At 43.2% G+C, this 53,305-nt stretch overlaps 1 protein-coding gene across 3 annotated transcripts; it reads right to left on the reverse strand.

Annotated features, from left to right (window-relative positions):
- Positions 1-1,486: 1,486 nt before the first annotated feature.
- Positions 1,487-42,205, reverse strand: IFNGR2 (interferon gamma receptor 2). 3 transcript variants are annotated; one of them, XM_038386848.2, is made up of 8 exons: positions 41,615-42,205; positions 24,128-24,254; positions 23,239-23,301; positions 21,434-21,609; positions 16,985-17,121; positions 13,173-13,323; positions 10,382-10,539; positions 1,487-2,937 (listed from the first exon to the last, which is right to left on the reverse strand). In XM_038386848.2, the coding sequence occupies exons 1-8, from the start codon at positions 41,682-41,684 to the stop codon at positions 2,701-2,703; spliced, it is 1,119 nt and encodes a 372-aa protein (XP_038242776.1). In that variant the 5' UTR covers positions 41,685-42,205; the 3' UTR covers positions 1,487-2,700. The 3 variants fall into 3 exon arrangements, with proteins under 3 accessions (XP_038242776.1, XP_043364318.1, XP_038242775.1); XM_043508383.1 differs by lacking the exon at positions 41,615-42,205 and adding an exon at positions 41,306-41,342; XM_038386847.2 differs by lacking the exon at positions 23,239-23,301 and having other exon boundaries at positions 41,615-42,189.
- Positions 42,206-53,305: the final 11,100 nt, after the last annotated feature.

A 53,305-nucleotide genomic window follows, 5' to 3' on the forward strand; every position in this document is an offset into this window, starting at 1 on the left:
CCTTCATTCTCAGATGCCCCCTCTTATTTTAACCTGCCCCACTTCCTGCCTCTCTTTGTCACATTTACCTTATTCAGCACCCCCGGAATCCTGGCTCCCTTTATGTAACTAATGGGGGTGGATGGACACCTGGTTCCAGGTCACAATAGAGGTGAAGGCCCCATCCCCTCAACTGAAGATAGGGTGGGGGACCCTGGCAGGAAGATCCCCATTACTAACAGCAGTGGGTGGCTGAGACCCACCCCCAAAGAAACTAGGGTGAGGATAAGAGACCAACCAGCCTGTGACAGATGTGTAGTCACATTGCTTAATGCTCTATTGGTAGGTGCTGAGAGAATACAGTAGTGAGTGTGGTTAAAAACCTATACAGAATTGAATGTATTTAGGTGAAATGTTTGGATTGTGTAGGGTTGTTTACATTTCCCTTTTAGTACTGTAATGAACTACTGAATTACCAGTACCACTACAGCTGGATGGTTTTATAAATAATAAAAATAGCTGAGCTTCTCTCCACCCAATTCATTAAGAAACTTAACATGATCAGCTATTAATAATGATCATGACCAAAGCTGCAATTCTTTCACAAGGCTGCAGAAGTCACGGATTCCATAACTTTCCGTGACTGCTTGTACAGCTGACTTCAAGGCCACCCAAGCAGCTGACCTCAGGGTGAGCTGGCTACAGGGATCATGTGAGCAGCAGCTGGTCCCAGAGACTGCCCAAGCAGCAGCCCCAGGGGCAGCTGGAGAGTGTTTGGAGAGTGGCGGCTGGGGGGCAGTCAACCCCCAGAACTTGAGCAGCCCCTCCCCTCTTCCCCCAATAGAGCCCCCCCAAGAATCATGGCCCTAGAAGTACAGATTTAGTCAGGGCTATTTTTGATAAAAGTCATGGACAGGTCACAGGCTGTGAATTTTTATTTATTGCTTGTGACCTGACCATAACTTTTACCAAAAATACCTCTGACTAAATCTTAGCCTTAATCAGGAGGATAACTTTAACGTAGACCACATTACCAAATCTGGAAAAAAAACAAAACAAACTAACTTGTTTAAAGCAGTAAGTTAAACATGTGAGGTGAATGTATGGAAAATGTTTTATGAAGTCATTGAATTTGAAAATGATGAGTCACATTTGATCATATACATTGTTTAAAGTGAGCAGAATTTTAGTTTGGAGCCACACAAGCACAGACAGGAGCAGAATGCCACTGTGCTTATTTTTAAATTCTGTCAAGAACCATAACTGAAGCTTATTTTCATACGAATAAAGGGTCAACCTGGAAAATGAAGAAGAGAGGCACTAAAAGGGAATTCTATAATGCTAACTTACCATATTCCCGCACATAAACCTCTGCTCTTCATAACGATCATATGAAAGAAGTCCTTTCTTCCTCATTTAGGCACTGATTAGATCCTAAAGGAACAGCAAATGACCACATGGAATTTGAAGGAAAAAAATCATTTGGAAACAAGACACCCTAAAACACTTTTTCCATATTTAAATTATTTCTATTAATACTACAATACAAATAATATTCCAATAAACATTGTAGGATTTTTAACAGCAAGATTTTCATGTATACGATAAAGTGGTGTAAAGAATTTTCAGATGCTTCATTCTCCAAGCAGCCACATTCCATATCCTGGGTCTTGTCTTCACTAGCAGTCAGAACTTGCCTGAGCAGGTGAGAGAACCATGGCTTTGTTCTTAGGTCCACTAATTGTGGGTAAACCCTATGTTTGACACATCTTGCCCATGTGTACTCTGACTACACAGAAAGCTTTGGTTCATGTGCATCAAAACCTGACAAGTTCTGTTGAATGACTTTTGGAAGGGCTCTCCAGGTAGCCAAACTTATTATATTTTAGTGTCTGATACAAGCTTTAGGATTTCATTTCACTGTAAAGGATGTGATGCCTACAGAGAGAGCATCTCCACACTGCAGTCATAGAAGAAATTAATGCCATTGTTGTGCAAGCCTCAGAAGGCTCGGGGAAAAATGATCCAATCTGTCTGTCCCTGGAAGCACTCCTTCCATGACGGTTCCTTAATTGGGAGTGAATTATGTGCTGGTTTCTCCTCAGCTAATATAAATCTTTCATCTTTTACTGGAACAACTTTTTTTTTTTTTTAAACACACAAAAGGGGGGGGGGGCACAAAATGGATTCCTGAAAACATGCAATTTCCATCAGATATAGAGCACCACATTCAGAGCAATTTTTCACATATATAAAATTTTAAGTGCCATTTTCTGAGTGCTAACTTACTGTGTGTTAAGGGACAGACTTTATATACAAGTACTGATGAGCAAAGATCAATAATCATTCATGGTGCAGTAATCTACTAACTCACTGAAAAATTCTTTCTAGTACTATATCCTACCATAAAGTGCTACGGTCCACTAAGATTCGTTAGAACCTAGATAAACTTAATAATCAACACTGTTCATAGTAATAGTGCAGTCATTTCTGCAAAGATGTTCAAATGTAGCCATTTTACTCCAATCATGTTGTTGTCCTTTCCCTGCTCGTTTAGTGTTCATTTCCAGTTCACATTCAAATCCGTTTTTAAAAAAAGTCTCTCTTGGAGATGGCACTTCGTATTGTGAATTGCAATAGAAACCATTAAAACCCCACTCAAGGTTACACAATGTTCTCAGGAAGTCAAGACTCCCACAACTTGGTTTGTCGACAATGACACTATCCTCTTTCTATAGCATCAAGGCACTGGTACAGGTCCTTCTGCTGCAATATAATTAAGTTCTTTCCACTTTCAATGGATCTGCTGTCTGAATGAACGTGTGTGTTCAGAGTGTACTTTACTAGTGCTTGACTTCCCTCTGCATTGGAAACAACTGACAAGGAGTCCCAGGGATCTTCCTCAGCACAATTATTCTGCAATTCTTCTAAAACAGGCATTCCAGGATCCTTTAAATACTAAAAAAAAAAAAAAAAAAAGCAAAAACACCAATAATGAGTTATAATGCACTCTGCAGAACAAATGCTGTAACAGACCAATCTCATGCTATATGGTTTAGGAACATGTAATTATATGCGGAGCTGATAGTGCCACCCATAAATTAAGGTTACCCAACACTACTTCATTATAAAACCCTATTTTCTGCTGTTTATAATTTTGCCATACTTCAATTGTGTCAGCTTCAGGCTGATTATGGGGGAGGGGTAGAGGGAGGGAGTTTTAAAAAAAAATTCAGCCATTTCCAAGAAGGAGATTACAGAAAAATATGTTTTGCATATGTTAAAAACATACTTGCAACTGTTCTGTTGAGATGCTCTAGCCCTTTTGTGCTCTGGAGCAGGGACCTGAAATTTGGCCTGGAGGGAAGGGTTACCTTGGGTGCCAGGGGTGTGCCTTTTGCAATCCCCATGAAAATTCACCCATATTTGGCCAAAATATAAGCCTCTGAAAAGCAGTTTGTGGAAGCTCAGTAGAGGCTTGTTAGAGTTTGGCACCTAAATTCTCCGACTATTCCATCTGCTCAGAGCATGTTCCATCCCAAGGGCTGCAGGGGCTCAGCAGGACTTTCTGAGCAACTGCTTCTCCTAGCTGTTGCTGTGGCACTGAACACCAGAATGGCAGGGATGTTGTGTCTCTGTGATCCTCCTGCTGGCACCCAGGCAGCACAGAGAAGGACGAAGCAAACACTGGAATGCAGATGGATGAGGAATCAAGAGAAAGGGGAGAAGGGAGAAAGGGAGCTAGAGACAGGCAATGGCAGCTGGGCTGAAGCTACAGGGAAAGAAGGACCTCACCACTAGTTTACAGAATCTGGAATCGAACCAGGATTCCCCTATGTCTACATTCTCCTGCTATCAGAAGATCTCTGTGAAACCCATTGGCAAAATGTGTGGCTCATCCCCCTCTAATGACTGGCCCACAGGGAGGATAACAGCTCAAGTGCTAAAGTTCTGTGCTGTGGATCTAAAGGTCTGAACCCTGCTGATGACCCAGGTGGGGGTAAATTGCTTCCACATGATGGGATTATTTTTCCTCATTTTTTTAAAGATTAGGAAAATTACATTAAAAATACTACATTAAAAGCATGTTAGGGTGCCTTTGAAGTCAAGCACTCCGAAATTTGGAAATCCCAGGATGAAGGTTGACTGTAACCTTAATTCAGCCCTTCTGTACATATGTGTTATGATACAATATTTAATTACATGATCACATGCTATGTTTTCCACCCCTGTTCCTTCCCCATTCAGTGCACAGGATGGCTCTTTTCTCGAAATAAATCAGGGTCGTGTAGTGCATGAGACTGTTGTCTATAGGACCTGGGCCTTGTTTGTAGAAGTTGGAGGGAGTGTGGTGAATGAAGCAGGGGTTTCATGAAGAGAAAGGATGATCTCTTGTCCCGGTTAGGGAAGCTGAACAGGGGGGTCCAGGTGGTCCAGCGGGGGTCCAGGTGAAGATGGTTGTAGCTCAGCAAGGGAGGTCGGGGGGGCTCTCAGTGGTAGGTCCCAATGCTGGGAGAGTGGGGCTCGTCGGGGTGGGGATCCAGGTGCAGCAGGGTAGGGCTCAGTGGGGTGGGGATCCAGGTGGCTCGTCGGGGTGGTCCAGGTGCAGGGGGAGTGGGGCTCGGCTGGGGGGAGGTTCTGGGTGGGGGGGAGGGGGAGGTTTTGGGTGGGAGGGTCTGGGTGCATGGGGGTTGGGCAGATGGGGGAGCAGCTCCCCATACAGTGATCCCTCCCCCTGCAGCTGAGGAGCATTGGGCACAGGAAGTGCGGGGTAAGAGTTTGCAGAGCTTCTTGGAGCCTTGGGAAAAAATCTGGAGGTGGGTGTGACCCGACTCTGGATGCCGGCCATGCAGGGGAAGAGGAAGTCCCGTCCTCCCCAACTCTGCCAGGACTAGCAGCTGAGTCCAGAGCAGGGTGGGAGCCACCATCCGGGTCTTCCCCAGTCCCGCCCTCTGTCCCACAGTGTTTTACCTTTCTGTCAGCTGTCCTGGGCACCCAAAACATACTACTGGGGAGGGTCACTTGAAAGCCACAAGAGCGATCCTTTGCTTCCCCCGTCAGAAAGTCATTTTTCTGCAGGGAAGCAAAGAAATCTGCGGGGGACATGAATTCTATGCTGGGCAGTGGCGCAGAACTCCCCCAGGTGTAATGGTTATACCAACACAAGCTGGTAATGGACACCAAGTCTGTGTGTTCCATTTCTGGATGCCTGAAATGAGCCACTTGGCACCAGATATGCTGAAGTGCAAAGCATTCACACCAGCAATTGAAGTCAATAGGAGCTGTATTCTCAACACAACATGCTATAAAAATGCCAAGTTCTCTGAAAAATCAGGCCCTCGGAAGTCTTCAGTTAGGTACTCAAAATTAGTGGACACTTGGTAATTTTGGCCTTACTCTCTCTGTGCCTCAGCCCTCCAGCCGTAAAGTGGGGATATTACCCACTCATCTCAAGAGTGCGGTGAAGATAAATTCATTGAAGTGAAGCACTAAAAAGGTTATGGGGAAAGGAGAGTTTGAGGGTGTGCAGTAAATGAAGCCTGGGGCCACACACAGAATGAGGGGGGATGAAAAGAAATATTTAATAACCCACCTCACTGAATGAGACAGATTCTGTGGAAAAAGTCATGTTTGATCATGTAATTAAAGACTGTATCATCAGAATGCATATGTACATGGGAGTTGAATTAAAGTTGCACCAGCAACCTTATTTTGGGTAGTTCCCAAATTCTGAGTGCTTGACTTTGAAATATTAATAAATGTTTCTTGTAATGTAGTTTTTTTTTATGCAAACAAATCCACACAAACTAAAGAGCAAATCCTGCAGTCCTCAGTCACTGACTTTCCACTGAAGTCACTAAGAGTGTTGCCTGAATTGAGACTGCAGGATTTGGCCTTACAGTATTTTCATATTAGAATCATTCCGACTTTTGATGACAGGAATAACTCTGAGAAGTTAATCAGATATATGATTAATCATTTTTAAATGACCACAAATGTCCCAATGTACTTTTCTGTTAAATTTACTGGGATTCTGTTGCTTACTGAAAGACAGCAGAAAAAACCTGCAGCATCTTTCATTTCATACTGAACTGGGGAATTTCCATTCTATTTCTTATAATCTGTTGATATCAGCTGAGAAAACTTGGCAAGGCAAAATGAAAGTAAATTCTATAGGGATTTTCCAGCCTCTAACTACTTCATAACTTTTGCCATGTATGCATCAGGAGCATTCTGTAGTTTCTTACTACTTTATCTACACAGAATAGGAATTTCTCCATGTTAAAATATCACTTTAATATAGAAGCATACCAACTTACTTTCACTCTACCTACATAGTTAACACACATTTCACAACTGTACTGTTTACACAGTACATATATGGAGCAATTTTTAGTGTCATAATTTGGAGAGGGTGATCTTAAAAGCTGGCTCTACTTAGAAGTCACATTACAAAAACCAAAGCTATTATAAATAGTCCTTTCAAAAATGTGTCCGTCACACAGAACTTGAGGCTGCTAGGAAACATAATAATCGCACGTACACAGTAATCAGACTCTGTACTTGTGAGCATAGATGCATATCTGTGACTTATTTTATAGAAACGCAGTACTAGTGCAATGTTGAAATAAATGCAAAGAGTTTTGTTTTTTTTTAAAAAAACACCACTAAATCAAAGGTCAAAGTATTTAAACCAACAGTACAGCAAACTGTGTTTTTTCCCTAACTTGATTAGCTCAGACTTGACTGTTAAGTCATTCTCAGCAAAAAACAGTGTTCCAATTGTTTAAAAGGTTTCCATTATGACAACCAGTTTCATCAATACACAGCATTAAATGTTTTAAAAGCCTGTTTCATTTCCCATCTTAGAGACACTTGTCATGAAACACAACTTTCAAACATGACCTACTCCAACTATCTTTTAAAAGCAAAACACACCAAAAATTAACCATTTGTAGATGCCTGTCATCTACAAACAGAGCTTTGACATCACCAACACACTTGAATGTAACAAAATTTAAGTGTTAGAGCTCTAAGTTGGAAACTTTTAGTTGCTGAATTAGTCAAAATATCCAATGATACATTCTTCATCAATATTCATCAATATAATGCAAGTCAATAGAGTACATTATATGTTGATTAATCACAGCATTCTATTAGCTAGAGTTATTTAATTTCACAGGTAGGTGTTCAAATTGGCTGACATCTCAAATGTTAAGAGTGGGTGGTCAAATACTGGAACTGGGCTGTATATTTTATACAGCTAATATATTTTATACACAGTATAAAGCACTACAGAATTGCCATCAGGCTGCGTGCCTGCCACCAGAAGTTCACCTCTCAAGAGTCCATGTGGAGCAAACAAAAGTTTCATGTACTTTACATCAATGCTGTTAGGACAGGAAACCTGGGTGGGTCCTGGCTTTCGGGCAGGTAGGCGGGCAATGACTGGGCAGGGCACGGGGGGATGACAGGAGGGATGGGGGCCCTGCAGAGGGGGGCAGGAGTGATGGGGGACCCACCTCCCCCCATCACCCCTTACCGCTCAGCAGGCACTTGGGGCACACAAGGCTGCGGGGCACGCCCATGGGGCAGGACCAGGGCTCGAGCTCCATCCATCCCTCCCAACCCCAGGTCGGTGTCTGTCAGACTGGCTGCATCCCCAACCTGCTGGTGACACGCGCTGTTGCCCCATTCTCCGGCCCCAGCACCAGCCCTGCCCGACCTGCCCCCACGAGGCAACCTCCCTTCCCCACCCTCCCACCTCCGAGGGACTAGCACTAGGGCCGTAGACCAGGGCAGCAGTGTTTTAAAAGCCAGCAGGAGAGGGACGTGGTCGGACACCGAGCTGGGGTCAGGAGTCCCAGCCTGTGGATTTGGAGGGCTCCGGCCCCAATTTGGATGGGCCTGGATGCTAAGTGGGCTCGCCGCGGTCCACTCAGGCCCATCCATGGCTACATCTCTGCTTTACATCGATTAATATTGGACAAGGACCAGGCTGATATGATTTTTTTGTTCTTACACACCTTTTGACACCCATTCGGTATCACTTTATATGAACAACTCGAGGAGTTTTGGATTTATAAAAATGCAACCAGACACTATGAATGCATGTATGCAACTAGAATAATAGCATACTCAACTTAATGATGAATGTCAGCTTTAAGTAGATTGTCCCAGGACAAAACAAACCTCACTATCACTCCACCAAACAAAAGGCCTAAAACAAGCACATCATCACAACACAGATGGGCCTAAACAACTGAGAGGCTCTTAAGAGGTCTGAAATCCTAACAGGGCAAATGAGAACACAAAGTAAGTTTTCAGCACAGTGCAAGTTGGATTAGATCTCCACCTTCCCATACTGTTACCTGCAAACAACAACAAAATACTATTCCTCTAATTTATATTTTGCATTTCAAATTATAAACAGCCTTGTACTAAAAAGTGTGGATTTTTAATCCAGGGAAACAAGGAAAAATTCTTAGATCTGAGAAAGGTCTTTTTTCCTTAGAAATCTGATCTTGTGTCTTTGAATACATTTCAGTGGGAACAGAGGACGTGACAGCACCTCAGACAGCTGAGCACAAAATTTGTATTGTTGAGGAGTTATTCCAGGCTAGTAAGAAAGCCTAGAAGCCAAAAACTTTCCTAATGTTACAAGCTACAACATGGCATAACATTTTAGTTGGCTTCTATATTAATATAGTTTTAATTATAGATATAGGTGACAGGGTAGGGACAAGGAACAATTTAAAGTTATTTTATCATGACTTTCTTACCTCTGGCATTAATCTGATTCAAATAATTTTTTACAAGTAGATTTTAAAAACAGGAAGAGCAAATAAGTACATTTTAATGAATTCAAGAAATAATAAGTTTGTGATTTTTTTTGCTACACCAAAGGAGTGGGAAAATATCAAATCTGCTTCCTGTAACTCAGATGATGAAAGCCTGGAAATTGCTCAAAAGGAGGAACTGTGTGACTTTCTGAAAAGCTAAAAAAAATACATATGAAACAGAAGCCACTACCATATATTAACTATGGTAACTTGTTCTAATGACAATATTTTCACATATCCATAGATATAAGAGGACGAAAAGCACTAGACCAGATAACTCCTCTTGGAAAATATTTAGAAACAATTCTGCTTGTAATATTTATGTATCATTATTAGTGTTATTTGCCTGAAAACAGGTTCACTGTTGCTGAAGCATTCGCCTGATTTCTGCTGCTTACTATCCAGTTGGAATCCTAATGACCTCCACACTGAGGGTTATAAATTCTGATGGACAGTAAGCATTAGAAAACAGAATAACTCTTACCGTCCTTTCCATAACATAATTTGTATTTTTAAAAAGTGAACATATTTAGGTACTTATGTGCCCCCCCAACATAATAATAATATCTAATTGCATAACATTATTAAACTTATCCTCACAAAACCCTTTTGAGGTGGGAAATCATCATCTTCATTTTACAGAAAGGAACTGAGGCAGAGACAGATTAAGTGACTTGCCAAAGGTCATGCAGGAAATCTACAGCAGACTTGGAAACTGAACCCAGATCCTGAAGTCCTGATCCAGTTCCTTAATCACAAAAGCACCCTAGCTCAAAGGATTGTTTTTGATAGTAGAAATGTTTAACACATGATGTGGAAGATGTCTCAAGCCATAAATTTTAATGCATGATCAATGGAAAAACATTTCCTGTTTAAAACGTAAAAAGAGGAAGTTGAACAGAGCTGAAATGTTCTTCAGTACAGAGATGCATGAGCTGCCAGAAAAAAAGTCATGTGCATCTTTCGTCATTCATCTGTGAATTGTAATAAACCATACAAAACAAACCCCCACCCAAAACAATCCCCCTGCCCCCACCCCCACATATACCTTTCATCTCCCAAGGCCCTCAGAGATTCTGATATTTGGTGATCACTCTTAAAATGGCACATGCTCCCCTGTAATTCAGTACCTGAGCTATAAAGTCTACTTAACCCCCAACAAACTACGAATACTGTATCACCTGCAATTTGGTCTCAGTTCTGTAGTGAAGAATTGGTCTGCTGATTAATCAATATTATTTTTATTTTAAAATAAAAATTGAGTCTCCTTTTTTCATATTACGACAGTTTCACACAAAGGAACACCACAATATCTGTACTTGAGTACAGAGTGAGCAAAGGATTCCAGCTAAGTAAAATAGCATAAACTGGAGTAATATTACAGCCATACTAAATATGAAAAACAAGAAGCTATACTGCATTTATGGAGTTTGGATATAAACTCAGAAAGGCAAGAGTTTAATATTTTGTAGCTTCTATGTGACCTCAACTAACCTAACCAGTTCATTCCAGTCACACCACTACTTCTTTTGCGAAACAAAAAGACAAAAAACACATACCTCTTCAATATGTGGAGGAATTTTAAAAGGAGGTTGAAACCAATATTTAACGACTTGATGAAATTTCTGAATAAAAAGGAAACAGACAATTGCTAAGAACACCACAGTAATTGTGGCTGCAACAAATATTATTACAACAAATCCAGCTCTGGTTGCATCTGAAAAGAGAAAAGAAAAAGTATCACTATGTAATGTATATATCAAAAGCTTTTTCTTTTTACTCCATTGGTGTCAAGTTTATCAACAAGTCTTGATAACTTTTTCATGTGAAAACTAATCAATTGTTTTGGATAATAATTTAAATTGCATCATAATAAGCAGGAGGCTTTTATAGTCTTCCCTTGTTTAACACAACAACACAGAAGCTTCACCTATTGTGCATTGCGGTATTACTGCATAACTTATATGTCATGCGTAGCTTCTGCCAGAGGTGCTAAAAGTGTATTTAAGGCACATGTAACTTTTTCTAGAATCAAACCTTAGACATGACAGTGACAGACACTATCAAAAAACAAAATAAAATGATACTCTCCAGCTTTAACATGGGAGTAAGAGAGCTATGGGAAACACAAACTTTATCAAAAATTGCTGGGAAAAGGAGGAGAATCATCAATAGTAAGTACATCATGCTATGTCTCATACTTCTCAAAATTTTGTTTAAAATGAACACTGCTATCTTAAGATAAACAATGTAGAAATTCACAGGCCGAGATCCAAATCCCATTAAGCAGAAGAAATATTAATATTAGTGTATTTGCCCTGGATAATTTGCATTGCTCTATTAAACAATGATTCAGTGTGAATTAGCAGAATGGCAGACCCAGAGGCTTAACTCTTATTTAAACACATCCACTCTGCCCTGCTAACGCACTGAAGCATGTACTTAACTAACATAGGAATATCCCAGTGGTGTGTGCACATGCTTAAAGTTAAGAACATACTGTAACTCTTCGCTTAAGGTTGTAGTTATGTTCCTGAAAAATGCTACTTTAAGCAAAACAAAGTTAACCAAATCCAATTTCCCCATAAGAATTAATGTAAATGCGGGGGATAGGTTCCAGAGAAATTTTTTTTTCACCAGACAAAAGACCACACACACACACAGAGTGCAAGTTTTAAACAATCGAATACTGTACACAGCAATGAGGATTGTGAAGCTTGGTTGAGGTGGAGGAGTCAGAGGGTAGGATATTTCCCGGGGAATGCCTTTCTGCTAAATGATGAACTAGCACTCAGCTCAGCCCTGTTGTTAATGTAACCTCACACTCTACAAGGCAGCACAAATGGGGGGAGGGAAGACAGCATGGCGGAGAGAGAGAGACAGAGACACACACCGTGCGTGCATGCGTGAGAGAGAGACACCGTGTGTGTGTGAGTGTGAGTGAGAGAGAGAGAGAGAGAGGTGCTTTGCCCCTCTAAGTGTGCTGACCCCACTCCAAGTAAACTGCCTTTTTAAGTAGATCAGAAGCTTCTGCCAGCACGCTCCTTCTGTCCTGAGCCCTGTCGTGTGTCCCCCTGCTCTATGGAGATGGGGTACAGGAGCAGGGGGGGAGGGGGACACCCTGACATTAGCACCCCTCTTCCCCCCCACCCCCTCCTCTACACAGCAAGCAGAAGGCTCCCGGGAGTAGCTCCAAGGCAGAGGGCAGGAGCAGCACATGGCAGTGGGGGGAGGGACAGCTAAACTGCCAGCAATTGATACCCTGTTGGATGGCTGCTGCACAGGGAACTTAGGGGAGCTGCTAGGGGGGCTACTGGGTCCACCCTGGTTCCGTGCCCCCACCAGCTAGCTCCAACGGGCTGCTCTTTCTGCAAGCAGTGGACAAAGCAGGCAGCTGCCAAACAACATTATAAGGGAGCATTGGGCAAATTTAAATGAGATGTTCTCTAACTGGTCAGCAATGTAACAAGAAACAGGGATGATGTTAAGTGAGGAGTTACTGTATTTTAAGAGCTTTACTAGGTAAGAGCCAGAGTGCTCAGCATTTTGCAGGATCACGCCCTAAAGCAGCACCTTGTTTGACACATTTGTGTAGGGAGAGGAGAGAAAAAGGAGTATGTGAGCATGGAGCCTATTCTGTCTTCTCATGCCTAGAGGTGATTCCTCCAGGTTAGAGTATGAGACATAACATGAAGGCCTAAATCTACACAGGCTTTACAACAGAGTTTAAAACCAGGCTTAAGCTCAGATACAGACAAACCAGATTCTAACACTGTGGTCAACAATATACATGGGACCAAACTTTACCGGTTTCTGAATTGTCCTTGCTCTCCCCAACCTTGTCTCACCCCTCCTCTCTCTCTCTCCTGCCCCTGTTCTCCATACAATGGCAGAGCCCGAGATCAGGTGAATGAGATAGGGCAGAGAAGGACATGGTGAGTTTAGGAGAGTACCATCATTTTCCTTCAAACAAATTTGACCCAAGGTGAGAAAAGGAATTACCAGCAAGTATATTCCCCTTATAATACCAATATATATTTGTATCAGTACATTAATAGCCCCATCAAAAAAACAAAAACAAAAACAAAACCCCTATCTAGGAGGGGTGGGGAAAGGGAGGCAGATGCTCTGCTTTATTTTCTCTTATTTATTGAGCTGCTGAAAAACTCATGTGAAAAATGAATGAGAATATGTTCTTGAACTACTAAAAAACAGTGCCCTTTTAGAACCGAAGACGGTACTGGTTGTGTGATAAAGTAAATTAAAACAGCCAGCCATTTAAGACTCAAGTTTTATACCAGTTTCATTACACAAGAGATAAAACGGGTGTTCATGAAGTAAGATTTATACCACTAGCTGCAGTTCTGTGACAATCAGTTTTGCTTAGTGGTCCAATGTTGTCATGTAATACTTGGACTTTTGCTCGTAGTTGAAAACAATACTCTGTCAGTTGCTTTAGATTCAGAAGTCCGATTCGGGTATTCTTGGTCCATTCTGTTTCCTGTTTTAAAAAAAAAAAAAGAAAAAAAAGTGAATTTATACGTTATTGCAAATAATATTATTATAAAAACCATATTTCTATTAAGAGTTTTCTTCAATACAATCAACTTGAAATCAAAAGTTTCCATTCAAAAGCTTCACAATATTATTTTTCATAACTAACATTTATACAGTATGCAAGAGAAGTAGTGTAACTGTATGAACTTCTTATTGCAGTGCATTTTAAATGCAAATGTTATTAATAGAGGCGTTTTGCTTCAATGAAACAAAATCTGACTATTTAAGCTCCCCATCTACCATGGACATGATTATTTATTTGTGAATGCATGTAGGTTAATGTAAAATTTCACTGTACACAAAACACCCTTCGAACCTCTGAAAGTCTGCAGTATTTTTGTGCCAATACCTGCAGTAAACGGTGATTTGGAAGAAGGAGTAGGAGTTGGAAAAACAACAAAACAAAAATATTGGCAAAAACAAATCTGCTGCTTTAAAATACCAGGTTCTGGGCTAGGATGCCCAGAACCATTATCTAGGGATTAAAGACAGATGCAAATATGGTGTTCATGTTTTGCATCAACCTTCCACTCTTGACACTAGAAACACTGGCCCCAGACAGCAAGAACTGAATTAAACGAAGTTCTGTCCAGTGCAGATCATGATGTTCACCAATTTATCTCTCTGCCTACTCACAAGAATGGAGCTAGCAGGGAGAACTGTAAGGCAACACTAAATGCATTCTTATGTCCACAGTCCTAACAAAGCTAGCAGTTTGCCTTTTTCAGTGCTGGGTAGCTCAGTTAAGAGCTTGATTAATTCTTAATGTCAAAGCTAAGAGTTATGACACGAGGTCTGAGTTCTGTCTCATCTGTATGTCAGCTAGAGGAAGGGGAGTATGTTAAAAGTGTGTCAGAAAACTCAGTTTTTCTGGGAAAGGAGGGAGGTGCATTAACCTTGACACGGTCTGTCTTTTTTAAAAAAAAGCTCAGCTCATTAACTGAAAAGAAAAGGGTAAGTAGTTGGAAAGCCAGAGGCCGGGCTGTCCCTAGGGGGGTGCAGGGACTGGGGCAAATCAGCCTGTATGGGGTGCCCCTTAACATTTTTTATACCGATGTAATCTGGCTACAGTGAACTTCAAGGGCAGCTGCTGGCCTCAGGTTAAATATTGATAGCGCCCAGCTATATAATTATAATGTTGTTATAGAAAAGAACTACAATATAATGTAAATATAATGAAGTTCATATAATTAAAAAAAAAATCTCACCAATCACGATCAGTGTCACACCGCTTACATTCTAAAATCCACCTTCCTGGACTTCCTCGCAGCAAACTCACTTCCCAGGTGCATATGGTCTTGCTACCCTCAGTGGATTTTTTTTTTTTAGATGTAATTACGTATTCGCAACACTGAGAGCCCATGTCTCAGGAACTGGGTGGTTCCTGAAGGGCCTATATGTGCCCTGGTGCTGGGGGACCCCAGGACCCTCCAGTACGCAGGAGGAGCTCTAAGATTTGTTTTCTCTGGGGGAGGAGGTGGAAAAGCAAGTGGATGGAGGACCCCAGTCCTGGTGGGTGGTGGAGAGAGCAGAGTTGTGGGACCTCAGGTCCTGGTACTGCAGGGAGGGGAACCCCAAGGCTGGAGAGCTGAAAGGCAAGGACCGACCCTGAGGCAGGGGAGTGATAAGAGGTGGCATTGGAGGACCCCACACAGTGCTGGGAGAGGGGAGAAAGGGCAGTGGAAGGGGGAGGTGTGGGGCACTGGGGGGACACCAGTGCTGGGCGATGGAGACTACTGGCTGGCATTCACCTGTCCTAGGTGACCCCCTGTGCTAGTGAAGGTTACCACAGGAAAAGGGAAGGGTCTGTCTGAGACGGAAGGGCAGGGGCAGGGGCAGCCTGCCCAGGCACTAGTGGTTGGGTGACACCGAGAGCCTAAGGAAAACAGGCTGGGGCCGGGTCACTCGGTGCTGCTGCAGAGACTGAGCCAGAGGCCCAGGGGGCTGTGGGAAACAAAAAACCTCGGCCAGTGAGTGCGGGGCATGAGCCCGACCCCTGCTGCCGGCACCAGGCCCCCCAGGCCGCCCTGACACCCCCCCCCACACCTCGCGAAGCACCTCAGGCCTTGTTTGCACTGGGAATTTCAGCCACTTGTGTCCAGTTACTGGAGTAGCTGTGCTGGTTCAAATCAAAGCCTTAATGTAAACAGGTGCAAAACTGCTACAAGACCTGATTTGTGCAGTATCAAGAAAGGTGAGCTGTGCCAGTGTGGTTGCCCTGGTCTGCCCTATGGATGGGACAGCTCTGGCCGGGGTGGATTTTTTCATTTATGAAAGAAAAAAAAAAAATCGGTCAGTCTATGTCTTTAAAACAAAACCAAAAATTCCTCATTCGTGGGCAGTTTATTCAACCAAAGCCGGCCTGTCTAGACTGGGAATTTGCCCTCCTTATAGCCATTGGTGGCCCTGACAAAAGTATAACTACACTAGTGACTTGGTGTACACCATATATTTGAAAAACCTCTATAGGTAGAGCCCTACCAAATTCACGGCCATGAAAAACACATCACAGACCATGAAATCTGGTCTCTCCCCGTGAAATCTGGACTTTTTTGTGCTTTTACCTTATACTATACAGATTTAACAGAAGAGACCAGTGTTTCTCAAATTGATGGTCCTAACCAAAAAAGGAGTTGCAGGGGGGTCACAAGGTTATCTCAGGGGGGTTGCAGTATTGCCATCCTTACTTCTGCACTGCTGCTTTCAGAGCTGGGTGGCTGGAGGGCAGTGGCTGCTGACTGAGGGCCCTGCTCTGCAGGCAGCATGACAGAAATAAAGGTGGCAATACCATACCATGCCATCCTAACTTCTGCGCTGCTGCAGCTGGCAGCGCTGCCCTCGGAGCTAGGCTCAAGGCCAGCGGCGCTGCTCTCTAGCTGCCCAGCTCTGAAGGCAACGCCATTGCCAGCAGAAGTAAGTGTAGCAGTACCATAACCTGCCCCCCCAAATAACCTTGCGATTCCCCCTTGCCCCCCAACTCCTTTTTGGGTCAGGACCCTTATAATTACAACACCAAGACATTTCAGATTTAAATAACTGAAATCATGAAATTTACAATTTTTAAAATCCTATGACCATGAAATTGACGAAAATGGACTGTGAATTTGGTAGGGCCCTATCGATAGGCCACGATTTGAACTGGCACAGCTCACCTTTCTTGATACTGCACAAATCAGGTCTTGGAGCAGTTTTGCACCTGTCTACATTAAGACTTTGATTTGAACCAGCACAACAACTCCAGTAACTGGACCCAAGTGAAATTCCCAGGGCAAACAAGGCCTGAGAGAGAGAGAGAAAAATCTCAGAGGTCCTAGGTAAAATTTTCAAAAGTGCCTAAGTGACTTAGGAGTCTGATTTTCAGAATGATAGTGTTTAGGAGCCCAAATCACTTTTGAAAATGGGACTCCTAAGTCACTTGAGGGTTTTGGAAAACTTTACATCCATTCAATTAACAACACTCCATACATCTGAGCCCAGATTAGATTAACTTCCCTTCCATTAACAAGCTTCTTTTCTGTTGGAAAAAAGGTCAATATTACAACTTCGCCCTCCATTTCTTTCTACCATTTTGCCAAAAAAAGGAGAGAGATAAAAGGAATTCTTACATGTTGTTTATTTGTTGATTTCTCCCAGTAGCGTGCAAGATATTGTAAAGTATCTTCTTTCACAGGGGGCACAAAGCTAAGGAAAAGCGAATCAGGCGTTGAATCCACATTTACTATAACGGGAGGCCCTATAATAGCTGAAAATTAATAAAAAAAATAGATGAACGATTGGAATTTTAAAAAATGAGCAAATTTCCTACTAATTTTGATCTGATGCATAATAAGAAACTACTGAATACAACAACCTGTTATTTGGAAGAGATATAAATCGTTCAAATACATTTACTCCTTAATTATTTCAAATAGCTTCATAGCACTAAATACTGGCTTTTTATGTGAATTTAAATGATACGAAGAATCATTTTGTTTACTTTATCTTGAAAAGTTATCAAAGCTGTAGTAGGATCTATCTACAGTTCACTTCGACTTTTGCATAGCCTTGTTGACATTAATCTGATTTAAATTTTTCCTTCAAAACGCCAGATCAGCTATGCATTCTGGGCTTCCCATATTGCCTCCCAGCAAATGAGACACTGGACTTAGAGTCAGAGGATGTGGGTTCTATTACTGGCCATGCTACTGACTCATTGTGTGATTTTGGGAAAATCATTTCACTCTATCCACTGGGGATAAAACTGAGGAAGTTTACCAGCATTTGCAAAGCACTAACAACTACAGATAAAAACACACCATATATGTGCTTATTAATTATTATTATTTCTGATCGGTAGTCTCTCTCACACACCCCTTGACCAGGCAATCAACTCCAGAGTAGTGTGTCTCATGCCCAAAGTCTACATACACGTGGAGAAGGCCGCAAAAGGAAACTGACGAGGATGTTATAACCCCACTCAGTTTCACTTCACAGCCAGCTGCATCTGTGAAGTGCTCCTGTATTTCAACATGGCGCTACTGTTATATGCTGCAGTTGCTAAGAAGAGAAAAAAAAAGCAAAAAGATTCTAGAGGAAGAAGGATGAGAAGACAGATGCAAGCAAGGAGGAGAGGTTAGATGCATGCAACATGGTAAAAGGAGAACCAAGGCCTTGTCTACAGCTAGGAATTTATCCTGGTTCTAGCCACAGGTATGGCTGCATTGGTACCACCTCTGATATAAACAGGCAAAGCTGCTATTTGCACTAGAGCAGGTTACCTTTATGTCAAGCAAGGCTTGGCCCCACCAGTGTGAATAGCAGCTATGCCTGCCTACATTAGGAGTTTGCACTGCTCCAGCTACATCTGTGAATAGTCTTCAGTGGCTGGGATTGGGGCAAACTCCCAGTGTAGCCAAGGCTTAAAGAAGAGGAAAAGAAGTGGGTCTTATTGTGACATTGCACTCCATATGATTTTATGAAAATATTCTGATGAGTGTGAATATAATGTAACTGGAATATGCTTCATGAAAAAGGTCTCTTATAAGGTATCATTACAAAGTTTATAATTTACTGAGTGTAGTCATCCTATTTGTATTAATGTATCATTCTTGTATGTGAAACTAGAAATATAAAATATAACTCTGAGGTCCTATTGTAATTATGCAAAAAGTGTGGGCCATTAATGGTGGTTCATAATCTTGATGGCTCCCATCAACTAGAACAACTGACTGTAGATGGCTCTGTTTACTTGCAAGCCTTCCTGTGAGTGAGGCCCGGAAGAATGAAGGCTTGGGGTCTCAGGAGATGCGACCATGTCACCTGGCCCACTGGAATCCATCTCTAAACCTGGTGTTTTTTCCATTTAGAAGGAGGGGTGGGGACCCAAAGAGACAAAAGATTCCCACATTGTGCCAAAGATATATAAGTGGGTGGAACGGAACAAGGGACTGCAGTCATGAGAAATCCGCTAGCGACCAATCGAGCTAGAACAAGGACTGTACCAGGGAAAGGATTGGGCCCAGACTAGAAAGGAGTCTAGTCTGTGAAATAAGCTGACTGGAACATCTCTGAGGGCGAGGTTTCATCTGTAATCAGTTTCTTACTGTATTAGGCTTAGACTTGCATGTTTTTGTTTTATTTTGCTTGGTAACGTACTTTGTTCTGTCTGTTATTACTTGGAACCACTTAAATCCTACTTTTTGTATTTAATAAAATCACTTTTTACTTATTAAGCCAGAGCAAGTAATACCTGGGGGAGCAAACAGCTGTGCATATTTCTCTATCAGCGTTATAGAGGGTGAACAATTTATAACTTTACCCTGTATAAGCTTTATACAGAGTAAAACGGATTTATTTGGAGTTTGGATCCATTGGGAACTGGGTGTCTGGGTGCTAGAGACAGGAGCACTTCTTAAGCTGTTTTCAGTTAAGTCTGCAGCTTGTGGGGGACATGGTTCAGACCTTAGTCTGTGTTTGTAGCAAGCTAGTGTGTCTGGCTCAACCAGGCAAGGTACCGAAGTCCCAAGCTGCCATGGAAAACGGGCTCAGAGGTAGTCTCAGCACATCAGGTGACAGTCCCAATGGGGTCCCTGTGACTGAACCCGTCACACTTATGTTTGTATGTTATATTTTAATTTTCCCATTGAACATTTTGTTGGTCACCAAAGTTTGGAAGTGAACTGCTAAAACATACCTTCCTGTATAAATACAAGACTACCGAACAATTAGTTTATCCCTAATTATTGTTATAGCACGGCATAATGAAAAAAGGTGAGTCGCCCTGGACTCTTAACTAATTTGTATTACAGTGCCTAATACAATGGGGTTCTGAGCTCTATACACGGCTATTTTACAAATATATAAAAAACAAATGTTAAAAAGACCAGAAAAAAAAAAAGTCAGACAGCCTAGCGTAACACAAGAGAAAACTGATCCTTTCCTGTAACCTCTGCTTATTATTTTTATAATGGCAGGACATGTTTACATTCATTTTGTTGCAATGTCATCCACGCTATGGTAACAGAAAAGCAAAAATAATAAAACTTCACCCTGCTTCATTCAAATGGTTCTGCTCTGCTCAAAATTATTTTGTGGAAAGTTGGCCCTCTTGTTAATATGTTGGATCATGAACTTTTTAATTTCTTCTTGCCTCATGCCCTACTACAGTTGCAACAGCTGTCTCTCCTTTAATAGGTCCTCTCTTCTGTACATTTCACTTGGCAAGTAACTCTTCCCTGTACATTCTCTTTCTCACTGCTCGGAGTGTGAAACATAATCTGGGGTGTGATCTACATGGCTGATTTGAATGCCATAGGAAAAAATACACACAAGCTAGAAGGCTAACAGCTGAGTTTACAGGAATTGATTTTAGGATTGGCTACATGAGGTGCCACATGAGAAGGCAGAGAAGGATGCTGGCTTTCAAGGGGCCACTTGAAAGTACCCAGAGCACTGGATACACAAGTGGGGAAGGGATAGGTGTGGAATCATGCAGTTCCTCCTCCGCCCCCGAGCCTCTCCTTCGCTTTGCACTTCTTTTGAGCTAGCCAGATGCCCCGATCCACAGGATCCATTCGCCATGTTGGGAAATAAGAGGGAATAATGAATGACTCTCTTCTGCTCTAAACATTATTTCAGACTTAACTTTTGAACAAAGGAAACCCACAACTGAATCTCCTCCTAGCTCAGAAGCCAACCATAACAAAGGAACTCGTGGATACTTCTAAATGGTAAAGTTAAATGTGTTCACGCGGCCACCAAATTAACTTTGATTTTGTCAGTATGGTATACTCCCAGTTATCTGAATAGCACAGGGGACACTGATTTTATTTGGATAATCTTGAGTTTGATAATTAAAAGGGCAAGAGCCATGGCCAGAGGCTTGTCATCCTCCTGACAGCCCTGGCTGGGGATCTCTGTTCTATTATCTGAATCCCTGCCTTGTCCCCCAGCATGAAGAGGCTACAGAGGTCAGGTATCTCACACTGGGGGACAAGGAAGGGATTCAGATAACGTGGAAGTTCAGATTATAGGGTTTTGGATAAACGGGAGTGTACTGTATATCCCTGACCCCTTTATACTATACAAGTAGGAAATACTGTAGGTACTTTTGAAATTATATGTGTTTGGTGCCAAAACGTGTTTAGGAGTTATCACAAAATTAGGTGTAAAGAAAAGCCCAGAATCTACAGGAAAATAAAAAAGTTAAGTGATTGCTCTCCTGGGCTCTGTTAAATCTAGGAAAATTAGTTGTCATCAACCGATTCCCCCATCAACTGGTGCTGACAAGCATTCAGTTGCTAAGTGTAGATGAGAAACTTGTTTTAACATCATTACAGAAAAGTTGACAGATACTACAGTTTCTACTAGGTCTCTGTATCCATACCACTGGCATAGCAAATATAAACTGAAATAGATTTTAAAAACAGATTCCTAACACAGCAGGTCCCATTACCTCTCTTTTGAGTTCTCTCATACACTATACAAAGTGAAGAAAAACTAAGACACAATATAATAACAATTACCAGAAATATTTTCTGTAAGGAGGTAAGAGGCTGAGATCATAAGAGACTTACTGTTTTGGTCTGCTACAAATGTATTTGTTTCCACCCAGTCAGATTTCACTTGTCCTAGCTCAGCCCTAACACGTAAAGTAATTGTCCAAAAGCTTTTGATATTTGGATGTGTGAAATTGCATTCAGTCTTTGTAATGTTTGTGCAGTTAATTTCTTCCCAACAAGCACAGGCCATTCTGCAATACAAAATGAAGAAAGAATAAGTCAGTGGAATCACCTCGCTGCTGCATCTAGTACAACTGATAGAAAACGCTCTCTGAAATATTCTTTACACCTAGCCAGTTTCTAAAGAATCGGCATTTAATATAAAGTACAACTTTCAAGCAGTTTTACTCTATAACCATGCAACGCCTTCTCTCAAAGCACCTGAAACTCTTTTCAAAATGTAGCCAATTAAAGACTTTATGAGGTAGGCAGGGGACATTCTGTAAGCCCAGAGGCTGAATACCTTCAACTATTATAGGCCGGTAAGCCTGACTTCAGTACTGGGCAAACTGGTTGAAACTATAGTAAAGAACAAAATTGTCAGGCACATAGATTAACATAATTTGCTGGGGAAGAATCAACATGGTTTTTGTAAAGGGAAATCGTGCCTCACCAATCTACTAGAATTCTCTGAGGTGGTCAACAAGCATGTGGATAAAGGGGGATCCAGTGGATATAGTGTACTTAGATTTTCAGAAAGCCTTTGACAAGTTCCCTCACCAAAGGCTCTTAAGCAAAGTAAGCTGTCATGGGATCACTAACTGGTTAAAAGATAGGAAATAAAGGGTAGGGATAAATGGTCAGTTTTCAGAATGGAGAGAGGTAAATAGTGGTGTCCCCCAGGGATCTGTAGAGGGCCCAGTTCTATTCAACATATTCATACATGATCTGAAAAAAGGGGTAAGCAGCGAGATGGCAAAATTTGCAGACGATACAAAACTAAACTAATCAAGGTAGTTAACTCCCAAGCAGACTGCAAAGAGCTACAAAAGGATCTCTCAAAACTGGGTGACTAGCCAATAAGACGGCAGATGAAATTCTATGTTGATAAATGCAAAGTAATTCACATTGGCAAACGTAATCCCAAGCATACATATAAAATGGAGTCTAAATTAGCTGTTACCACTCAAGAAAGAGACCTTGGTGTCATTATGGATAGTTCTCTGAAAACATCCACTCAATGTGCGGCAGCAGTCAAAAAAGCAAACAGAATGTTGGGAAACATTAAGAAAAGAATAGATAAGACGACAGAAAATATCATATTGCCTCTATATAAATCCATGGTACGCCCACATCTTGAATATTCCGTGCAGATGTGATCGCCCCATCTCAAAAAAAAAAAATACTGGCATTGGAAAAGGGCAACAAAAATTATTAGGGGTATGGAACAGCTTCCATATGAGGAGGGATTAATAAGACTGACTTTTCAACTTGGAAAAGAGATGACTAAGGGGGGATATGATAGAGGTCTATAAAATCATGACTGATATGGAAAAATGAAATAAGGAAGTGTTATTTACTCCTTCTCATAACCCAAGAACTAGGGCTTACCAAATGAAATTAATAGGCAGAAGATTTAAAACAAAGAAAAGGAAGGTTTGGGGTTTTTTTTATATAAAATGCACAGTCAACCTGTGGAACTCCTTGCCAGAGGATGTTGTGAAGGCCAAGACTATAACAAGGTTTAAAAAAGAACTAAGTAAGTTCAAGGAGAATAGCTCCATCAATGGCTATTAGCTAGGATGAACAGGGATGGTCCCTTGCCTCTGTTTGCTAGAAACTGTGAATGAGCGAGAAAGGATGGATCACTTGATGATTACCTGTTCTGTTCATTCCCTCTGGGGCACCTGGCATTGGCCACTTTCAGAAGACAGGATACTGGGCTAGATGGGTATGAACAGAACAGGTAATCATTGACTGATCCATCCCGTCACACATTCCTGGCTAATAGACATTGATGGACCTGTCATCCATGAATTTATCTAGTTCTTTTTTGAACCCTGTTGTAGTCTTGGCCTTCACAACACCCTCTGACAAAGTTTCACAGGTTGACTGCGTTGTATGAAGAAATACTTCCTTTTGTTTGTTTTAAATCTGCTGCCTATTAATTTCACTTGGTGATCCCTAGTTCTTGGGAAAGTAAAGGTAAGTAACATTTCCTTATTTACTTTCTCCACACCAGTCATGATTTTATAGATCTCTATCATATCCTCCCTTAGTCGTCTCTTTTCCAAGCTGAAAAGTCAGTCTTATTAACCCCTCCTCATATGGAAGCTGTTCCATACCCCAGTCATTTTTGTTGCCCCTTTCTGTACCTTTTTTGAGATGGGGCGACCACATCTGCACGCAGTATTCAAGATGTGGGCGTACCATGGATTTATATAGAGGCAATATGATAGTTTCTGTCTTATTATCTATATTGATGTTTAAAATAAGAACATCCTGAGTATAAATAACCATGGGCTTCAAGAAGAATATTAACAAAGCTGGTTTGGAACAAGAGTGAAAAAAAATTCGGAAAAAGGAAGGATTTCATTCTTTTCCTTGTTTAGTGGAAATAATTCAGTTCAAGAAATTTGCTTTCCCTATTGTTTTGTACCTGAAATGTACCTGAAAACCTTTTTTATTAAAAACCTCATTTTCTACATACAAGCTTATACTTTTCTATTAGAATGAAACCAATTTAGTAGAATGCAACTATTTACTTACGTACTGTACTGAACCGTATATAACACTGAGCCATTATCCACTTTAACAGGAGCCCATCTCAATAAATTCTGATAATTATATGAGTAAACTGTCATATTCTGTGGTGCTGGTAACTGGAATGGCGATTCTAAAATAAGAGAAAAACATAAAAACAGTAAATAAAATTTTCAACACACAGTAACTACAGATTTGAAATCGCCTTTCCTCACCTCCAAAATTCATGGCCACATATTTATATAGCTTTGCCACAAACTTGCCCCTTTTCCCCCAACTGCTGTAGAACAAGAGCCCTCCCCACCATCTGTTTCCAAGTGTACTATGCACCAATGCCCGTACATTTCTATTACCCATTATTATTAATGTTTTCTGCACTATTGCCTAATACTAGATACAAGCTACAGTTTGCAGTTAAATCCAATATCCTGAAGGAAGGCTTTGGGAGAGGAAACTATAGGGGAAAAATTAAATCACTATTTTTATTATAAGTGAAACTGACAGCACCACTCTGATATACAGGTTACCCAACACTTCCAGTTACAGAACCCTGAACTAGTTGTTTGTAACTTTGCCAAACTTTAATTGTTTGGGCTGAAATTTTCCATGCTGGGTGTCTGGCTCAGGCTGAATTTGTTGGAAAGTTTCAGGCAAAATGGGTCAGCCATTTTCAAAGACAAGATTAGGAAAAATTCATGCAGCCATTTTACTGAAAGCTCGAGTACCTCCATGCTTTGGAGCAGGGGAACTTTAAATTTGACAGGGGATGTCCTTTTGCTATTCTCATGAAAAAATGCCAAAATTTAGCCAAATTACAACCCTTTGAACTATCTCAGTGTCCACATGCTCAGCGGAGACTTATTAGAGTTCTGGAGCTAAAAATCACAGAATCATAGGACTGGAAGGGACCTTGAGAGGTCATCTAGTCCAGTCCCTTGCACTCATGGCAGAACTAAATATTATCTAGACCATTCCTGACAAGTGTTTGTCTAACCTACTTTTAAAAATCCTCCAATGATGGAGATTCCACAACCTTCCAAGGCAATTTATTCCAGTGCTTAACCACTCTGACAGTTAGGAAGATTTTCCTACCGTCCAACTTAAACCTCCCTTGCTGCAAATTAAGCCCATTGCTTCTTGTCCTATCCTCTGAGGTTAAGAGCAACAATTATTCACCCTCCTCCTTGCAACAACCTTTTATGTGCTTGAAAAGTGTTACGTCCCCTCTCAGTCCTCTCTTTTCCAGACTAAACAAACCCAAAATATCCATAGGTACTGTCCACACTGAGCATGCTGCACTCCACAGCTACTGTGGTTGGGCCAGGCACCAGAACTAAGATCAGGGAGATTGTGCTCAGTGGCCCTCCTGCTGGTGCCTAGGCTACACAGAAGAGGAAGGTGCCTGATTCAAATGCACAGAGGACAACAGCCAGACTGGGGGTGGGGGAGAGGAGATTGGAACAAGTAGTCTGGTGAGGGAGAGACTTGAGATTGGGGGGAAGGGAGACACTGGAATTGGAGCCTGGGGGACAGAGGGGAAGAAGAGAGAAACTGGGACTGGGAGCTAAGGGGCTGCTGAGACTGGCTGGGCAAGAAGATTGGTGAGGGACAGCTCAAACAAAGAGATTAACTCAAGGGAGCCCAGAGCAGGAAACTAGGACTGGCTGATCAAGGAGACTGGGACTGGCTAGGCTTAGAGAATGGAACTGGGGTGAAGAAAAGATAGGACTAGAGTGGAAGGGGTCAAGCTTGTGGGGAACAGGCACATGGGTCTGTGACCATTAGAAAATACTCCTTTCCATAACCTGGAATGGAATCCAAGATTCCTGAGTCTCACCAGTCCCCATCTGTGAAGAAATAGCTCTGAAACCCCGGCAAAGTGTGTGACTCATTCCCCTCTAGTGCTAGTCCACATAGAAGGTGACAACAATCAATTACTCTCTTAGCTCAAGTAACAGAGACACATGTGATGGATCTTCAAGGTATTAGCACTGCTGATGACTAAGGCTTAAGATTTTGTCATGAATATTTTTAGTAAAAGTCACGGACAGGTCACAGGCAATAATGAAAAAATTCACCGAAGCCGTGACTTGTCCCTGACTTTTACTAAAAATATCCATGATAAAATGAGAAGGCTGGGCAGATGTGGGTGGGCTGGGAGCTGCAGGGTCCCCTTCTGCTGGGGATCCGAATTCGGGAGCTCTAGGGATCCCTCCTGCCCCCTATGGAGGTGGAGACCTGTGGGGGTCTCTGTGTTGCCCATGGGGGTGGGGAACATTGGGGGTTGCCCCTGCCACCGCTGGCAGCAGGGGACCCTGCAGCTCCCAGACAGCCCTGAAGTCATGGAGGTCTTTGGAAGTCACAGAATCCGTGACTAAATCACAGCCTTACAGATGACCCACGGGGATGTCAATATGATAAAATTTGTCTTTTTTCCAGTTTGCTTTTTAAAAAAAAACAAAAAACAAAAAAAAAAAACAAAAAAACCAAGGATGTGACACAAAAGAAAAACCACCACCACCCTAATGTTAAAAACATTAAGGTTGCAAACTCAAGCATTCAAAAGTTAAGAAATGGCAGACATAAGGTTGCTTGTGCAACCTTTAGTCAATCCCTTGTGCATTTACAATACAGTATTTAATTATATGATCACATTCTATTTTTTCCAAAGGACTCTGCCTCAGTCAGTGCCCATGCACCAAGCAGATCACCCTCATTCAGTGCACAAGACAGACATGCTCTAGGGATGAATCAGGGCTGTGCAGTGAAGGTGGCTATCATCTGTAGGACCTATGCCTCATTTGCTGCAGAAGTTGAAAGTGTGATAAATGAGGCAGGGGATTGGCAGGAAGAGAAAGGGCGGTTTCATGGTTAAGGCAGTTGAATGGTGCTCTAGAGAACTGGATTCTGTCCCTGCCTCTGCCACCAAATTCCCGAGTGATGCTGGGCAAGTCACTTCATCTGAACTTTTCACAGGGGGTCACTAACTGTGTGTTCCTCATTTTCTGGGTGCTCAACTTGAGACTAGGGTCTGATCTGCAAAAGTGCTGAGCACTCACAACTGCAAACTGAAGTCAATGGGTGAAGTGCTTTGGATGCTAAGTACTCTGAAAAAATCAGGTCCTAGACATCTCAAATTGGGCACTCAAAATTAATGCATACTTTTCATATTAACCTCTCTCTCAGTTCCCATCTGTAAACTGGAGATAATACCCCCTCTTACTTCTCAGCAGTATTGTGCAAATAACTTAATTTATCTTTGTAAAGTACACAATGAATGCCACAGAAAAAACATAAGGAAATCAATAATTCTGTCTTCAGAGTAGGGGTTGAATAATGTGTAGTACTTATGGCACTGTAACTTTTTGGCCTGAGGGCCACATCAGAGTTGCCAAAGTGTATGGAGGGCCGGATAGGGAAGGCTGTGCCTCTCCAAACAGCCTGGCCCCCCGCCACCTCTCACCTCCAACTGCCCCCCTCAGAACCCCTGACCCATCCAACTGCCCCTGCTCCTTGTCCCCTCCACCCCCTCCCAGGACCCCACTCTATCCAACCCCCCCACTCCCTGTCCCCTGACTGCCCCAACCCCATCCACACCCCGCTCCCTGACAGACCCCCCGGGACTCCCACACCTATACAACCCCACCATTCCCCATCCCCTGACTGCCACCCCCAGAACCTCTGCCCCATCCAACCTCCCCCTGCTCCCCGCCCCCTGACTGACCCCCAGAACCCCCCTGCCCCTTATCCAACCCCCCGCTCCCTTACCAGCTGAAGCCAGTCACGCCACCCAGAGCATTGAGCCAGTGGCGCAGTGAGCTGAGGCTGCGGGGGAGGGAGGAGAGCAGGGGAGGAGCTGGGGGTTAGCCTCCCCAGCTGGGAGCTCAAGGGCCAGGCAAGACGGTCCCGTGGACCGCATATGGCCCACAGGCCATAGTTTGCCCACCTCTGACATATGGCATGGGGCCACACTGGAACAGTAAGGAGAGAACATATTGAATAGCTGGCTCTTTAAGTGGGCACCGTCTATTCAGTGCACTGAATGAGGCAGGGTCCTGTGGGAAAAAAGTGTGATCATGTAATTAAAGACTGTATCATAATGCATATGCACAAAAGGGCCAAATTAATGTTGCACAGGCAACCTTAATACTGGCATTTCCTAACTTTTGTGCACTTGACTTTGTTCTTTACACTATTTAAGCACGTTGACATCTTCTGATGAAAAGCATCATATAAATAAAATAAAATATCTGGCTCCTATATAGCACTTTTCAGCTGTAGATCAGGTAGATGTTATTTCATGGAGGATAGGTCCATCAATGGCTAGTAGCCAAGACGGTCATGGATACAACACCATGCTCTGGATGTCCCTAAACCTCTGATTGCGAGATGCTGGGACTTTGGACGTCAGGGGCTGGATCACCCGATGATGGCCTTGTTCTGTTCATTCCCTTTGAGGTATGTGTCGCTTGGCTGCTGTCAGGAGATGGGGTGTTGGGCTGGATAGACCATTGGTCTGATCCAGTATGGCCATCCTTATGTCCTTATTTTTCCTAATATTTCGATCCCATATAAGCATCTAGCTTTCTAATTTGAATCAATGAAGATGGATTAAAGTATTGAAAGTTACAGTGGTCCCCAAGCATTGAGTTTTGTTCTGTATAGAATGACAGATGGGATTAAAAAAACTGTCATACCTTGGCTCAATTAGTTTTTCCATCTTTTCCCTCTCAATGCAATCTTGCAGTTGACTTGCTCACAGCATATGCAATGGCATTTATGCTTTTCAAAGGTTGTCTTCTCATTTGAATGTCAAAATATCAAATATCCATAGACTTAGATTCATAGATACTAAGATCAGAAGGGACCATTCTGATCATCTAGTCCGACCTCCTGCACAGCGCAAGCCACAGAATCTCACCCACCCACTCCTGTGAAAAACCTCACCTATGTCTGAGCTATTGAAGTCCTTAAATCATGGTTCAAAGACTTCAAGGAGCAGAGAAGCCTCCCTCAAGTCAACCATGCCCCATGCTACAGAGGAAGGCGAAAAACCTCCAGGGCCTCTCCAATCTGCCGGGGAGGAAAATTCCTTCCCGACCCCAAATATGGCAATCAGCTAAACCCTGAGCATATGGGCAAGATTCACCAGCCAGATACTACAGAAAATTCTTTCCTGGGTAACTCAGATCCCACCCCATCTAATATCCCATCTCAGGGGATTAGTCCTATTTACCCTGAATATTTAAAGATCAATTACTTACCAAAATCCCATTATCCCATCATACCATCTCCTCCATAAACTTATCAAGTAGAATCTTAAAACTAGATAAATCTTTTGCCCCCACTGCTTCCCTTGGAAGGATATTCCAAACTTCACTCCTCTGATGGTTAAAAACCTTCGTCTGATTTCAAGTCTAAACTTCCTGGTGGCCAGTTTATACCCATTTGTATTTGTGTCCACATTGGTGCTGAGCTTAAATAATTCCTCTCCCTCTCCTGTATTTATCCCTCTGATATATTTATAGAGAGCAATCATGTCTCCCCTCAACCTTCTTTTAGTTAGGCTAAACAAGCCAAGCTCCTTAAGTCTCCTTTCATAAGACAAGTTTTCCATTCCTCGGATCATCCTAGTAGCCCTTCTCTGTACCTGCTCCAGTTTGAATTCATCCTTCTTAAACATGGGAGACCAGAACTGCACACAGTATTCTAGGTGAGGTCTCACCAGTGCCTTGTATAACTGTACTAAAACCTCCTTATCCCTACTGGAAATGCCTCTCCTGATGCATCCCAAAACCGCATTAGCTTTTTTCACAGCCATATCACATTGGCAGCTCATAGTCATCCTATGATCAACCAATACTCCACGGTCCTTCTCCTCTTCCGTTACTTCTAATTGAAGCGTCCCCAACTTATAACTAAAATTCTTGTTATTAATTCCTAAATGCATAACCTTACACTTCTCACTATTAAATTTCATCCTATTACTATTACTCCAGTTTACAAGGTCATCCAGATCCTCCTGTCTAATAGCCCGATCCTTCTCCGAATTGGCAATACCTCCCAGCTTTGTATCATCTGCAAACTTTATTAGCACACTCCCACTTTTTGTGCCAAGGTCAGTAATAAAAAGATTAAATAAGATTGGTCCCAAAACCCATCCCTGAGGAACTCCACTAGTAACCTCCCTCCAACCTGACAGTTCGCCTTTCAGTAGGACCCGTTGCAGTCTCCCCTTTAACCAATTCCTTATCCACCTTTTGATGTTCATATTGATCCCCATCTTCTCCAGTTTAACTAATAATTCCCCATGTGGCACGGTATCAAATGCCTTACTGAAATCTAGGTAAATTAGATCCACTGCATTTCCCTTTATCTAAAAAATCTGTTACTTTTTCAAAAAAAAAAAAAAAGAGATTAGGTTGGTTTGGCACGATCTACCTTTTGTAAAACCATGTTGTATTTTGTCCCATTTACCATTGACTTCAATGTCCTTAACTAATTTCTCCTTCAAAATTTTTTCCAGGACCTTGCATACTACAGATGTCAAACTAACTGGCCTGTAGTTACCCGGATCACTTTTTTTTCCTTTCTTAAAAATAGGAACTATATTAGCAATTCTCCAATCATTCGGTACTACTCCTGAGTTTACAGATTCATTAAAAATTCTTGCTAATGGGCTTGCAATTTCAGGTGCCAATTCCTTTAATATTCTTGGATGAAGATTATCTGGGCCCACCGATTTAGTCCCATTAAGCTGTTTCAGTTTCGCTTCTACCTCAGATATGGTAATATCTACCTCCACATCCTCATTCCCATTTGTCATGCTACCATTATCCCTAAGATCCTCTTTAGCCTTATTAAAGACTGAGGCAAAGTATTTGTTTAGATATTGGGCCATGCCTAGATTATCTTTAACCTCCACTCCATCCTCAGTGTTTAGCGGCCCCACTTCTTCTTTCTTAGTTTTCTTCTTATTTATATGGCTATAGAACCTTTTACTATTGGTTTTAATTCCCTTTGCAAGGTCCAACTCTACTCGACTTTTAGCCTGTCTCACTTTATCCCTACATGTTCTGACCTCAGTTAGGTACCTTTCCTTGCTGATCTCTCCCATCTTCCACTCCCTGTATGCTTTCTGCTTCTTCTTAATCACCTCTCTAAGATGCTTGCTCATCCAGCTTGGTCTACAACTCCTTCCTATGAATTGTTCATGACTTATTCACAGATTCCAAGGACCATTGTGATCATCTAGTTTGACCTCCTGTATTAAGGCCACAGAACTTCCCAAAAATAATTCCTAGAAAGTGTCTTTTAGAAAAACATCCAATTTTGACTGAAAAATAGTCAGTGATGGAGAATCCACCACAACCCTTGGTAAATTATTCAATGGTTAATTACCCTCACAGTCAAAAATATATGCCTTATTTCCAGTCTGAATTTGTCTAGCTTCAACTTCCAGACATTGCACTCTGTTATACCCTTCCCTGCTGGATTGAAGAACCCATTATTAAATATTTGTTTCCCACATCGGTGCTTCTAGATTGTAATCAAGTCATCCCTTTGGCTTATCTTCATTGCTAAATAGATCAAGCTCCTTAAGTCTGTCATTACATAAATCATGTTTTCTAATTCTTTAATCATGCTTGTGACTAATATGCCTAATATGTATTTGACAATTTCAGAGCTGTACTAATTTCTATTTTATTTCAAAAACTGTTTTCAATAAATATTTTATATTGATCCAGGGGAGACCACGTGTTTTATTTTGGGTAATCAGATCTTGCCATAACCCTTCTAATGACAATGTACTAAAGAGCATAATTTTTGTGAGGATGTATGTTTGAAACCAAAACAATAATATAACTATTGAAAATCCCATATCATTGCATAACACCCTGTATAGTAGGCCAGTTCCCATAAGGTAAGTTATGTTGTGCCTGTTTATATTTCTTCTAAAATTCCAGTTAGAGGTTTTATTATTCACTTCCTGTTTTCAATTTGTATTTTACTACACATGGGCAACACGATTCAAGCTGGGTACCACTCCAGAAATGGCTCCAGAGGTAGCTCATCAAAATTTGAAAGTCAGTTTGGGGTCTTTTGGGATAAAGAAATGCCATGCAAATGATTAATCTCACATTCATATAGTCACTTAGGCTTTGTCTACATTTAAAACATTATAGCCGCACATTTGCAGCACAGCAGCTGAGTCAGTGTAGCACTTCAGTGTAGAGTCTAGACACTCACTAGAACTACAGGAGGGGTTCTCCTGTTGCTGTAGCCCAGGGGTCGGCAACATATGGCAGGCGTGCCAAAGACGGAATGCAAGCCGATTTTTAACGGCACCCTGCTGCCTGTCGGGTCCCAGCTGCCGGCCCCGCTCAGCCCGCTGCCGAACCCAGGCTGGGACCTGCTGCAGGCAGCAGCGTGCCATTAAAAATCCTGCGTGGCCCCCCCATCGCGGGGGCAGGGTGAAGAAGCTTGGTCCTGCCAGCTGCTGCTGCAAGGCAGGCAAGGTCCCCCCTTCCCCGCCTCTTCCCCCACCATGCTGGGTTCCTGCCCCTCCTCTCCTCCCGCCCTGCCACCCATCAGCTGATGGTGAGGGAGGGGGAGAAGTGGAGCTGCAGCGTGCTTGCTGCTTCAGGGAGGAGATGGAGACGGAGCCTTGGAGACGGGGGGGGGTGTATGTGGAATCAGGGCCTATCCCCTCCAGCCCCCTGCTGTGAGCCGCTCTGGGCAGGAGGCTGGGGGTGTGGACTAGGGTCCTGGGGGTGCTCAGAGCCCCCTGCACCCCCTCACACGCCCCCAGCCCCCCCATACCATGCCCTGACTCCTGCACCATCCTCACATGCCCCCACCACTCTGTCCTAACTCCTGCACCCCCCACACATACCCAGCCCTCCCATACCCCATGCCCTGACTCTTGCACCCCCCCACATTCCCACCCCCATCCTGAGCACCAAACGGGAGCTCCTGCATCCCCCACACATTCCCACCTGCACCCCTCGCACCAAATGGGAGCTGCCCAGGTAAACACTCCACACCCAAACCTCCTGCCCCAACCCTGAGCCCCCCTCCCTCATTCTAGCTCCTGGCCAGACCCTACATCCCAACCCTCAGCCTGCTCCTTCACCCCCAGCCCTGTGCTCAGTGCACTCCCACCCTCAGCTCAGTGCAGAGAGAGAGAGAGAGAGAGGAAGATAATGGGCTAGAACGAGGGAGAAGGTAGGTACCCCACTCTACATGGGCAGGGCCAGAATCCCAGACCGGCAGTGGGCTGAGCATGGCCTGCGGCTGGGACCCTGGCTGGCAGGGGCCAGCGGACGGAACCCCAGACCGGCAGGGAGCTGAGCCGCTCAGTCTGCTGACGGCCTGGGGTTCTGGCTGCCAGCCCCTTGCCAGCCGGAGTCCCGGCTGCAGGCCACGCTCAGTCTACTGCCAGCCTAGATGAATGGAACCCCAGGCTGGCAATGGGCTGAGCGGGCCGGTGGCTTAAGATCAGCATTTTAATTTAATTTTAAATGAAGCTTCTTAAACATTTTGAAAACCTTGTTTACTTTACATACGAAGACAATAGTTTAGTTATATAACATATAGACTTATAGAGAGAGACCTTCTAAAAAACGTTAAAATGTATTACTGGCACGCAAAACCTTAAATTAAAGTGAATAAATGAAGACTCGGTACACCACTTCTGAAAGGTTGCCAACCCCTACTGTCGTCAATGCACCTCCCCGAGAGGTGGTAGCTATGTCGATGGGAGAATTCTTCCATTGACCTAGGCCGAGTCTACACCAGGAAATTAAGCTGGCATAACTACGTTGCTCAGAGGTGTGAAATATCCACGTCCCTAAGCAATGCAGGTAAGCCAATCGAATTCCTATTGTAGACACGCTAGGTTGATGGGAGAATTCTCTCATCAACATAGCTGCTGCCTCTTGGGGAGGTGGAGTACCTATGCCGGGAGAAGCTCTGCATCAGCACAGACAGTCTTCAGAGAAAAAATAGTTATAAAAATCTATTAGGCTTGCTAACAATTAGCATTTTTCCACAGCACTTTGAAGAAATTGCAAAGTACAATACAACCTATATAAAGTGTGTTGTAAAACAATTCCCATCCAGTTTTAATGAAGTTCCAATAACTTTGTGTAACACGCCACATAGTCCCATTAGTCAGGAACGTTTAGCATATTAGCGTATTAAAATAAATAATAATAATTCCTTAGTGCCCAGTCTCACAGCAACACCCCAGAGTATATTTTTCTTGGTGACGTTAACCAAAAAACTTGCCTATAGGGCCTCTGATATGTATAGAATTTTACAACATTACCTGGTTTTGCAATGTTGTCTTTTTAAACATGCAAAAATGGCCAATACAGGGGAAAAACGTCTTTGACATGACTGCAGTTCACTTATGTCATCAGTATAGCATACCCTGAGCAGACACGCCAAACCCATGGGGGGGGGGGAATGCAGAAATTGGGCTTGTTTTTGGCTTAATTGGCTTGTGAATTGCCTGTTGGCTAGTTTTTGGCTTGTAGCTTCTTTTTTTGATTGGCTCCCAGCAAGCAGGGGCAAGGGGCGTGGCGAAGAGAGTCACAGGTGCACAGTGGGCCCACCACAGTCCCAGACTGCACATCAGGGGGATCTAATCACAGTGTGTTGGGGTTTTTACGGATTGGCTTGTTTTGGCCTTGATCTGAAATAGGATTAGCTTGATTTTTGGTTTACTGTGAAAGTCGGGGTGCTTATTTACCACATGAAAGTTGGCAACTGTGACTCTGGGGAATCATGCACAATATGAACTCACCATCCGTGGCAGGGCTGGCTGTCATAAAATCAATGAAAATTGAGTTTTAAATGGTGTTCACAGCATAGTTACATTTGCTATTTAGTATATATTTCTAAGGTTGCTGAGAATCCTTTGCTTAAATATAAAGAGCAAACTTTTCTTGAATCATGGTGTCATAAATATAAAGGGTAAACACCTTTAAATCCCTCCTGGCCAGAGAAAAAACCCTTTCACCTGTAAAGGGTTAAGAAGCTAGGATAACCTTGCTGGCACCTGACCAAAATGACCAATGAGGAGACAAGGTACTTTCAAAGCTGGAGGCGGGGAGAAACAAAGGCTCTGGGTCTGTCTGTGTGATTCTTTTGCCAGGAACAGAAAAGGAATGGAGTCTTAGAACTTAGTAAGTAATCTAGCGTTAGAGTCTCTTTTGTTTAAATGGCTGAGAAAATAAGATGTGCTGAATGGAATATATATTCCTGTTTTTGTGTCTTTTTGTAACTTAAGGTTTTGCCTAGAGGGATTTTCTGTTTTGAATCTAATTACCCTATAAGGTATTTACCATCCTGATTTTACAAAGGTGATTCTTTTACTTTTTTTCTTCAATTAAAATTCTTCTTCTAAGAACCTGATTGCTTTTTCATTGTTCTTAAGATCCAAGGGTTTGGGTCTGTGTTCACCTATGCAAATTGGTGAGGATTTTTATCAAGCCTTCCCCAGGAAAGGGGATGTAGGGTTTGGGAGGATTTTTGGGGAGAAAGACGTTTCCAAGTGTGCTCTTTCCCGGTTATATATTTGTTAGATGCTTGGTGGTGGCAGCAATAAAGTCCAAGGGCAAAAGGTAAAATAGTTTGTACCTTGGGGTACAACATTTTAACCTAAGCTGGTAAAAATAAGCTTAGGGGGTTTTCATGCAGGTCCCCACATCTGTACCCTAGAGTTCAGAGTGGGGAAGGAACCTTGACACATGGTATCATGCAAACTCCTGAATACTTGAACAGCTAGGGCTCACTATTGGTTTGAGGCACATGGCAGAGTATCTTGTATAATCAGCTAAGTCATTTAGCCAACCATATGAGGTAACTAGTTCTACAAGATAGGTGACAATTCAAGAATGCTGATGGTGTGAAATGCACATGCTAATTTTTTTCTGGACTGTTACTGAAACAACAAAAGAGGAAGGAAATTAACTGATTTTTTTTCCTGACAAAACTGGGTTCACATACTGCTGGTATGAAGCAACACCATTATTCAGAAACAGGACTGTCCCAGACAGTAGGCTCAGAAATGACTATTTTAATCAAAACCTTTAATTTGACAGTTGATACATAGTAAGAGGTCATTTCTATACAGGAGTCTTCTGAGCTTTGTGCCAAATAAGGTGGGTGTAATTTTCAGGGTGGATAAAAACTGATTGGGGAGTGGGGGGAGAAAAATATTTTTTATTTAAACTGGATTTTTTTTATTTTGATATTTAAATTATTTCTGTTTAAAAATAAACCTATTTAAAATGAAATTTGAATTTAATGTACAACAAATTAAGGCCCAAATCTTTTAACATTTAAATAAAAACTAAATATGCTGAATCCATGAGTGTCTATCAAAAAAACCCTCTGAATTAGAGTTACAGGGGATGCTCTTCTATATAAAGAATCGGGGGAAAACATCTAACTTTTGAGGTCAAACTTTATAAATATGGCACAATACATATGTACTGTATTAAAGGCTCTATCTTGTGGGGGACCCAGGGGCTGTGCTACTGGGTGCAACAGACTGGCAAAGTTATCATAGAGAGCTGGCCTCTGACTCCAGGAGACACCATCATGTATCTCATCAGGACCATCCACTGACCCCCCCTCACTTGGGTGGTCTCATACTCCTGTTTTATAGCTTCTCCCTACAATCAACTCCGATTGGCTCAGTTATCAAATTATGATTATTTATGACTCCACCCACCATGAAAACGTACTCTTCTGTTCATGGAAAAAACACTGAAGTTTATGTATGCAAAACATTTAGGGGTGTTAAGAAATTGTATATGTTGTTTTATGCGTTTAATTAAATTCAAATTACCATCCTAATGCAGCTTGACACAAATCATGAGCAAAAAGTTAATTATCTAGTAAATAAGCAATATATAATTTACCATTTTCTAACTACTAAAAATGTATAATTAATAAGAATCTGAAAATATTAAGTTATATAAATTGCTTAAATAAATGTATATAGGAGGATATACTTTAACTCAGTGGTTTTCAAACATTTTTCTGGAAACCCAATTGAAGAAAATTGTTGATGCCCGTGAGCCAAAGGAACTGGGGATGAGGGGTTTGGGGTGTGTGAGGGGGGCAGGGCTCTGGGTACAGCTGGAGATGAGGAGTTTGAGGTGCACTGATTTAAATTGCTTTAATTTTCATTTAAATCTGCAGTACTTTATTGTAACAACTTTTTCATTTCCATGGAATTGATCATTTTATGTTTAGCATTTTCTTTTTAAAAACAAATACAAGGTTATTAAAATATAATTCCAAGCATCCAGAACTTAAGTCTTCTTGAAAAAGGAATGTCTGAAGAGAGTTCAATTTAATTTAGATTGCAAGATGCTGTGGCCAGGAAACCTCAACTTGCTATATGTTTGTAATGTGTCAGACCCACATTTGGTGTCATTTTAAAATAACTTTTCTCTCAGAAAAAGGAGCATTTACAAAGGAAGGAACAAGTTATTTGTTTCTGGACTTCAGAAACTTCTGATACAGTCCAGATACAATTAAAGATTTATTGTTTCCCTCAAAGTAATTCCCCATGTTCACCATTGAGAACACTAAAGATACTATAAGATAAATATGAATAAGTGAATGTAAGAGTAAAAAAGAAAGATAGAGGGTTTTAGGTAATAATTAAGGTTGAGTTTAGGTTTGAAGTACGTACTCCAACATTGTATCACCTGGCAGCAAATCCATCAAAATGGACAGTCTAATTCTAGTTCTTTATTTCAGGCAGATCATGAACTTGATCATGAAGCAAAATAATCGCCTTTGAGAAGCAATACCTCAAAGTGCAGTTAGATTTAGGCAGTGACACAAAATAGAAATTCAGGAGTCAGAAATCTATGCAACATAATTAGGCAGAGTTCAATTTTTATTTGTTGAAAATTTCAGTAATAGATTTAAAGCTTTTTTTGAATTTTCAATTTTCATAATTGCAGAAAATTGAGATGGAGGTCAGAAAATAGTTATTTAATGACAGACATTGAGATTCAAAAAGTTAAAGCTGTTAAACTTTAAAACTGTAAAAACACAAACTGTCAACATCTCACCAAAAATATACAAAGTAAATATCCTCAAATCAAACTAATAATTTCTCAAACAGCGTTTCCCCTACTTTGCCTATCTGTAAATTTCAATTATTATTGAGGGAAATTTTTTTGTTGGTTTGTGTTTATATGCTGAAATCAATGTTTGACATTTACTGATAAAAATCTAATTCTTCCAACCCTAAACATAATAGTCAAATTCCATTTTTTACTTTTATGTTCTCTCAGAACTAGAATTTATCCACATTTAAACACTGTAACACTGTTTTGGAATAAAAGGTGAATCTGGTTTACATTACCCATATTTACTAGAGATACAGGAAAAGACACCATAATAGGGCCACATTACACAGTGAAGTCTAGTACCTTGCTTACTTTGGTTTATATTTTAAAAGCGGCGCCACTGTATTATCCTAGGTCTCAATTTCTGTGGCACTTAATGATCATTACTCAAATTTTAGTATCCGATAACTCACATACAAAACAAAAAATAACCAAAAATCCAAAGAACAAATAAATGATCGCCTATACAAAACTGCCTCTAATTTCAAAGAGTATTTTCTGGTTTTGTTTACGACAGTCTGAGATCGTGAAGAATGCAACTGCAAGTCAACTGGATTAAAAACATCCCAAATTAATAAATGCAAAATAAGTGTGCCAGCCATTATTGAAACAGATGTCCCCATGGAATGAGACACAGTTAAAACAAACATACAGAAAAATACACCCACAGCCACAGACAAACACTGCTAAGTATAAAACAGAACAATGAATTTCATAGGCGAGACAAACACCATTTTAAATGGCCCTTTTTTGCATCTGTTTTGCATTCATCTGAGTCACCATGTTACATATTATTCAAATATTGCTACGCTGCATTAAAGCACAAAATTCAGATCAATGAGTTCCTTTCCAGCATTTAAATTTCGTTGATTTTTTCTATCAATTTGAATATCAGAACATAGTTTTGTGTCTCAAAGTGTATCCAACATTTAGCCTGCTAGCATTTTTTATAAAGCAAAATTACATCTGGGAAGCATGGGGTAGCTGGTAGGCAAACTAATAATACACTCCTCTCACTTTCTAGCTCCTACCTGGGAGGATACTGGAACAGCTAGCAGCAAGGCAAGAGTTGCAACAGGGGTTTCCACATCTGATACTGGGATAACCAAGCGGCACTCTGTGACGTGATGTCCCGTAAGTAAGAATGACTTACTTCAATTAGATCACTTAAGATAAGCCACCACCAGCAGCGGCGGGGGGGGGGGAGGGGAGGAGGAAAACCTTTCATGGTGACAAGCAAGGTAGGTTATTTCCAGCAGTTAACAGGAACATCTGAGGAAGGGGGGGCGGAGGGGAGAAATAACATGGGGAAATAGTTTTACTTTGTGTAATGACTCATCCACTCCCAGTCTCTATTCAAGCCTAAGTTAATTGTATCCAGTTTGCAAATTAATTCCAATTCAGCAGTCTCTCGTTGGAGTCTGTTTTTGAAGTTTTTTTGTTGAAGGATAGCCACCCTCAGGTCTGTGATCGAGTGACCGGAGAGACTGAAGTGTTCTCCAACTGGTTTTTGAATGTTATAATTCTTGACGTCTGATTTGTGTCCATTCATTCTTTTACGTAGAGACTGTACAGTTTGGCCAATGTACATGGCAGAGGGGCATTGCTGGCACATGATGGCATATATCACATTGGTAGATGCGCAGGTGAACGAGCCTCTGATAGTGTGGCTGATGTGATTAGGCCCTATGATGGTGTCCCCTGAATAGATATGTGGACAGAGTTGGCAATGGGCTTTGTTGCAAGGATAGGTTCCTGGGTTAGTGGTTCTGTTGTGTGGTTGCTGGTGAGTGAGTATTTGCTTCAGATTTGGGGGCTGTCTGTAAGCAAGGACTGGCCTGTCTCCCAAGATCTGTGAGAGTGATGGGTCGTCCTTCAGGATAGGTTGTAGATCCTTGATGATGCGTTGGAGAGGTTTTAGAGAGACTGCTGAATTGGAATTAATTTACAAACTGGATACAATTAACTTAGGCTTGAATAGAGACTGGTAGTGGATGGGTCATTACACAAAGTAAAACTATTTCCCCATGTTATTTATCCCTGCCCACCCCACCCCCCACTGTTCCTCAGATGATATTGTTAACTGCTGGAAATGGCCTACCTTGCTTATCACCAGGAAAGGTTTTCCTCCCCCTGCTGGTGACGGCTTATCTTAAGTGATCACTCTCCTTACAGTGTGTATGATAAAACCCATTGTTTCATGTTCTCCCTGTGTGTATATCAATCTCCCCTCTGTATTTTCCACCCAATGCAGCCGATGCAGTGAGCTGTAGCTCACGAAAGCTTATGCGCAAATAAATTTGTTAGTCTCTAAGGTGCCACAAGTTCTCCTTTTCTTTTTGCGAATACAGACTAACACGGCTGCTACTCTGAAACCTTCAATTAGTAAAATGTTTTCAGACAAGTTGAAATCCAAAGAGATACATAGCTTAGACGTATTTAAAAAAAAAAAAAACCACCCGTAGAAAGGGGAAAAGGCCTATCTACCACAGACGGCCTGGCTCTACTATAGTTTTAGAACAGCAAAAATCCAGTCCCCAGGTACAAGCACTGTGTATCACTGGGTATATAGAAAAGGAGTACTTGTAGCACCTTAGAGACTAACAAATTTATTAGAGCATAAGCTTTCGTGAGCTACGGCTCACTTCATCGGATGCATCTGGTGGAAAAAACAGAGGGGAGATTTATATAAATCTCTAATAAATTTGTTAGTCTCTAAGGTGCCCCAAGTCCTCCTTTTCTTTTTGCGAATACAGACGAACACGGCTGCTACTCTGAAAACTGGGTATATAGACAGAGCATTTTTATGAATTAGCAAGTGTCAAGACTTCCTAGGGGAGGAGAATTGCCTGTAGTCTATACGAAATACAGTAACGCATTTTAAAACCAGCAATTAAGTTTGAAAATAAAAATAAAGGCGAGCGATGTCCCCAGAACATACATCCCCCCCCACCGCCCTCCCTGCAAAGGATTTCCCCGAGGCGTGAACTGAAAATCAAGGGAGACTTTTGCTCACCGTAACACATCTCTGGCTTCATCTATCGGTTTGCGCAGGGAAATGCGTCCCCAGGGGCTTTCCCACTAACCACTGTCTGAAACCTCCCCGAGGAGCTCTCCCCCCCCCCCAGCGCTGGGGCACCCCACACCCCTAAGGAGCCCCCCCAAGCCAAGGAATCGCCCCAGGCAGATGGCTACTGAGGGCTGGTTTCCCGGCGACCAGGGACCCTGCAGCAACACAAGCCCCCCTCCCCCTCTTGTCCTGTCCCCCCCGCTCGCTGCAAGGGCCCGCACAGCCCCGGGGCGCCCCAGGGCTCACGGCACCTACCTGCGGCGAGGGGCTCGGGCCGGCTCAGCAGCAGCAGGCAGAGGAGCAGCGCGGCGCCGGGGCGCGGCATGGCCGGGGGCTGTTGTTGACCGAGGAGCGGGGCGGGGGGGGGGGGAGACTCTGCCGTTCACACGCCCCGGGCCCGCCGCCACCCCAGCTCCGTCACGCTGGCTCGGAGCCCGGGCGGGTCACCGCTCCGCTGCTTCTCCGGGATGTGGGCGCAGCGCCCGGGGCCACCCTCTTCCCAGACCTCCGGCCCGACCCACGTGCGGGGCGGGGCGGCGGCTGGCGGGGCTCCTGGGCAGGGAGGAGCCGCGGCGGGATAGGGGAGCCCGGGACCCGCGGCGGCTCGGCCCAGCGCCCCCTTGGCAAAGCCGGGGACCCCCGCGCGGGCTGCTCAGACGCCGGCGGCGGCGCGGCAGGGGGAGCGGGGCGCTCAAGGGCTCCCGCCCCGAACCGTGACGCGGCCGCGGAGCCCCGGCGGCCGGGCCGGGCCGGGCCGGGCTGTTCTAGCGGCAGCTGCTGCTGCGCGTCCGCCCCTGACCTTCGCCCAATTACCCCCTGCAGGCGGGGGCCGGCGCGGGTCGCTGCGGCACAGCAGCCCCCCCCTCCCCCCCGGCGGCTGAGAGAAGCCGCGGCCTTGCGGGACTTCCTGGCGCGCCAGCCCTCAGCCCGGCCCGGGGCGGGGGACTGGGCCACAGCGAGCCGCAGGGACGCAGCCAGCGTGCCGGGCTGGGCCACTCATTGTTAGGAGCCCGCATCAGGCACGTTCCGAACCAAGCCAGCTCCGATGGGGCTGAGCCCCGGGGGAGAATGACCCTGCCCGCGAGGAAAAGCACCGAGGCCTCCTGATGCATTTTTGCCCGGTTATTTGCTTCCTAGTTGTGGTTGCGGTGTTCCTGGAGGGCTGGTAACCGTAAAATCAACCCTCTTCCTGGTTTACAGAGACACCCAGCCAAACTCCTGCTCTTAAGGCCCAGGCTCCCAGCCAGCGTACTAGACTACAGGGCCTCTCCTTTTATGAAACGATACAAATGCGTGAGGGAATCTTGCTCGAAGTTTACAGAAAAGTTCATCTTTAGACTAAAACCAAACATGGGGAATTATAGTATGAACATGTGAAAGCAGGTGGTGATAGAATAGAAGTCCGGATAGTAAATTCAATAACAAAATAGTGTTTACAAGGCATTGTTTTATATTATAGCACACCCTATAACCCGGTAAAATGAGAAAATATATAATGGATGAAGAATAAAATTGTAGGCCCCAATCCAACAATAGGCCGATCCAGTTCTGTGGATGACAGCCCTAGGGTGTGCAAAATCCCATTGCAGGGCCACCTCAGGTAGGGGTAGATTTTTTCCTTTAAACTGGCAGAAAACCAAACTTCTGAATGATCTGGAATGCTGTAGATGAACCTGATTTAATAGAAGCAGTACTAATGAGGAGGCCAAAAGTGCCAACTACATGCAATTTATTTAGTAGTGCTCTAGTTATTCTATGGTTTCAGAAATAAAGACACACATGCTCTGGTTATCATGACCACACATGGTATAAGCTTACAGAGGAGTGTGCAGTATTGGGTATATATTTGTGGTTTAAGTGAGAAAATCTTGCATCAGGTGGTTAAAAAGTCCCTTTGCTTTCACTAGTTGCATCTGGCACACTGCAAACACGTGGTTGTATTCTAACCACACGCCTTCACTAATGTTATTGATAACATACTAACAGTAAACAAGGGTGCTGGAACAATTTTTATAATGGGGGTGTTGAAAGCCACTAAACCAAGGTGTAAACCTTGTGAGTGTGTGTTATTTTTTAATATATGAGAGAGAGAGAGAAGCTGCGGCCTTGCGGTACTTCCTGCTGCGCTAGCTACCACAACCCTTGGCATCATAGGTGCTGGAACTAGGGGTGCTGCTGCATCCCCAGCCTTGAAGTGATTTTCCTTATAACTAGCATGCCTATGATAGTAAATTTTTACAAACCCTAGGTAATTTTGAAAATCAGAGTTCCTCCCAACTCAGATACTATAGTGATAATTGAAATAAAAATAATCAAAAAATAAATGCACAGGGCAGGAATCTGTCTTTTGCAGCCTTAATGTACTTCTAGCATCTTCATCAACTTTAATAAATCTCACTTTGACTACACATGTCAGGTTTATAGGTACATCCATTGAGTAGAGGCATAATGCTCTTTGGAATAAACACCAACAATAATAGTGAATAATAGACATTGCTTGATTAAGAGAAAAAAAAACAAGGTTTTGCTGAGACACAAGTCTACCTGTCTATAGGTAATTAACTTATATGGCCCTCACCATTCACCTTCAATGGTCCCTTGAAACATGTGCTAATTACTTATGCTAAACAATCTGTTCCACCTTGTATTTAGCTGTGACACTCTGACGGCTTGTCTTCATGTACAGTGCTCCAGCTGTGCCGCTGTAGCGCTTTAGTGAAGATGCTACTATACTGATGAGAGAACTTCGCCTGTCAGCATAGTTAATCCACTTCCTGAGGAGACAGGAGCTACATCAATGGCAGAAGCTCTCCCATTGACATAGCGCCGTCTACACGGAGATTAGGTCAGTATAACTAAGTTACTCGGGGTGTGGATTTTTCACATCTCTGAGCAACGTATTATACCGCTATAGGTCTGTAGTGTAGACCTGGCCTGAGTACACTTCCCAGATGCAAAGAAGAGCTCTGTGTGAGCTGAAAAGCTTGTCTCTATCGCCAACAGAAGTTGGACCAGTAAAAGCTATTACCTCACCCATCTCCTCTCTCTCTAATATCCTGGGACCAACGTGACTGCAACAACACTGCATACATTAATATTAAATGACAAGTATGTGCCTAAATACACAGACAGTTTCCATGATGTTTTGCCTGCTTCCCCTGTCTGCTCTGAATTCCCAATGAACAGTAACGTAGGATCAAATGCAGCACCACCACCATGAGCAAATGCAACACTGACTTCAGTAAGAGTTGCAACTGCTTAGGAATTTGATAGGATCTAGTACCTCATGGGTGAACGATCAGCATGTATTTATAAGGAAAATATATTTGTAGGCATAACACTCCTGTTCTTACTACAAAAAGGACCCCATCTCTTTTAATCTACTTAGTCCGAGGGCATAGAAGCAAACACCCACAACAGATTTACAAGTAATGACAAGAGCACAGCAGCCAAATTAACAGAGATTATCCTGACCACTGGGCAAGAATAACCCAGAAGTGCTCTCGTTTTACTGAAACAGCATTGCTCTCTCTTCACTAATAGAAAGCTGAGCCAGTTTTGAAAGCTATGTCCCAGTGTTGGGGATGCAACTTTTAAAGCTGACAATGTAGTAACACTGCCCTTCAAGGAGCCATTTTAGAGAATGCACCATAGTTTTTGGAGGTATAATAAACTGTGCTATCAGAACTATGGGCTCAGTCCTGGAGGGTACAGAGTGTCCGAAACTGCCATTGGCTTCAATGAGAATTTAGCATACACAACACCTCGTAGGATCAGGTTCCATGTTTGAGATTTCCCACATCAGAACTTGAATCAAGTTCTGGAAAAGGCTAATTAAAAGTTTTCAAATTTGATTTATAATTATGCAAAACTTACTAAATTCTGTGTTCACGTTTTATCTTTAAACATAGTTGTTGGTATTTGAATGCTAACATTTTATCTGGTGAAAGAAAACTGGTTTACTAATATATTTTAAAGTTAAGATTTTTTTAAAAATTATGATGATAATCTTGATAGCATCTCTTTAAATGTTGTCCTTTGGAACTATAAAACCCCGTATAGGACTATGATGTATCAATACCTTCTCAGAACAAGAAACTTTTTTTTTTTTTAAAAAAAAACACAGAAAGAGAGATAGACCAATTCAAGAACACCTGAAAACCCAGTGCAAGTTACCAAATGAAATATAGCCCTGGCCAATAGTGTCGGAGTTCCAACAATAGGAAACAGAATGATGAGAATAGAAGGACAGTTTTATAGCTTAGGCACTGGACTGGAACTTAGGAAAACTGGGTTCAATTTGTGTGTGACCTGGACTGAACTTCTCTTCATTTCAGTTCTGTAAAAAAAAAAGAGGATGAGAATCCTTCCTTTCTCCCTCCCTTTGTCTGTCCTGTCTATTTAGATGATAAGATCTTTAGGGCTGTGATTGTCTCTTACAGTGTGTTTGTGTAGTGCCTACCACAATGAGTTGAGACCTTTAGGCACTACTATCCTACAAATAATAATGATAATGGTTAGAGAGTTCCAGTTTTGTTATGTTCTTATGAGATTAAAGACAGCAAGACAGTACAAAGCAACTGCTGAAGAGTCATCAGGAATGGATGGTGAAGAACACGGGATAAAATGTTGATAGGGATGAGAACCACTCTGTGATGTAGTCCAGCTGTCTTGAAAGATGCAGGATTTCCTCTGTACTATGTCTCTCCAAAGCATTTTGTCTGACCTTTTCTTGAACCTTTCTAAGAAGAGTGACTCATCTACCTCCCTTGGTAATTCATATCTAAATAAGCTTCTCTTTTCAGTTTCTTAATGCAAATTTACATTTGTTCTGTTTAGCTTAGGGTTCTTAAACTCTGTTGAACTTCTGAGTCATGAAGTTGATCTTCAACAAGCTGGTGAGCCCGTTTTGCATCAATTATAGATTATCACTTCAAAAAGAACAGGAGTACTTGTGGCACCTTAGAGACTAACAAATTTATTAGAGCATAAGCTTTCATGGGCTACAGCCCACTTCATCAGATGCACAGAATGGAACTTATAGTAAGAAGATTTTATATACATACATTTTTATACATATATACACACACACACACACACACACACACGGTGGAAGTTGCCCCATACAAACCGTAAGAGGCTAATTAAGATGAGCTATTATCAGCAGGAGAAAAAAAAACTTTTGTAGTGATAATCAAGATGGCCCATTTAGACAGTTGACAAGAAGGTGCGAGGATACTTAACATAGGGAAATAGATTGAATATGTGTAATGATCCAGCCACTCCCAGTCTCTATTCAAACCCAAGTTAATGGTATCTAGTTTGCATACTGTCTAAATGGGCCATCTTGATTATAACTACAAACAATTTTTTTTCTCCTGCTAATAGCAGCACATCTTAATTAATTAGCCTCTTACAGTTTGTATGGCAACTTCCACCTTCTGTGTGTGTGTGTGTGTGTATGTGTATATATATATATATATATATATATATATATATATAAAATCTTCTTACTATATGTTCCATTCTATGCATCTGATGAAGTGGGCTGTAGCCCACGAAAGCTTATGCTCTAATAAATTTGTTAGTCTCTAAGATGCCACAAGTACTCCTGTTCTTTTTGCGGATACAGACTAACACGGCTGCTACTCTAAGATTATCACTTCCTTAATCAACTGATTTCCATCTTTCAAGGAAGATACAAGTATAAAAGCAATTATGGTCGTATGCACAACTGTAGAAGCAGGGACTGACCAGTCCTTGATGAATTGAACAGAGTAAGAATCACTCAGCCAAGGTTCAGTGACAGGTTAACTCAATAACTTAGTCGGTCTCTTCTACCTAGACACAAACAAATTTCCTCCCTAAGGACCAAATCCTGCAAGCTGCTCTGTGTGAATGCATGGGTCTACCCTATATGGGGTGATTTGCAGGACTGGAGCCCAAATCAGCAGCAAAGAATAAAACCCAGGCAAAGCCAGGACTGAATCATATCTTTACAGCCAGATTCCAAGCTAGAACTTCACAAAAAAATGGCAGGTGGCAGGCCCAATGTAAAAAACAGGATTAATTCAGTTAAGAAGCCCCCACTGCTGACAAAGCTGGATGGAGAGCAGCTAGCAAGTAGTGCTATTGCCAGGGCCATTTCTACCTCATGACAGTACTAGGAATCATGGTTGCTTTTGGAGCCATGTGTGACAGATCTAGCTGATCTGCACCAGACTGCCATAAAGGGATCCAACCTGCTTTAAGCCTGTGGAGACAGAAGAGAGTCCAAGCTCTGCGATTGGCCTGGTGTCTCTAGGCAAACTCTCACGGTGCTGATCATTTGTCTAGCACCCCTTTCTCAGAGCTGAGACCCTGCCATCCAATTGCCCGGCCGCTGGTATAGTACCGACCCCCTTACTCTCCCGCCGCACACAGTGTCCCAGAACTCTAGCCATGTGGGTGCTTGGTTTTACAGTTAGTCTCTTTAGGGGCGCGTAACAGTGAAAGCCAACGGACGTACAGACTCACTCAACAGCATGAGCAATATGCAGATCTAAACAAAATAAATACACCACGTACATTTCATTGCCATATGTTCTTCAGCACTCTGAAGAGTTCTTAGGGATTGGGCAGAATTTTTACGATTTTCTCTACTACAGCTCATGATTTCTCTTCAGAAACATGGAGCCTCTTTCTAGGTCAGTTAGCTTTTTCCAGTCAGTCCCTCAATTAAACAAGACCTTCCTGCTACAAAAGCCTGCCTATCTCTTCCCCACTACTGCCCAAAGCTTCATACTCCTCTCTTAGTGTCTCTCTCAAGTTGTCTCCCTACCAACACTTGGCTCCTTTGTTCTGATGGCTGGGGGTGTTTTTCCACTCCACTCCACTAGCCCCTTTGCAGACGCAGTCTGGGAGCACTTGTAGTTCCATAGGCAAATTAATGGTAGAAAGGTAAAAATAGACAATCATAATTTCAGTGGTGTCATCCTCTGCAGTGTGGCCTCCTAGCTCTAAGTCCTCCATTGGTAGAACTTTTGATAATGCCGTATCAGCAGAAATGGGTTGAGTTGGTTCCATTATTACACCAAGCATTCTTTTCTCCAACACTAATTTTGTAAACACTTTATTAATTTTATGTTTGAATACTTTATTACTTGCACTATCCCCAACTATTTAGTTCCCATTGAGCTGTGCAATGTCAATTTGTGGAAAAGCTCCTTTTAACTTTCCACTTTTTTTCTTACATTAGTTATTTTTTTTAAAGTGACATTTTTCAGCCAGATTCTTTCAGCACCTCTGAACTTAATTTGTTTTTGTGCACTTATTCCTTAATTTAGTACACTTTGCCTGCAAAGCTGTACTGACTAATTACAGTCCTTGAAGGACAACTGGTTTTTACTTTGGGATTTATCTAAATAGCTAACGGACATTGTTTTCCCCCGACCTCCGAGGAATATTTTCCATTTACTCAGTTTCCTCGCCTACAACTCTGATTTGCTCTTTATACTTTTTGTATTCACTGGGTCATGCTGTCTGAAGTATCTCACACCTGAAAGTACTTACCTCGTGGCAGACTGCCAAAAACAGGGCAGACATCCCAAACTATTGGCATGTTCTATAATTAGATTTCACCAACCCAGGCAGCTGCATCTTCTCCATTTTGTCTTCAATCCTGCTTCCTACCTCTGGAGCAACTTCTGTATAAACTGAAGCATTGAAGGAAGGACTGAATGACTCATCCAATCCGTGGATGTGTTCCAGAGGGACTTTCAAGCCAGCAAACTCAATAAGAATCTGAAACATGGGCTCTGAAGTCTTATGTATAGGGTGACTAGACAGCAAGTGTGAAAAATCTGGACGGGGATGGGGGGTAATAGGCTTCTATACAAGAAAAAGCCTCAAATATCAGGACTGTCCCTATACAGCCGGGACAGCTGGTCACCCTACTTATGTATGTATCTGACTGCTTTAACATTTAACAACTCTCTTCTTCTTCTTTTCTTTTATAATAAATCTTTAGTGTTAGACATTAAGGATTGGCTGGCAGCATGGTATTTTGGGTAAGATCCAATCCTATACTGACCTGGTAATGTGGTTGACCTTATGGGGTCAGAAGAACATTTTGTATAGTGAGCAGAGTTTTTAAATATCTTCATTGTACTGGACCTGGGTGCTGAGTGGGAGCCAGAGAACTGAAATGCAATAAGGGGGGGATGTGTGATTTCTTTTTTAGCTTCTTGATAACCAATGTGGGGGATCAGGAGCACAGTTTGTGACTGGTTGGTGAGTCTAACTTCAGTATTAACCACCAGTTTTGGGGAGAATCTGCTCTCCTTTTTCGAGCCTGCCCTGACCTTGGCATTTTCAGTGAGGGCTGCCCTTGGCACCCTGGATGACAACCTCATTTTACATTCCAGGCTGCTGTCTGTCATAAGTGGTTCCCTGGGTGGTCCCCCTATCTTAGCTGCCACAAGGAAACCTAAGGGAAAGAAATCTGACAGTATTAGAAACTTATAAAGTTCCTTTTTTAACCTATTTTTGTTTCTCCCCCTTTTAATGGTTAGGATGTTACCACTACACAGATTTGACAATATTTCCCCATTTGTGCATGAACATCCTCCATGGCAGTACAATCTAAGGAATGAAGCCCAAATCTTGCAAACTGGTCCGTGTCGGAAGACCTCCGCCATTAGGTGGAGCCTTATTTACTTTAATTCAAGTTTGCCCATCCAGGGCAGCTTGCAGGATTGGGACCTATAGACTAGAATTTTCCAAAGGAACCTAAGGGAATTAGGTGTCCAATTCTCACTGTCTTTCAAAACAAACAAAAGCACAAGGCTTTATTTTAAAAAAAAAAAATCTAAATCCTGCCGAGATATATTTTTAAAGGGCCCATAGTGACAAGGTCATGAATTAAAGGAAAAATATTTTGAATTCCCCCAGGAATATGAAACAGCTTAAAGATACCATAGTTTGTCTCTCTCTCTTTCAGATTTGGTATCTTTCAAACTACATATCACATGAAATTCTCAAATTATGAGGTTAGACCACTGAACAGAATTTCACACTCCAAGATATAACTAAACTGTGTTTATAAGTGTCAAGACTGATTCCCCACTCTGGCACTTCAAGTGCAGAAGGTGGGGGCCCGCAAGGATTTTTAAAAATTAATACTGGCCGCTCCAGGCTTGTATTAAACTCCCAAGGTTACAACTTTTCTCTGACCTTGTACGGGTAGATGCTGCCACCACCCAAGTGCAAAAAAAACCCCTTAGGACCCAGGAAGGCGCACTTGGGAATTCCTCTGTGGGGTACCCTCAAGCCCTTTCACCCCAGGGAAGAGCTGAGAAAGAAAACAAAGGAAGTCAGCTGTTGCCACTAGCTAATTAAGCAACACATGCACAAACCTCTTAGGACACAAAAATTCAATCCTGTTCTTAAAAAAGGTAAATGTTATTAAAAACAAAAAGAAAGAAAATACATCTGGAACTTAGGCTATTGCCAGGTTTAAAAAGAGCAACCATAATTAAGCATCAAGAATGGTTTTCTTGAGGTCCAGCTAAATGGTTACCAGCAAAACAAAAGCATTTGGGGGTTAGCAAAGAGGAGTCCACAAGCCAATAATAAATAAAAGAAATAACCCTAATTGCATCTTCCTAGGCCAGGGGTGGGCAAACTACAGCCTGCAGGCTGGATCCAGCCAGTCAGGGCTTTGGATCCGGCATGTGGGATTGCCACCCCCATGGTGCTGTGGGCCCCGTGCCGTTCCTGAAAGCGGCCGGCACCACATCCCTGCGGCCCCTGGGTGAGATGGGAGCAGAAGGCTTTGCATGCTGCCCTCGCCTGCAGGAACCGCTCCCTGCAGCTGCCATTGACAGAGAATGAGGAGCCAATGGAAGCTTCGGGGGAGGTACCTGCAGGCGAGGACAGCGCGCGGAGACCTCTGTCCCTCCTAGGGATCTGGGGCGAGCCGCTTCCAGGAGCGGCGCAGGGCCAGGGCAGGCAGGGAGCCTGCCCGAGCCCCGCTGCCACCCTGGAGCTGCTCCAGAGCCCACACCCTGAACCCCTCCTGCACCCCAACCCCCTGCCACATCCCACACCCCTCCTGCACCCAACCCCCTGCCCTGAGCCCCCTTCCACACCCCACACTCCCTCCCACACCCCAACCCCGTCCCGAGCCCCCTTCCACACCCCACACTCCCTCCCACACCCCAACCCCCTGTCCCAGCCCTACATTCATGGCCCTGCATGCAATTTCTCCACCCAGATCTTGCCCTTGGGCCAAAAAGTTTGCCCATCCCTGTCCTAGACATTCCCTGATTTACTTATGTTGTAGGAGCAGCAGTGATCTGTATAACTATTGTGACAAAGCTCTATCCTTGCCTCCGTGGGTCCCACGTTTCCTGGCGGATTTCACTAGCCTCACAGGCTCACTGTGACCCTCCATGTAACCCTTCTCTCTCTAGAGACAAGGGTCACAGTCTACTGAGCCATTTTCATCATAGGCCAGCGAGGGAGGTGAGGAGAAGTTATCCTCCCTTGCACAGTCTCTGTTGTCTCCCGGTCTCAGTGATTAAACGGGGCAAAAGTGGGAGCCCAGGCCCACCCTATAATCTGGGCTCCAGCCCAGGAACCCTAATAGTATCAGCTATGGTAGTAGACCTTTTAGAAACATGACGTACAATTCCCTGGGCTACTTCCCCACAGCAGCCCTCACTTCCTCATGCTCCACTTCACCCTTACCACAGGGCCTCCTTCCTTGTGCGTGATATGGTATGTACTACTCAGCCTCTCCAACAGCACAACTTCCTCCCACAGGTCCTGACATGCACACCCACCTGACTAACTGGGAAGCTTTTAACTAGTTTCAGCTAGCCCGATTGGCTTCAGGTGTCCCAATCAACCTAGCCTTCTCCCTGCCTTCTGGAAAATTCTTAATTGGCCCCAGGTGTCAATTAACCTGGAGCAGCTGCCATTTAATTTATCCTGGTACGAGGGATTTGTTTAGCCTGGAGCGAATCTCTCTCTCTCCCTTCCACTGCTCTCCCATAGCCTCCTAGCTTGGAGGAAGGTGGGAAGCTGCTACTCCTGCTGCTACTAGGCCCTAAGCTCTCCCTGCTGCTCCAGCTGCTCCCCTGGCTGGGCCAGACACCCCCCATTCTCTGCTGCTTGGCTGCTGGACCCCCCACTCTTGGGTGCTGCTACTGGGAAGAACCCCTGCTAGCCAGCCCCCGGATGATGCCATGGAGGGCTGGGCCCTAGTCCAGGGGAAGCGGGGCAAGCGGAAGGCTCGAGCTCCGCTCCTCCCATCTGACGCGGAGGCCCCTCGGAAGACCAGGAAGGGGGGCGCCGATGCCGAGCCTTCCGCTCTACCCACGGGTGTGTTCCACCCACCAGAGCCGGCTGGGGAAGACGTGGCAGCACTGGAAGGCGGTATCTCCCCTCCACAGGAGTCCCTCCCCTCCAAGACCCCCGAGGCACCATCTGAAACCCCAGTGTGCCCCGAAGTAACCATCGCGTCAGGTGCTGGCGGGGAGAATCCTGGGGTAGCGGAAAATAATTTCCCCTCTATATATGAGGAGATCGAGGCCCTGGGTCTGACCCCGGTCACCCAGGGGGAGGACGATCCTATGCCAGCGGGCCTCGATCTGGGTGACTTCTTTCCAGCCCCCCTTTCCCCATACTCCCTCCCGCTAACCGTCGCTTCTGCTCCCACCTCCGAGGAGCCCCTGGACTCCTCCATCAACCCGGCTGCAGAAGGCACCCCGCTGAGAGCCGCCGAACCAGTTGAGGCGACGGCCAGTGCCACGCGGCTGGAACCTGAGCCACCAGGGGCATCCCTCGCTGGTGAGGAGCATTCGACCTCCTTTCCGGGAGAGGACCCTACAGAAGAAAGTCCACCTCCTGATGCCGTGGCTGCCAAATCCACCAGACAGCTTGCGCCCGGCATCGGTGAGA

Source organism: Dermochelys coriacea, chromosome 1 (genome assembly GCF_009764565.3).
Source record: "Dermochelys coriacea isolate rDerCor1 chromosome 1, rDerCor1.pri.v4, whole genome shotgun sequence".
In the NCBI taxonomy this organism is placed as follows: domain Eukaryota; kingdom Metazoa; phylum Chordata; order Testudines; family Dermochelyidae; genus Dermochelys; species Dermochelys coriacea.

Bases quoted from the DNA above. Each gene is read 5' to 3' on its own strand.
- IFNGR2 (XM_038386848.2), bottom strand. From the start codon at position 41,684: ATGCCGCGCCCCGGCGCCGCGCTGCTCCTCTGCCTGCTGCTGCTGAGC. The intron at 21,610-23,238 runs GTAATCATCAAG...TTTGTATTGCAG, and splicing joins AGAGGGAATGAACAGAACAG to AATGGCCTGTGCTTGTTGGG. The intron at 2,938-10,381 runs GTATGTGTTTTT...TTTTTTTTTTAG, and splicing joins TTCCTCCACATATTGAAGAG to TATTTAAAGGATCCTGGAAT.